The sequence below is a fragment of the Myotis myotis genome, unplaced genomic scaffold (genome assembly GCF_014108235.1).
Source record: "Myotis myotis isolate mMyoMyo1 unplaced genomic scaffold, mMyoMyo1.p scaffold_m19_p_15, whole genome shotgun sequence".
Taxonomy (NCBI): Eukaryota; Metazoa; Chordata; class Mammalia; order Chiroptera; family Vespertilionidae; genus Myotis; species Myotis myotis.
In genome coordinates, this window is record NW_023416319.1 from 25637563 (window position 1) to 25708808 (window position 71246).

A 71246-nucleotide genomic window follows, 5' to 3' on the forward strand; every position below is an offset into this window, starting at 1 on the left:
CAGGGCAAACTTCTGTTTCTGAGGATCATCTCCAGTTTATACTTCAGACAGGACGACTCTAGCCAATCAGTTGAATTTGGGGGTAAATTATATTTCTGTTAATGAATGAATGAATGAATGAATGAAAAATGCATTTGGTCCGTCCTGATGCAGATCTGAGATGAACTGTAAGCACAGAGAAGGACAAGTACCATATGATTTCACTCACATGTGGGATCTAATGAACAAAATAACCAAAAAGCAAAATAGAGACAGACTCATAGGGAGCAGGCTGACAGGTGGGGGGGGGGGGGGGGGGGAGGGGGGAGGGGGAGGAATGGGCCCGCAGAGGGATTGAGCCAAAAAGGGAAAGAACTTACTGACAGGGACAACAGTGTGGTGATGGGAGAGGAAGGTGAAGGTGGGAGAGGGCATGAGGGATAAGAATGAACATTTAACAACGAACGAACAAACAAACCTAACAGAATTTGAACATAAAAAAGTAAATAAATTCCACCTTCACAGGAAGCGGGTTGCTACCCTGAGTGCATTTTAAACACTGCTCAAAACACACACACACCCACCACCACCAACAAAAACACTGCTGACACTCTAAACGTTGTTCTTATTTTGTTAACTAAGAATCTTACTTAAAAAACTCCTCACGTAGTTCTTCAAATAAAGAAACAAAAAGGAGTCTCCAGGATGGCACCCCCTCCCCCTGTCCTCTCCCTCCGCCTCCCCCGCTCCCTTAGGAACTCAGCTCTCGGCTTCCCCGGGGCCGGTCGCCCTGAGGAAGCAGAAGACGGACTCGGCAGTAAACAAGCCCGCAGCCTAGAGACAGGAGCCTGGGGAAGGCTGCGAGCAAACTCGCAGGCAAAGCTTGCGGGGCGCCGGCCCGCTGGGAGCGCCGCTGAGGGTTTGCGTCCGCAGCAGGACTGGTCGGACTCTCCCAGCGCCGCAGGGAATGCCTACCTCATGGTCGCCGCGTCCTTCTCCGCTGTGCTGTGCTGCGGGGAGGCTGCTGTGCGGGCTGCTGTGCTTGCTCCCCAGCCACCTTCCTCCTCTGTCTGCAGCCAGGGCTGAAGACACCTATATATGGGGGCACCCCCGTTTCTTCGCCTTGTCTTTCGGCAAAAGGCTTTGGGAAAGGGAAACTGCAACTGCAAAGTGAAACGGGCAGGGCTCCAAGGGAACGGAAGCTTCAGGAAGAGCCACGGGGGGTGGGGGGTGGGGTGGGCGGTGAGTCAGAGGGAACTGCCCTTGGTGAATTGTGTTGATGTCCTGCATCAGCTGACATCCAGGGCGTCCAGCGGGGAGGGTACAGTTTCCCAGCACCCCGCCTCCTTATTGCAGTGGTCAGTGGTCACCCACCCTCACCCAGCCCACCCTGATCGCCAATAGGACTGGCCGGCCGCTGCCAGGAGCCGTTAGGTAACCTCCAATGGGAAGGCGGTCTTTGGTCAGTTTCATTCACTGCTGAACCTCTTTTTTTTTTTTTTTATAAATATTTTATTGATTTTTTACAGAGAGGAAGGGAGAGGGATAGAGAGTTAGAAACATCGATGAGAGAGAAGCATGGATCAGCTGCCTCCTGCACTTTCCCCACCGGGATGTGCCTGCAACCAAGGTACATGCCCTTGACTGGAATAGAACCTGGGACCCTTCAGCCCGCAGGCTGACGCTCTATCCACTGAGCCAAACCGGTCAGGGCATGAACCTCCAGTTCTTACAATAATACATGGCACACAGCAGGCATTCAAAAGTAGTTTTTTAAAAAAATACATACATATTTTTACTGATTTCAGAGAGGAAGAGAGAGGGAGAGAGAGAGAGAAACATCACTGATGAGAGACAATCATTGATCGGCTGCCTCCTGCATGCTCCCCACTGGGGATCAAGCCCGCAACCTGGGCATATGCCCTGACAGGGAATTGAACCGGGACCTCCTGGTTCATAGGTTGATGCTCAACCACTGAGCCACCCTGGCCGGGCAGTAGTTGTTGAATGAATGAATGCAGGATAGAACGGTGGACTCTGATGTCAGCTCCTCCAGATTAGAAACCAGGCTGCTTTTGAATGCTGGGCCACTAGCAATGATTGAATGGCTCCATGTTTGAGTCTCTTCCCCTTGAAATGGAGGTAATACTCTACCAACTCACAGTGGTGTCTGGGGCTCACACGGGTGGATACACGAAACACATTCTTCTAGGGAGAATAATGCCCGGCACACAATAAGGAAATGTTAGTTTTTATTTTAATTAATAACGCAGCGCTTTAACCAAAGCGACCAGAAGGGAAACTTGCGACATTGGCTTTTTCCAGAGCTTTCGCCTCTCTGACATCTCATGACTCATCGTCACTGACTCAGGGAAAACAGCCCGTGACCTCTCTACACACCGCTGGCTTCCCTGAGGTCCACACCCCTGTAAGCCCCCATGGGTCGCCTTGGTATTCTGCACCCCCACACCACACTGGGCAGCCGTAGTGGTGTGTTCTGATAGAGGAAGTGTACCTTCTTTGCTCTCTCCTTATTCATACCCTTAATCACAAAGGGATTGCCGTGTACATAGACCCAAGGGGGGGACGCTAATAGCACCTGGTTTCTTTGAGGCCAGGAACTTACACAGAGCCTGGGAGAAACTGAGGCTGACTGAGGCTGACGAGCCAGGTGGTTGGGTCTTGGAGGAAGGGTGATTTATTGCGCATTTTTCTGCCCAGGACCGGGTGGAAGCTACGCTTCTTGCAATCCTATACCCTTTTATTAGGCTACACAGCTAAGCCTATGCCCGTTGGAAATCTGTTCTTTTAGGTCTCACTTTTCTTACAAGTTCTTTTACGTACTTATTGAAACGTATTGTTAAATGTGCAAGAAGTGCCGAACTAGGAAATTAGGAACATTGTGGGTTTTGTTTTATTTTTTTGGAATTGGCACGCAAGGAAACAGTTAGACATGTTTCAGTCCTATTCATGAAGGTGCTGGGTGGGGAGAAGCTCAGGGAAAGCACGTGGCCACTGTGTTGTGAAGCGCCTAGATCAGCGGTTCTCAACCTGTGGGTTGCAACCCCTTTGGGGGTCGAACCACCCTTTAACAGGGGTCGCCTAAATACATCCTGCATTTACATTACGATTCATAACAGTAGCAACATTACAGTTATGAAGTAGCAACGAAAATAATTTTATGGTTGGGGGTCACCACAACATGAGGAACTGTATTAAAGGGTCGTGGCATTAGGAAGGTTGAGAACCACTGGCCTCCATGTACGGATTCACCTTTCAGGAGTCTGTATGGCCACAGGCCGGTGTGATCTCAGCAGGGATGAGTCACCTGCTCTGGCTGCTGGGCTAGAGTGAGAGTACATGGTGTGACTGGGAAATAGAAACTGGAAAGGAAAACCAACTCTCTCCTGGCAATAGTTTCTGTTTTGAGAAAAATGAAACGAGACTTCCTATTACTCTGCTTGTTACAAATATTCCTGTCTGTCTTTACATAGGCCTCAGGCTGCCCCTGCCTTAACCTACACTCAGGGAGAGACCTTGTTTGCTGTTCCCAGAATGAGAAAAGGCCACCTTGAGGACCTGCATCAGCTACACGGTGGTCCTGTAATTTCTCCCTTCTCGTGCTCCTTCCAGCTTACTGTCATTAGCCCCAGAGCACTGCATATTCTTTTATTATCTCTAAACCCAACCCACCTCTATACTAGTATTCAACTTTCTTGAATTACTCAGCTTGAGTTTGACATCAGTTTCCTGCTAGGAACCTGACATACAGAAAACAGAGAGGAAACCTTAAAAACCAAAACCCAGCTTTAGCTGGTTTGCTGGACAGAGCCTCGCCCTGTGGACTGAAGGGTCCCGGGTTCGATTCCGGTCAAGGGCATGTTGCTGGCTCGATCCCCAGTAGGGGGTGTGCATGAGGCAACGGATCGATGGTTCTCTCTCATCATTGATGTTTCTATCTCTCTCTCCCTTTCCCTTCCTCTCTGAAATCAATAAAAAATATATTAAAAAAAAAAAATCAAAACCCAGGGTCTGAGGACTAATAGGCAGATGAAATTAGGGTATTCTCTTTGTGACCTGGGGTAAGCTGTTTAGCTCCTATCTTTTGTGAGGATTGAATGAAATAACATCTGAAAAGTACCTCTAACAGTTCCTGGTAGATAGGAAGCATCTGAAAATGTGACTTACAGTATTAGTATTATCATTATGTGGAGCAATAAACATGAATCAGGTGAGGAATCATCTCATTCAGTATGCACAGCCGCCCCAGGAGGCAGGTGGTATCCCATTTACAGATGAGAAATTGAGAGACAGAGTTTCTTTCACAATAAGTACAGTGCCATATCAATTAACCGTGTGTGTGTGTGTGTGTGTGTGTGTGCGCGCGCGCGCGTGCGTGCGCGCACTCTCCCCAATCTCTTATCCACACCTATTATTATTTTGTGGTAGGACATTAATCTACATGTTGCCGGGAAGGTATTTTGCAAACGTGATGAAATGCCATCATCAGTTCACTGGAAGCAGGAGAGCATCCTGGATAACCTGGTGGGCCTGGTTTAATCAGTTGAAAGGCTTTAAGACAGAGCTGAGGCTTCCTTGATGAAGAGCTGCTGCCTGTCGCCGGCAGGCAGCCCACGCCCCGGAGTCCCAGCCTGCCTTTCTTAACGGTTTGCCCTATGGGTTTGGACTTGCCTAGCCAGCCCTCACAATCACATAGGCCAACTCCTTACAGTAAATCTCTTACTATATACCTCTTCTTGCTTCTGCTTCTTTGGTTGAATCCTGACTGATGCAGAGGTTTATGAACAAAGGATGTTCATTGCAGGATTAGTTAAAACTGCTTAAAAATTTAAACGAACTAAATGATGGTTCATAAAAAATACTTAAAGGCATTATGGAACTATCAGTTGAACACATGAGTTTGTTTTAGCTTTCTCCTCAAATCAGATCCTCAAGGAGAAGAGAATAGTAGAGAACACAAAGGCAACACAATCTTGGCAACTCTGAAAGAGCTAGACCAGAGGTAATTTCCTCATGCTGTACTAAACTTGAGAAAACCATCTGTCAGCCGTGGGGGAAGTCCGAGAATCAACCCAATTTATATTGCAGACTACACCAAAGGCTCAGGAATTAATGGCATGGAGCAGTCTATGAGGATCAATATCTGAATAGTAAGAGTTCTACAGAGGCAAAAAAAAAAAAAAAAAAAAAAAAAAAGAAAAGAAAAGAAAAAAAGAAAAGGAAAAAATATTCATGAAAAAGCCAATGAAAATATCCACTAAATTTTCCCTGATTGAAAGCTATAAGTTTCCAATTGGGAAAAAAAAAATAAACCTTTACGCCGAAACCGGTTTGGCTCAGTGGATGGAGCGTTGGCCTGCGGACTGAAGGGTCCCAGGTTTGGTTCCGGTCAAGGGCATGTACCTGGGTTGCGGGCACATCCCCAGTAGATGTGCAGGAGGCAGCTGATCGATGTTTCTCTCTCATCGATGTTTCTAACTCTCTATCTCTCTCCCTTCCTCTCTGTAAAAAATCAATAAAATATATTTTAAAAAATAAAATAAAATAAATAAACCTTTACCAAGTAAGCTTTTAGAACACTGATGACAAAGAGAATTCTAAATGTTCTGGAGCTGGGGGCGGGGGGATTTATAAAATAAAATCCAAATGTTTTTGGACTTCTCATCAACAATAGTTAAAGCTAGAAGACAAGGGAGAAATGTCATCAAAATAGTGCAGGCAAGTAATTTCTAGCATAGAATTCTAAATATAGCAAAATAATGAGAGGAAAAAATAAAGACACTTTTATACATAAAAGTAAAATGTTTACTTTATATGCGCTGTTCCTCAGGAAGCTGGGAGGAGAAGTAGCAGTAAACCCAGGGAAATAAAGAAACGGGATTTAGGAAGCACAGGACACAGTGCAAGGGAAGGTCCAGTACCAGAGGGAGGTGAAGGAAAACCCTAAATGAGGGGGAAGGGAAATCCTTGCTACAGGTCTCAGGAGCAACCAGTGTAGACAGGAGCCGGTCACATATCCTGTGAGTGATTTCCATGGAAATGTGAAAGTGTCAGCTTACCTAATATTTGAAAATGGGGAGAGGAGATCTATTCAACTGGAGGAGAGTTTGGTTGGGGCTGAGATAATGATCATTACTTAGAAAACTTAAAAAAAAAAAAAAAAAAAAGGAAACAACACACCTACTTTTTTGTTTGTTTCCTTTAACGTGGGGGAAATATGAAACAAAATACAGGAAAACAAAGGTCATTGTAGAACAAAACAGGGCTCAGTTGTAAATAGCATTCATGTGATTGTAATAATCTAAATACTGAATGTTAATCTAAGACAATGCCATTGGCTGGGAGAGGCGCTGTGTGTGCATGTGTATGTTGGGGGAGGGAGTTCAGTGGCGAAAAGCCAATACATAAAGCCTAACCATTTTAAAACATTTTTAGAATTTCCAAGATAAGCATATTATTTAGTATAAGGAAATAACACAATAGCCACTAAAAGAATTATAAATGGTTGCCTTTAGGGAGTGGGAAATGAGGTGAAGGACTGTTACTTCTCCTACCTTGTAGATCACGTTGACTATTTCAGTGGTGTGAATGTATAAATTTGATTAGACTATAAAAGAAGAAATCGGAAAGGGAGGAAGGAGGGAAAGAACTAAGGAAGGAGAAAATGAGGAATAAAAAAGAGAAGGATGGAGGGAAGAAAGAATAAAGGGAAAGAAATCATGATGCATCCATACTTTGCAACATTATTATGAGGCCTTCAATAGTCATAGTATTTTAAAAAATTTATTAACATGGGAAGATTTTCACAAAATAATGTTAAGTATAAAGACAAGGTGAAACTATAAATAATATGCACTCTAAAGTTAAAAAAAATCCCCCAAGTCTGTTTTATAAGTTTTGAAATGTTTTATTTCTGGTTGGTTATATAAAATAGATGATATGAATTCCCCCCTTATATTAGCTGGTACTTTTCCAGGGGGTTTAAGTGTGCTTATAGTATTTTTATCCTTAGGAATGTTTTTCATAATTTTAGTTTTGTTGTTGTATGAGTGTTCTTTTGTTGTTTAAAGATTATTGAGGCTTAAAAACAAAACAGGAAAGGGAGGATGGGCACTGGGACCAACCCAGTCCCACTTCTCTAAGTATTTGGAGAAACAGGACTTGGTTCTTGGAGATGTGCATTAAGGTTAGTGCCTGACAGTGGGTCTTTGAGAAAGTGAGTTAAATCCACCCTTTACTAGGACAGCCACTGCTGAGCTCTGATAAAGAGATACCTTTCCTTTAAAAATTATAATTAAACTAGAGGTCCTGTGCATGAAATTCGTGCACAGGTAGGGTCCCTAGGGCCGTTCTGTGGGGTGACTGGTGGGGCAATTGAGGGGGCCCCCCACTTGCACCTGGTTTTGGCCGGCCTGGTGCCTCCCGCTTGCTGGCCCTCCCCCCTGCTGCTGGCACCACTGGTCAGAGCCTGCGGGCTGGGGGCAGCTCCTGCGTTGAGTGTCTGCCCCCTGGTGGTCAGTACGCATCATAGTGACTGGTCGTTCCACCATTTGGTCGATCTGCATATTAGGGTTTTATATAGATAGATAACCCCAAACTCCTGACTTTTCCTTTCAAATAAACAGAAAAATAAAAACTTGTAAGGACATTTCTGCCTGGTTTGCATTCTTAACTGATTAAAATTTGCCCACAACAGAATGAAATAAACTCACCCCTCCCCCACCCCCAAAGCTTCCTCTCTTCCTACTTCAGCCTCTGGCCACTGGCTGGTTAGGACTTCTAAAATCTTCCATTATGGAGAGCCTGTGTGAGTTAGGAAGTGCTACAGACTTTTAAATTCCTGGAATGAGTAGTATCTAGATGAAAGTACGTTAAATATTTAAGCAGATGCTGAAATCAAGCACTTGAGAAAAATCTGACTTAAAATTTTCAGACACTAGACACAATTTCAAGGGATCAATACAAGATAAAAACCCTTTACCTCATGGTTGTAGGCCAAGTGCTGCCCTGCAGTGTCTGGCGGAGACTGGTTGCTGCTCAAAGTCTGCCCGAGCTGACTGCAGGTCCTGAGGACAGAAAGCACAAGAGCTGCTGTTTTTTTATACCAACCACTCAGGGGTCATTAGAGAAAGTCTCAGTCAGCTCCGGAAAAGACTAGCATATCGGGAGGAGGCCCGGTAGGCGGAGAGCAACTGGTATGAAAACCTTTTCTCCTGGTCCCCTTGGCTGACCACCCTCCTGTCGTCCCTAGCGGGCCTGACAATCCTCCTGTTGCTAGGTCTCCTTTTTGGCCCCTGCATTGCCAAATGCCTCCTCGATTTCATACAAAGTCGAGTACACACCCAATACTCCAGAATCTTAGAGGAGGATGCTGAATCAAGGATTTGATTCCCGTAAAAGACCAGAAGGGAATGTAATGAACGCCCCAGGGCTCAGGAACAATAGAAGGTTACAGTTAAATTAGGTCATCGCAGTCTCTGGCTCTGTTGGAAAGACCACAGCTCCCTCTTAGCATTTTTTACAAGCAGGTCACGGTTTAGCCAGGGGTGAAGAGCCTAACCTTTCTAAGGTATGAGCCTGTGACCTTTTGGGGGTATGAGTCTGTAACCTGTGACCTTTCAAAGGTATGAATCTGTGACCTGTGTTGAGAAATGGAGCGACGAACTTTGTGTGTGTTTAGCCAACCGTTTTGTGGTTTTTGTGAATAAAAGCTTACTTCTACATCTGGTCGGGGCTGCAGTTCAGTCCTTGCTACGGCAGGGTGCTGTAACTGCAGTTGCTGGCCAGCTAATAAAGGCTCCTAAATTCTACCCTTTGGCTCTGGTGGTTGTCTCTTACGGATTGCCCCATAACAACACCAAGGGGTTGAGCCAGGAGATAAGCAACAGTAAGCCATGAGCTGCAAAAACACCCATCCTGCCATTCCAAGCACAAAAAGCAAAATGAGTGCTTCTTTTTTCCACTCTCCAAACCACACGCAAAAATGTCCCCTGACTCACCCTGACTGGAATCAAACAAAGGAGAAAATTCTGGGAGACACAGTTCCGTCTAGCCACGTGGACACAGTACAAAGCTCCCACAGTTTACCACTCAATGCTGTTGTTGCCTAACTGAGTCTCTGCTATGTGAGCCCCAGGGCTGGGCCACCCGCAGATTGAAAGCCCTTTGAGCTGAAGAAGGTGGTGAAGAATAAAATGCATTCTTGATTTCCGGGAGGATGGCAGAAGTCATAGCACCAGAAGCCTCTTCTAAAAATAACAGCAGCACCAGCGAACCAAGTCATTCTGCATCTGTGTGTGCTCTGAGGGGAAGGGAACTCTAACATTGTCTATCCCCAGGGAAGTCACCTCCCTCCCATCAGACATGGAAAGGCCCGTGCCTATAGAAGCCCTAGAACCCATCCTCCTTTCTTTAGTATCTTCTCCTGGTCGAAGGCATGCTATGGAAAAGCTCAGCGTGTCCCCTCCTTCTCCCATCTCCCACTCCCCACACTCACTTTCTGCTTCAGAAAACAGAACAAAGGCCCATGTAAAATACTTTTCGCAAAAATCATTGGGTGTCATACATGAAAAGAATCTATGTGGGTCCAGTTACCTGGATGCAGGACTCATGAATGCTCACCTTCCTTGGGGCTCATCCAAGCAGTGTGGGAGGAGATTTAACTGTCGGCTTAGAATGCTGCTTCCTCAGAATGGAAGAAGCCTGATGGGGTGGCGGGGAAGAGCCCCAGTACTTACTTACATGGTGCATGTCTGCCAATTGACTTGAAATCACGTGCTCATTAAAGCCACGGACAGCGTGCTTCCTGCTGTGCTGCAAAGATAAGGCAGGAGCAGTTCTGAATCCCTTTTGTCAGGGGACACCCAGCCCCCACACTCCATCTCTCTCCTTCCTATGCCAAGGAACAAGATGTTCTTACACTGAATCCTGAACATGTGTCAGTTTGTATTTCTCAAAAAGAGAGAAAAAAACGCAATGAAAATAAATATGAAAAAAACTTCTCTCCCAAAGAAGAATTTGGATGCCAGATGTTTAGTTTAATTAAAAAAAGAAAATTCAATTCCTTCAACACTTAATTGCTAAAGAATCCTAGTGTTCTGAAACTGTGGGCTATTTTTGTTATTTTCTTTGATGTTTTCGGTATTTTCTAAAGTTTCTGTGTGTTCTTTTTCAAATAAGAAACTTAAAAGAAAAATGGCGTGTTTTTTTTAAACACTGACTTTTGTGGAGGATGTAGAAGGCAGCTTCTGTGGAGGAGGAAGGTAGACTGGCCAGCAGGAACCAGCTCAGGAGGGGCAGGTGAGTAAGCCAAGCTCGCCCCCTGGTGGGACAGCCTGTTAGCTCCCTTCGCTACTCTATGGTTCCCTTGCAGAAAAAAGCTCCTTGACAGCGGTCTTGGCAATGACCTTTTGGATATGGCACCAAAAGCACAAGCAATACAAGTAAAAATCAACGAGTGATACTACATCAAACTAAAAAGCTTCTGCACATCCAAAAAAACCGACAATCAACATAATGAAAAGGCAACCTGTGGAATGGGGCAAAATACTTGCAAACCATATATCTTGTAAGGGGTTAGTACCCAAAGATATAAGAAACCCATACAACTCGATAGCAAACACACACACACACACACACACACACACACACACACACACATTTAAAAACTGGGCATAAAATCTGAATAGACAGTTTCTAAAGAAGACATACAGACGCCTTACATATACACCCCTATAAACCACCTCATTCCCCCTGTCTTCTGTAAAGCTTTATTTTTATAATAAAAGTATGGGTCATCCACCAGTCATTATGGATTACAATGGCCCAAAGCAGGAAATGGGGAAATCCCCCCCTACCTGGGTGAAGGAACTCCTTGGTTGCATTTTCCTTTATTCATTCATTCATAGATGACAACCTGGATCTAATTAGCCTGGCTTTCATTTTGGGCCACACCACTTTCTATCTTTGTACCTTTCTACATTGGATTTGGGGGCAATAAAGTTAACCTTTCAAAGCCTTACCTGTGAAATGAGGATGTGGATGTAGTTTTGAGGATTGAATGAGACACTGTGTAAAGGACTTAGTCCAATGTCTGGTGCTCAGAAATGTTGCTAATCTGATGCTTATTTCTCAATGCTCACCTCACTCAGGTATCATTGGTACTGGCTCAGGCTACTCATATTCTTTCTTGATTTTTTTTCTTTCCACTTAGTGTCAAGTACAACACTCAATTGTCCTCCAACTTCACTGTCTTCTCAGCTTTTCAATCTTCTGAATCTCTATATGTCTCCCCCATCAGAGATAATCCAGTCTCTTTAAATACCGTCTCTAAGCTGATTATTCCCAAATTGTATCTCTGGCCTGGAATTTGACTTTGAACACTAGACCTATAAATCCTAGTGCTGACTTTTGCCATTTTGTCCCCAGGTTCATCCCCCCTTCCTTTCTCTGCTCTACTTGTATTACGGAGGGGTCTGACCCTGCAGGCTGCATTTCTTAGGCTCCTGTGTCAGCCAGCTACAGGCTACATTTGACCCACAGCAGGGACTGGTGGGAGCTTGGAGGACAGGAGGAAGGAAAAACCATGGCATTTTTTAGATCCCCTCGTTCATCCTTGGTCAGTGTCTGAGATGGCAGATGCTGCTGCTCAGCGCTGCAACCTGTAGTCTCTGTTGACCTTATCTTCCCCCAATGCCTGAGTCCTTCCAGCTATTGCTAATCTGCATGGGCCTCCCTAAACCCTGTTGCATTGCTGTGTAACCATTTCCTTGCCGGGAGCCGGTCCATCCTTGCTGCTTGACACAGGCGCTGCAGGGAAGAAACATCTGCACAGCTTATGTTTCAAGGGACCTGGCATATATGACATATGTTTGCTCCCCCTCTTAAGCGCTATGTGTTTTAACCAGGACCACCTCCCCGAGAAAGGTTGTTTCCCCAGGCTAGGGGTTAACAGGACTAGGAAGAGAATAAATCAGTAAATCCCTCTAGTGTTACAGAAATACCATGTACTACTTATGAAGAACTTGGACTAAGACTGTTGGCAATAAATTTGGGACTTGTTGGGCCCACATCCCCAGGGTTCTGCCCACCAGGGAAAGCACCAAAGCCTATACCCCTGGAGACCCACTGACACAGGGCAGTCACAGGGAAGGCAAGCAGCGAGGCTGGGAGGACATAAACTTTACTGGGTAGGATAAACTCCTTCAGTCACTTCCTTGTAGCTTATCAGTAGAGCAATAGAATAGTGACCTTGGAATAGCCCTTGTAATGGAACACAGAGATTAACCTAGACAAGATTAAGAACAACAGAACTAGATAGAGACAGGATTTTTGGCTAAGGTTAGATAAGAAACAAGGAACTGTAGAACATTACCCAAAACATACCATGATGTAATTGTAGAGGCATGCTTATGGGATCAAATAGTATAAATATAGATGTAATAGCACAATAAAGAGAGAACCCAACCATGATGATCACCTGAATGCTGACTCCGTGTTATTCCTTCATCGCCGACTCCGTCCACACCTTTGGGAACCCCTGGACCCACTGGGGCTGGACCCCAGTATTTCCTCTGTTTGGAATACCTAGAACAGTTTTGTTTCCTGATGGGGCCTTAGCAGGCGAGAGTATTTAGTAAAACGGCAACCCCATTTTACTAAACCCATTCGCACCATCCTTGACACCACTTTCCCTCTCATACCTGTATCCAACCACCAGCAAGTGGTGTTGGCTCGGCTTTAAGAACATACCTAGAGTGGAGTATTTTTCTTCACCTCTACTGTTCTCACCACCCTAGATCAAGCTATCATTAACTCTCACTTGGTTTATTGCAGTGTCTTCCATAGTTTACCCTAGCAGTTAGAGTGGTCTTCCCTAAACTCTAAACCAGATTATGTTGCCTTTCTATGGAAAACCTTCCACCAGCTTTTCACCTTGTTCAGAAGAAAAAGCAGTCTTTACCATTGGCCCTTAAGGTGCTAACTACCACTAGGACTTCATTTTCTACCACTCTCACCACCCACGTTCTGTTCCAGTGACAATGACCTCACTGCTTTTGCTAGAACCAACCAGGGATATTACTGCCTCAGGGCCTAATATCCTAATTGCACATGCTATTCTCACACCCCAGAATGTGAGAATGCTTTTCCTCCAGCATCAACATGGTTCTCAATCATTTTCCTACTTGTGTTTAGATGCCATTCATCAGAGGGTCCTTTTCTGATTACCTTATATGTAACATTGCATGCTCTTCATTATCCCTTTACTCTTTTGTTGTTGTTCTTCATGGCACTTTCTACTACTTTATATTATATGGTTAGTTGTTCGTGTGTCTCTTCTCATTCGAATGATAGCAGGAGGGCCGGACCTCGTTTGGTTGGCTGCTATACTCCCAGTTTCTCAATAATGCTTGGCATATTTAGTAATAAAAACAAAATGGACAGCAAGATTGCTTTGCATCAGGCCCAATGCTAAATGCTTAATTTGAAGCAAAGGGTGCCGGCCCCACTGGAGCTCTCGGTGCAGAGCCCAGAGACCAGAGGATTGCTGCCTGCAGGTAGAGCAGGGGCTGCCGCGGCCTGGGAGGCGGAGCCCTGCCGCCGCACATCTAGGGCCCGCCCACAGCGCATGCTCCGCGGGGAGGGCGGCGGGGGCGGGGCCTTCAGCCGGGGCGGGGCCTTCAGCTGGGGCGGAGTCTCCACCTTCAGCCGGGGCGGGGCCTTCAGCCGGGGCGGGGCCTTCAGCGGGGCGGAGTCTCCACCGCACCGACCGCTGCTCCGATTCGCGGCGCTAGCAGCTTCAGCAGGTCGTGCACGCCCGCCCTCGGGTCGGCCTGTCTCCGCCCCCGCCGAGCCCCTCCCCGAGCCCCTTCCCGAGCCCCTTCCAGAGTCCCGGCCTCTGCGAGCTGGCACTGCGGCTTTGCACAGCGACCCGGGAGGACGTCCCCAGGTGAGTCCCCGCTGCTCCGCCAGGTGCGGGGGCGGCAGTTCGGGTCAGCCTGGGCCGGTCCGCGGGGAGGGTCTCGCCCGGCTCCCGGGTCTCAGTCCCGCCGTCCCTGAGCCTCTGCAGGCCGGCGGCAGCACCCTCTGCGCTCGGCCCGCGAGTCCTGCCCGAGCACCAGCAGGTGGCCTGAGGCACTTCCAGTGGCCAGGAGTAGGGAGCCCTCTGAAGTTGTCCGCCCTCCCCGGTGCCCTCCAACTCCCAGAGCCTTCCGACTGCGATGATTATTGATTATTGATTCCCAGCTCCCCTTCTTCCTCCTCCTCCTCTACGCCCCGTTAGCTCCTTCAGGCAGCCTGCCCGACCTAGCTCAGAGCTTGGTCGAGGTGGACTTTGGCATTGATCCTGGTGAAAATTAAGGCGACACTACTTAGCCAGTTGTCACTTTGCTCTCAGTACTTAACTTGGGTGAACCTCAGTTTCCCGAAAAAAGGATGGAAGGGTACTGCATAAAGTTGGTAGGAGAGTAATTAACATCGTAAGTCCCAAGACCCTATAGCAAGATATTTTTGTTGTTATTATTATTATAAACCTACGTGGCAAGCTGTTTTGGAGCTTTTCTTCAGCCACTGAACTGTTGGACTGTCCCGATCCCATATTGCAAAATTTGCATTGTGCATCTGATATGTGAGTGGCACTTGGTTGGGTCCTAGTTGAATCAGACACCCACTCTGCCTTCAGGCTGGAGTGAAATGAAGGCAGACAAGCATTTCATTGGATTGTTGCAATATGGAAAGGACGGAGGGAAAGTTGCTAAGGGAGCCGAGAAAAGCACTGGGTGTCCAGCTGTGGAATGCTCCCTGAAAAGGGCTTTTACTCTCCGTTTACACTTGTCAGCCTTCATCCCTGCAAGAATCACTTGAGAAAGTGATTGAGAAACTTGCTTAGTGTCGTGTTGGAAGGAAAGTTAGCTGGGCGCTATTTCCTTGAGTGGCTTCAGCGGTTACCTCCTGGAGACGCCTGGAGACAGCTGGTCCCAGGTCTGTTGGTGCTGAATGGAGAGCAGCAGCTCCTGCTGGATGCCTCCTTGTTTTCAATTGCGGTTACAACCTTTCATATTTTCTTTTCAACCTTCCCCTTACTCCCTAATAATAATGGAGTTTTGGGAGGTTGTATTTATGATAAAAGGTAGCCAAGGATGGCACAGCCCTTATAACCACCATGAAGAAATACAAACTTTTGAGTAAATGCAAGTAGGCTTGCTTTTCCTATGTAGACCTCAACATGACAGCCCCTCTGCCTACAAGGTCGGGGCTCACCACTGCTTGTAGAAATAAGTGCAGCACCAGTAGGAACTGCATCCACAGAAGGTGTCAGTCCACTTTTGCAATCTCCTAGGAACCAGTTTCTTAAGATTCATGGAATACAGGCCTACCTTGGAGATATTTTTGTGTTTGGTTCCAGACAGAATAAAGAAAGCTCCATTGCCACACTCACTGAATTGCTGTGGTCTGGAACCAAATGTGCACTATCACCGAGATATGCCTATACTCAATTTAAGCATAGTCTTTTAAAAGCAGCTGTATTGTATTATTGACATGAAATAAAAAGACATACTTTAAATTATACAATTTTATAAGCTTGACTATGTACATTCCTGTGAAAAATCAGTAAATTCAATATATAAACCTGTCCATCACTCCCCCACCAGCTTCCTTTTCATATTCCTTTGTAACCTGTTCTTTTCACCCCCCTTTTCCTCAGACTTTCAATCAATATGATTAGTTTTATATAAATGGAATCATATGTAGAGTTTTTTTGGGGGGGTGGCTGGCTTCTTTCACTCACTGTAATTATTTTGAAATTCATCCATGTTATTGTGTTCATTCTTTTGTATTGCTGACTAGCATGCATATACCATAATATGATTATTCATTCACTCATTTGAGCATTTGGGTTTTTCCAGTTTTGGGCTATTATACACAATCTGTTATAAACATTTTTGTACAAGCCTTTGTATGGGCATACACACATAGATCTTTGTTATTATTTTTTAACCCTCACCTGAGGATATTTTCCCATTGATTTTCAGAGAGAGTGGAAGAGAAAGGGAAAGACAGAGAGAAATAACGATGTGAGAGAAACACATCGATTGGTTGCCTCCTGCACATGCCCCGACCAGGGCCCAGGCTGGGAGGAGCCTGCAACCAAGGTACATGCCCTTGACTGGAATCAAACCTGGGCCTTTTAGTCTGCAGACTGACGCTCTATCCACTGAGCCAAACCGAACCGGCTAGGGCGACACATAGATCTTTTTAAGTAAGTATATTTATTTTAAAAAAGCTAGGAGGCCTGGGCCTTGCCTCTAACCATCGGGGTGTCCTTGGGAGAGTCACCTCACTTTGCCTTTAACATCCATCCCCAAGTCTTTGCCATGCTGTGATTTTGTGCCCACCACTGCCAGAAGGGAGATGCTCTTTGTTGATGGTTGGAGGGTCTCAGAAGGAGAGAGGGGTGGTTTCTTTGCCTCTGCTTCTCTTGCAGGATCTTTTCTTTTATTTCACTTTTTCCCCTGGGGTGGCGAATTTGAATGCTGACATATCATTTTGAGCAAGAATGGAAGTGAGTAAATGGGGGTGGGGGGGTGTGTGGCAAGAGCTAATATGGGCCAAACTAAAAAATTTTTAAATCACAATTAGGGAGGAAAACGTGGGAGGTTAACAGGCTCGGGACTTTTGAGGATCCTCCTTTTTCTCGGCCTACATTCTTCCAATTCCTCCATTTCTCCAGGAACAATTTATTTAACTTCACAGTGAAGAGGTGAGTGGGTGTGCTAGGTCACATATTAACTGTGGGTAGCTACTGGGGAGGTTTCCTAGTAAAACAGAATTCCTTTTTTGGCTTCCAGATATGACTTGTTTCTTATTTACCCTTTACCCAACGTTTACTTGCCCTAAACCTGGTTCTGAACTTTTTATGGGGACATAAATCTATCAGCATAATGATGTGTAATGAAACTTGGACGAATAACAATAGGCTGTTTCATGCAGAATGAAAATGTGGCTCTTGGGTTTGGTGTTCTGTGTGGCCCTTGGGGCCCTGCGTTCCGAGACATCTAGAGGGAAGCAGCCAGTCGTGGATCCTGAAACAAATATGAACGTGGTAAGTTTCTCAGAGTCACCTGCTTTTAAGATGCATGTGACCGATGTTAAATATTTTCTTAAGTTCCGTTACGTGGGCTACGTGGAGCCGCCAGCCTGAATCTCTTTCTAGTTCATAGTGCTTTCATGTTCTCTGAAATCTTAGATTCAGTTCACCACACCTTCCCCCCAGGTGAGGTGTATTGTGCAGATTGCATCCTATTGTTAAAACTATATACTTCTTTTATATATATATATATATATATATATATATATATATATATATATATTTTATTGATTTTTTACAGAGAGGAAGGGAGAGAGATAGTTAGAAACATCGATGAGAGAGAAACATCGATCAGCTGCCTCCTGCACATCTCCTACTGGGGATATGCCCGCAACCCAGGTACATGCCCTTGACCGGAATCGAACCTGGGACCTTTCAGTCCGCAGGCCGACGCTCTATCCACTGAGCCAAACTGGTTTCGGCAAAACTGTATACTTCTTACTGAGATAAATTATGTTTAGGTCTCACTAAATTTGTTTAAAGAACAGTAAAGACAAGTCAAAACTTTGCAAGAATGTTACTGAGTGCTGCTTTTATAATACACTGAACAAGGATTGTGATCAGCAATGTCCGGGAAGCACAGTTCAATACAAAAATCAAAATGTCTCAAAAAACATTTTGTTAGAACAAACAAGCAAAAATAACCCCTTGAGCAATTAAAACACGTCAAAGTTTTTAATCTTAAGTAAACAATAAAGTCTGGAAATACCGTATTTATGTATAAAGGATTGTGAAAACAGAGATTCCTCAGCAAAACAAAACAGGAGAGGACCTCTTAAAAATAAGAATAGTGGTAGATCACATAATTAGCGGGTGCATTTATTTCTTTCTTTTAAAAAATATATTTTTATTGATTTCCGAGAGGAAGGGAGAGGGAGAGAAAGGTAGAAACATCAATGAAAAGAGAGTCGTTGATCAGCTGTCTCCTGCACATCCCACTCTAGGGATCAAGCCCACAACCCGGGCATGTGCCCTGATTAGCTGTTACATTTAGAAAAGAAAAAGAAGGAAGAGTGTTTATTTGTGCCTGGGAGCCAGGATGAAAACAAAGAGGTCCACAGCTATGATAAAATTAGTCACTGTTGGTGCAGAACATGCCAGGATGATGATGCCAAATGTAATCAAATACCTGTGTGTAGAACACACAGATAAAACAAGTGGAGGATTTACTCTTGTGGTGGGTGTGCTACTAGATGCAGCAGGCTAAAATTTCAATCACAGTTGATTTCGTTACTGTTTTTTAAATATTATTGATTTCAGAGAGGAAAGGAGAGGGAGAGAGAGATAGAAACATTAATGATAGAGAGAATCATTGATCAGCTGCCTCCTGCATGGCCCCTGCTGGGGATCGAGCCCACAACTCAGGCATGTACCCTTGCCCAGAATCGAACCTGGGACCTTTCAGTCTGCAGTTGGATGTTCTAACCACTGAGACAAACCAGCCAGGGCCACAGTCGATTTCTTAAGTGAAGCCTGGAAAATGTCATTGACATTGTGTCTTCTCCTTTGCCTGTAAATATGGGAGATCTTATCAGATTCTGTCTGTAGAATTTCCATTATAATTATTATTTTTTCTCTGTAGAGTGAAATTATCTCTTACTGGGGATTTCCTAGTGAGGAACACCTAGTCGAGACCGAAGATGGGTATATTCTTTGCCTCCACCGAATCCCTCACGGGAGGAAGAACCATTCTGATGAAGGTATGGGTGTTTTCTGTGTCAAGATAGGAAAGCTTGGAATTTGGCCAGAAATTTAATTTCTACCTCTTGAGATTTTTATGTCGTATGGATACTTACTGTTAAGCTTCCTTTTAATAAACATGTTACAGAAATGAGTAATGAGCTATTGTGAGGGCTTCTATTTTTCCTCCTGCTCAAAACACACAAAACATATATTTTACTCCAGAGAGATCATATGATCTTGGTTTCCTTCCTTATTTTCTTTTTTTTAAGTAAACCCTGTATACTGATTTCAGATTCCATATATAAAGGAAAATATGTATTCATATGATTTCTCTTAAAAGTGGTGGGTTGACTAATGTAATTAGTAGGTGAGTCATTGTTAAAAGATGCAGGAATCCTCAGTAAAAACAAGCTTAGAGAATGTGCCTCCTCTTCTTTTTCTTTATCACTACCTGCCAGGCTTCTCTGTCCATATGGCAATTAAGCAAGTTGTGCCACCTGCCCTACTTGTGTGTCTCACGGCTGTTGCGGGGGAAGGTGCTGTGCCCTGGAGTATGAGGAAAGTGAGCATGATTCTTAATTGCTCCCAGGTTGTAGGAAGAAGAGCTAGGAGACCCCAGTGCCAGGTCTGGGTCAGCCCCTAAGTGCATGTGTGGTTTCACATCTGTGGGCTTTGGATTCTTCCTCTGTAAAAACAGCCGATTGGCTGGAATAATCTCCAAGTTCCCCTTCAGTCTTTCCCACTCTCTTTTTCTATGAGCTACAGTCTATATTCTTCTTGTTTTGGCAAGTGTGTAGAGCAGTGGATACCCTTGGCCTTCAAAATGGGGAACAGAGACGGAAAGTACCCTAAATCTGGCCTTAGCATGAGCTCCCCACCTTCTTCCTCTGTTGTGCAGAGGCCTTCCTGTAGGGGATCAGTGGTGTGTACACAACACCTGCTGTGAGCTAAGCTCAGCGGGCAGGGGAGTTTGGAAGGAAATCTGTGGTTTCCCCGAGCACTGCCCCAGCTTTAAGGCCGAGGCTCTTCATCGTCCTGCACTCATGCAGGAAAGTGTGGTCAGTGGTGTTCCTTTGGCTCCTTTAAGCCAAATAGACAGACAGAGTTCATTAGATGCTTCACACAGAGTGCATCGTCTTCTCATTCATGCAGCTTCCTCTCCCGACTTCCTCCTCTATTAATAACACCATTGCCCTCCTAATGACCTAGACTGGAAACTGCAGAATCATTCCTGACTCCCATCGTCAAGAGGCTGTCAAGTCCTCTCTAGGCTGCTCATGTGATGTGGCTTCAATTTATTCCTTCCTTCGCTTTGATAGGCTGCCACCCTATCTTCTTTAAAAAATTTTTTTTAAATTGATATTTAGAGAGAGAGAGAGAGAGAGAGAGAGAGAGAGAGAGAGAGAGAGAGAGAGAAACATCACTGAGTGAGAGAAGCATTGATCGGTTGCCTCCTGAAGGCCTCCAAACTGGGGATGGAAACCACAGCCTGGGTATGTGCCTTTACCTGGCATCAAGGCCACAACCTCTTTGGTGCCTGGGACGATGCTCCAGCCAACTGAGCCACCTGGCCAGGGCACTGTCACCCTACCTTATGTTCTCGTTACCATTTAACTGGAAGCCTGAACTCAGCAAGGAATTGGAGAGAGGCTTCAGCCAGGTCCATTTTAAAGACTTCCCCTATGTTAAAAAAAAGAAAGAATTTTGAAACAGGAATATGAAAATTCAGTCTGCTTTATCTTTTAAGAAAAAGTGCTTTTAATGCAGAAATAACACCATAGTATAATGACTTATGCCACTTATAAGTCCTTACAAGGAACATTGAAACATTATTCACTTATGGGGGCTAAGTGAAACCGTTCCTATTACCCTTTTTAAAGGGTTTTTTCCTCAGCTTTTTGGCTGTACTGTGGTGCCGCCATGTCCCGAGTTTACAGCCATTTGGAGACCATCCTTCAGTCCTGTCACAGTGGTCCCCTCTGGGCACATGTAGAGCCTCATCTGGAGATTCTTGGAGGTTTTATGATCACAGGGCTTAGCCACATGGCTCCTCTACACATGCCAACTGCTCTCTTTTCTGCCAGCCTCCCTGTTTTCACCCCTCTTATGTAATTTTTCAGGATTAAACATGGTAGAGCCCAGGCATAATTAAATGATTTTACCAGTCAGCAATCTACAGGAACCTTTCCTTCATCTTCTGTCTTGTTGTCTGTACTGTTAGCCCACATTCTGTAAGCAGTAGGCCTTTGACGTTCACCATGGATATAACTCCCTGAATTAGCCAGTGCAGTCCTAAGCTCTGGTGGGTACGGTATCTTCCCCGGTAGCATGGGGTAGAATACCTCTTTTTTTTTTTTTTTTTTTTTTTTTTTTTAATATAAGGGAAGACCTTTTTTTAAAAAATATTTTATTGATTTTTTACAGAGAGGCAGGGAGAGGGATAGAGAGTTAGAAACATCGATGAGAGAGAAATATCGATCAGCTGCCTCCTGCACACCTCCCACTGGGGATGTGCCCGCAACCAAGGTACATGCCCTTGACTGGAATTGAACCTGGGACCTTTCAGTCCATAGGCCAACCCTCTATCCACTGAGCCAAACTGGTCAGGGCTAGAATACCTATTTCACAAGGCTCACGAGGAGTGCTTGAGAACTGTGGGTTGCCAGCTGTGTTTACCCATTACCTAAGGAACTTTCATCATTTATCAACTGTACAGGTTTAAATAGGCTCCATAGCCCAATTATGCATGATATAATCGAAGTTGTGATTTTATGTTAAAAGTATCAAAGAGCTCCTTTTGGACATGCAAATCCAACTGAGTTATTTCCTTTTTTTCTAAAGTCCCCTGGAGTTCAGCTGGTGAACACAACCCCTGGAATTCTGCCCACCCTGCCTACCATCTTCATTTTTATATGTATTTACAAAGAATTCCTCTCATCCTTCCAAGTCCAGCTTCCTTGCCAGCTCTCCTGGATTGCTTAAGCAGGAAGGACACACACTCTCTCTGGACTGCCAAGTGCCTGGCTAACCCCCTTCTGCAGGTGCTTTGCTTATTTTGCTTTGGGTTGACTTAGTTTTGTGCCTCTTTCTCCCCATCCTCGCTCCCTCAGCCACTTTTTGAGGCTGTGTCTTTGTCATCTTTGTATCCCTTAAAGCAACTAGCAGCAACCCAATTGGGGATCGAACCCACAACTAGATGCCTGAGTCAACTCTGCACAGTCAGCCCAAGTGACACTGATATCAGGGCAGTCTTCAGAATTGGGATACATAGCTGGATGAAGGCAGTGGGCCTCGTCTCTAGTAGAATAAAAGACACCTGTGTGCACAGAAATTTTGTATGTATTTGTAGTGAGTTTATGGACCCAGTAAAGAACCCCCTGGTTTAGAGAATCATTTGCCTGTCTGGTCAAACCTTTACTAACTAGGGCAGCTTCGCACGCTTGTTTGGGAAGCTCTTGGTGATCTGTGAAATAAGTGCAGGCTGTTTCTCAATGTCAAGCAAACTTCTCTATTGGCTGTTGAGCTACCCCTGCTTGGCACTAACTCCATAAGGGAACTGAAATTCAGAAACTCATCATCTATAGGGAAGTGGTTCTGTTTTTATCTGCTCGGCCTTATTCCAGGAGGTCATGGGATGTTAGTGCTGGAAGGATCTCAGAGTCCTGCCTGGGTGAAGGTTTTGGGGAGCTTTCATTTTGAACACACTCTCCTGTGGATTCCAAGGTAGAGCCCAGGGGGCTGAAAACCTGTGTTCTAGGTCAACGTCCTCGTTTTACTAGGTGAGGCAGCCAAGTTCAAAGAAGGAACGAGATTTGTTTCAGGTTAAAGGGTAGCAGGCCAGCCATCTGAGATAGTGTTCTTTAAAACTAGAGAACATGGCCTTGTTTAATAAGTCTTGAGCAAGTAAGTCTCCTGACAGAATACTTATTTTACTTGGCTAAAAAAAGGATAGACATATAGGCCTTGACTAAAGTAAATAATCAGCAACAAGGCATACTTACTCCTTGCCTAACTGGGAAATAAATTGTCCAATAAGACAATCATCAAATGAAGCACCGACACTATCTGCAAGTTGTGTAGCGGATGGTGCTCTGGATATGAACGGCTGCCTTCAGTGGGCACGGACGGGCACTGTGAACTTTGCCTTGGCAAAGACTCAGGGGCTGCCCTTCGAGGGCTGGACAGGGTCCCCTTTAGATGAATCCATGTTGAACATGCCTCTGGATGGGCTGTATCAGAAGAGCTGAGAGAGTGTCTCAAAAATAAATATTTGCAGGCTTCCCTAAATCAGAAGCAGGGCCAGAAATGTCTATCTTCTAAGTCCCCAGGTGGTTTAGATACGCAGGGGAAACAGCGGTTGGCTTGCTTTGGAATGTCTGGAATACGTATAAGCATACCTCCTCTCCCCACCATTTCTGTTTTCTAATAAATCTTTAGAGTAGAAGTTAAAAGCAAGGGCTTTGGAAGGAGGCTGATTTGGGTTTCAATTCTGGCTCTCTACTAGGCAAGTCCTCTAGGATAGGTTTCTTAATTTCTGATTCCAGGCATCAGTTACCTTATCTTTAACATGGGCCGGATCTTAATAGCTCTTTTGTCACAGTTTAATTCATGAGAAATGAAGTGCTGTGTGCATAATCGGTAGCTGTTAATCAACCAGGTAGCAGAATGTTTTCTAGGATTTATCTCAAGTGGTTGGGGCAGGTTCAGGAAGCCTTCCAGGCCCCCAAGCTTTTGGTGATCTAAAGCCAAAAGGCACGGCTGATCCAGCCCTTGGACTTGGGTTTGCACAAGCCGAGGACTACTTTGCTGGGTGTCGAGCTTCCTTGACTTGTTTAGTCCCATAGATGACTGCAGAAAGGTCTAAAGTGTGGGACGGTTCTGACTTTGCATTACTCACTGTGAAGTGGTGGGAAGGCTTATGTACCGTGAGCTAAGTCCTTGGTGCCGTTTTGTCTAGAGAACCTATCTTTGCCGAGGAGAGGGAACCCTCATGCCACTTACAGCCTATCTTCTAAGAACTCCTGAAAGATTTAGGTTGTGCGAGCTCCTGCCAGACTAACAAGGAGCCAGGCCTCCTCTTCTTTAGGCCCAGGAGGCATATTGCCGCCTCTGAGCCCAAGCTCGGGATTGCTTATTGTGCAACTATGCACAGGTTGCTTAGTCACACTATGCCTCAGAGTCCTTATCAGAGAAATGGGGGTAAAAACTAGTCCCCAACTCTATTAGTTCCCTATTGCTGCGGTAGCTGATTCCACAAACATAGTGCCTTAAAACACCACAAATTTATGATCCTATAGTCCTGGAGGTCGGAAGGCCTAAGATCAAGGTATTGGCAAGACTGTGTTCCTTCTGGAGGCTCTAGGGGAGAATCTGTTTTCTTGCCTTTTTTAGCAACTAGAAGCTGCCTGCATTCCTTGGCTTCTGGCCCCATCCTCCATCTTCAAAGCCAGCAGTGTTGTTGTTTCTCCTCCTCTCCTCCTCCTCCCCCTCCTCCTCCTCCTCCTCCTCCTCCTCCTCCTCCTCCTCCTTCTCCTCCTCCTCCTCCTCCTCCTCCTCCTCCTCCTCCTCCTCCTCCTCCTCCTCCTCCTTCTCCTCCTCCTTCTTCTCCTGCTTCTGCTGCTGCTTCTTCCTTCTCTTTCTCTTTCTCACCCTCTTGCCTGTGACTTCTGTTCTAATATTATTTTATTAAATTTTTACTCTCATTAATATTTTTATGAGCCTTTATTTATTGAGCTTTACTGTGTATCAGCCACTGTATCATTCCCACTTTAGTAAAAGGCGAAAGATTTATACGATCTGAAGAGAAAACCATTCCCACTTTAGAAAAGGACCTTGAGTTAATGCTACATGGGTTTCATAGTTAGTAAGAACCAAGGTCTGCTTCACGCCAACGCCTTGATCTTTGTGATTTCCTCCTTGTTCTTCTTTTGGTTTGTCCTTGCACCTCAGCTGATTTCTCACACCATTTTAGAGCCTGACCAGTGGAGGCCTGACCAGACACTGCCCTGCAGAGAAGGCCAGTGGCTTGGGAGGCAGGAGGAACTTCCCCATTCAACTGGTCATCTTCTTCTCGGGAGACTGTGGGCTCAGCAGATTGGTTTTTGGAGCCTGAGCAATCCCCTCCTCACTTCCACCCGTTTGGGCCCAATCACGGCAGGCAGCACTGTGATGGGTCATCATTGGGCTGCTTCTCTTTGCTGACTCTGTGCTATTTAGGTGACCATGATAATGTCACCTGCCCTCTCTGGTCCAAGATGCTTTTAAGCCTACCCTTCAGTCCCCAGCCCTCCCAGAGCCAGTTTACCGACTTCTGCTCATGGGCCACGAAGTTTCAATTGCACTGTACGTGCATGCCCGCGTGTGGTATTTTGTGGAAGAGCCACACTCAAGGGGCCAAAGAGCCGCATGTGGCTCACGAGCCACAGTTTCCCGACCACTGGTCTAGAACGACTTCTCTCTGGCTAACCTCCTTTCCTATAGCAAAGAAATGACAGTGATGGACCCTGGTATCAGACATACCTGGGTTCATATCCCAACTCTCCCACTTACTAGCTCTCAGTCAATAGTGGTCAAGTTACTTGACTTCTCTTAGCCACAGTTCCCTCTCTGCTAATGGGAATAGTACCAGTGTCACGGGATGTTCACCACAGTACCTTAGAGCTTATAAGCACGCAATAGCAGCTAGCTATTATTTCAATGAGCTTTTCTCAGCAAGGTGAAAAGAAATCCAACTAACACAAAGAAAAATTTGTCAGTTCACTTCCCATCTGAGTATTCAACGAATCAGTCTTCTCATTATTTGCTGATATTTTACATCCCTCATTTGCATACAGCATTGCTGCTTAGCTGTAGTACAAAGTAAACTATAATTTTGTACTTTATTCTTCTTCTCCCCCTTCAAGGCTATGTGCTGCTACAGTCCTTTCGTTGATAGCTTAATTATTGCACCAGTTAGGTTGCAATGAATTATTTGTCCACTTGACCATTAGTTTATTTCAAGTGTTTCACTATTATAAAGAACTAGAAGCCCGTTGCACGAAGATTCGCACAATAGGCCTTCCTTCCCCTGACTGCGGGCACTGGTTTTCCTCTGTCACCCGGGACCTAGGCCTTTGGTCCGGCTGCAGCGAGGCTTGGCTTCTCCCCTCTGGCCACAGCCACAGTGAGGCTTGGCTTCTCCACTGTGACCACAGCGAGGCTTGGCTTTGCAGCGGAGAAGCCAAGCCTCTTCGGTCTTCAGTCTTCACTCTGGCTGGAGCCTTCAGTCTTCGCTCTACGCCTGCGTATGCAAATTAACTGCCATCTTTTTTGGGGGGGTTAATTTGCATAGTCACTCTGATTGGCTGGTGAGTGTAGCGGAGTGACACCAATTTGCATGTTTCTCTTTTATTAGTGTAGATGGGCAGAAGGCACAGGGAGTTCTTATTTATTCATTTTTTGATCTATGTGTCAGTCACTGTACCAGACACCACTGTACCAGACACTTAATTATCTAACTCATTCCTCTTAACAGCTCTTTAAGGAACTAAGACTCAGACTGGTTAAGGAACTTAATAATAATTAGAACTAATGTTTATTCAACTCCAACTGTGTGTCAGACGCTTTGCTAAGAACTTTTCATATAGTAATTCATATCTCATTACTCCCTGTAAGGTGCATATTACATTTCTGTGCTGCAGGGGGTGATACAAATTTCAGGGGGATGTTGATATGCTGTGCCCAACATGCACTTCAGAACTAGGAGAAGACAGGTTTGAACCCAGGAGGGTCTGATGCTAAAACTCATGGTCAGTATAATGTCAGCTCCATGACGGTGAGGTTTCTCTCTCTCACTTATTTCTGTTCTCTGTGGGGTCCCCAGTATATAGTTAGGTTGCTTGGCACATAGTTGGTGCTTAATAAATGCTTGTTTAATGAATGACTGGATGCTTCTAACACTGTTAGCAACCAGAGGTCAGGTTTCTTTGACTCCCAAATCTTTGTTTTTTCTACTATATCACTGTCTCAGTTATGGGTGCGTAGAAGATAAATTTACATATAAATATATATATGTTTGTATACACATATGAATATATATGTTTATATATACTTATGAATTTGTGTCTGTGTGATATTTTTCTTTTGGTTTGTTTTGTTAGGATGCATTCTGAGAAATCTACTGGAACAAAGTATAGAAACATTACATGAGTTCTTTAAAAAAATTAAAAATTTTTTGATGATTAAGTCAATGTGTCTTGTTACTAGATATGCAAAAATAGTCCAGTGTCACTGTTACCTTGCCAACGCTATTAAAAAATATATATTTACTAATGTTATATAGGAGTGCGTTGCTACCTTAATATTTCCATTTATTTCTGTTTCATTATTTGCTTTAAGATTCACGCTTGTTTAGAAGCGAGGTGCTGCTAGCGCCCACACGTAAATGTCTTTCAGGTCCCAAACCAGTGGTGTTCCTGCAGCACGGCTTGCTGGCAGATTCAAGCAACTGGGTCACAAACCTGCCCAACAGCAGCCTGGGCTTCATCCTGGCAGACGCTGGTTTCGACGTGTGGATGGGGAACAGCAGGGGAAACACCTGGTCTCGGAGACACAGGACCCTTTCAGTTTTTCAGGACGAATACTGGGCCTTCAGGTAGAGTTGGCTTGATCTTGACAGGCGTCTAGTTCCTTCGTATCCTTAACGCAGACACCAGGGCGGCAGATAGACGGGTAACTCGAGGTTGTAGGAGAGAAGGAACTGGTGGACCGTGAAATGTTTTAAACCTTTTTAGGAATTTAATGAACAGCAGTAAGGTACATTTTAAATACGTGATCACGTTTAAGAATTAGATTCAAGTAGGAATTTTTAGTGATATTGACATTCCTGGTGGTGTGGGAGCTGCTGGGTAAATTGCGTCCCAGAACCTTCTTCCTCCCTTCAAAAGCACACATTCCAAATGGTGACGACTCTATATCCACACAGTTTCCTCCTCTCTCTTTTACTTCTGGCTCTACCAGTCAATCACTGTGTGACACGGGGCATGTCTGTAAGCTTTCTCCATGTGTCTCAGCTTTCTCCATGTAAAATGGGGATAATAAATACCTATCTGATAAGGTTATTGGGGGATTAAAGGAGAGGAGACAGGGAAAGAACCTGGTACATCGTAAGCAGTGGCAACAATTGGCTCATCTTTCTCCTGATGACGAGCGCTCACATGTCCACGGGTCCGGGCTCTGTGTTGATATCAGGCACAGAGAAGAGCAGGCTACGGATCCTCCAGACTGGCTTCCCATTTGTAAAACTGGAGCCTACCTAAGGACATGAAATGCAAGAAGGAGAGCTTTACCAAGGGCGTGTACAGCGACATGTCACTGTATTTGTAAGAGTGAAAAATTGGAACCTACCAATTTGTCCATTCACAATGAATGGACAAATTCAGTGTGGTCTATTTACCCAATGAACAACCTATAACTATGTGCGACAGTTTGGATGTAGCCTAATACAGAAGAATACATACTGTGGTCCCATTTATAGAAAAGTTCAAAAATGAGTAAAACTAATTTATGGTGTAAAAAAAATGAGGATAATGGTTACCCTTAGAGGCACGGTTGGGAAGGGGCTCAGGGCATTTCTGCAGTTCTGGGACTTCTGTTTCCTGTGCTCAGCCATGGTTTCCCAGCTGGGTTCAGTTTGTGAAAAGTCATCAAACTGCACAGTTACTATTTGTGTGTGCTGCATTTGTATGTAATGTCTCAATGAAAGAGTTCCATTTTTGGATTACAGTTATGATGAGATGGCAAATTATGACTTACCAGCTTCAATTAACTTCATTCTGAATAAAACTGGCCAACAACAAGTATATTATGTGGGTCATTCTCAAGGCACTACAATAGGTATGTATATAATAAAGATTGGAAGTTGGTATAATGTATTATTACAGAGTTTACACTTGTTCTGAAAAGTGAAATATAAAAAATGTTAGCTTAAATAGACTTTTAAAATTATTATTATTTTTTAAAATATATTTTTATTGATTTCAGAGAAGAAGGGAGAGGGAGAGAGAGATAGGAATATCAATGATGAGAGAGACTCATTGATCGGCTGCCTCCTGCATGCCCCCAACTCAGGATCGAGCCCGCAACCCGGGCATGTGCCATTGACCGGACTCGAACCTGGGACCCTTTAGTCCGCAGTACAACGCTCTATCTATTGAGCCAAACCAGCTAGGGCTGCTATTATTATTATTATTATTATTATTATTATTATTATTATTACCAAGCAGAAATAATGAATAGGGCAAAGAATTTTGGTAATATTTTATCTTCTCTGGAAATTCAGACTTTAATATAAATGGATAAACCATGCTATTCATGGTTCTCTTGAATTTAAAGGTATTAAGCCACAGCCTATTACGTGTTTTTATAGTTAAGCAACATGGGGATGTGAGAGGGTGGAAAACAAGTTTCATAAGTGCAAAGACTTTTTAAAGGAAAACAAGAAAGTACACTGACTTAAAGTTCAGTGGAATGAAGCTAACTACAAAGATGTAGTCTTGTTACTAGATATGCAAAAATCATCCCGTTTCATTGTTACCTTGCCGATGCTGTTACACTTTTATTTATAAATAGTTTTTAAAAGTCATATGCATTTTTTATTTGTGGTGATTATAAAAGTAATATGTGTTCATTGTAAACAAAAATAGAAAATGAGCAAAGTTTAAAGAAAATAAAAATTGCCCATAATTCTAGCAAACAAGAGTTCCTCTGATTAGGGACTAGGAACCATTCCATAATTTGAATAATTCCCTCTGTTAGTGTTTACTGTGATCAATATCTTTATGTTCATCTCACATGTTCTCATTAGAACACATACTCAAAAAGTAACGTGGATATCTTTTTGCCTTTCTTATTCATTAAGTTCAGGATTTTTCTTCATTCATATTTCTTGACTTGCCTACTGAATGCCCTTTGCCCCACTGCTCTCTAGAGTAGCATTCTAAAGCCATGTTTAAGGCTAGCAGTGACCTGAAAGAACGCTAAGAGGTATTATAACGCTAGGGCACACTACATGTGCCAGTCATTTCTGAGTCATTGCTAATTTATTTGAATGGCTTTGTAAATTGTTCGTAGGAATATGGACTTGGTGGGGCCCTCCCAAACTGTTAGGACTACAATCTTTCAGGAGCTCGGTTTACATTATTAAAGGAACAGGAAACATCTTCTGGTTTTAGCAACGAAGATTTCTTCCAGTGCATAACTAGGTTGAAAAATTGGAACAAGCACTTAACAAATACTTGATTTACTGGTTTAGTCAAACTGTGCACATAGTTCAGAGGATCCCTTTCAAGTGTTTGCCTGCATGTCTCTCAGGTTGCCACTAGAGGGTATCACACACAACTGCCCTTGCTTATTATAATTTTATTGTTTAAAGTATTACAAATACTAGTACATATGTCTCCTTTTTTTCCCCATTGACCTTACCCTGGCCTCCCGTACCACCCCGCCCCCGCCTCCCCGCCCCCCCCCCCCCCCCCCAGTGTCTTGTGTCCATTGGTTATGCTTATATGCATGCGTACAAGTCCTTTGGTTGATCTCTTACTCCCCAGCCTTCCCGCTGTAATTTGACAGTCTGCTTTATCAGAAAAAATTTCAGATGATCAAATTCCTGTTACCTTCCTTTTGTTCCCACAGGTTTTATAGCATTTTCACAGATCCCAGAGCTGGCCAAAAAGATTAAGATGTTTTTTGCTCTGGGTCCTGTGGCTTCAGTCGAGTTCGCTAGTAGCCCTCTAGCTAAATTAGGACGACTTCCAGATCCTCTCATTAAGGTACTTAACCCACCCCTCCCCCAATTTCCTTTCCAGATCTGAAGACTTGGCCATTAGACGGACAATTTGTGCTTTTCTCCTTTATGGTTTGCGATCAAGGGAAAGTGGGATTTCTCTCTCCAAGGTTTTTCTTCTCTCCCCCTCATCCCTACTTCCAGATCCTGGGGAGTCAGGGAAGGTGTATCATTAATTCTGCACCTGAGGCCCATGTTCATAGTTAACATATCAGTGCAGATATCCACGGATCATGCAAAGAGAGCACAAGAGAGTCTGGGAGAAGGTAGCTTAATCCTCTTGGACTTGCCTTTTATTCTACGCAGTGAGTGGTGTAGAGGAGTAGGCAGGAGGTGGGAGAAGGAAATGCATCCTTCCCACATACATGCCTGACCCTGACCACAATGAGGGTGATCTAAACACAAGCCAGTAACCTCGTGAGGGCTTAGCCCTTGAGCTGTGTGACCCCAAGCTCTATTCAAGGAGGAAGCAGTTTTTATGAGGAGTTGAGAGACAGCTGAGGCCAGGTGGTCCATTAGCATGCATTATATATTTTTATGTATGACACGTTTAAACACACACCAATATGAAATCCCATTCAGGCATATATACTACAAATCAGGAAGAGCACATCCACTGGCCATTTAAGAGACTTTCATAAGAAATACAGCCTGTACTCTGAGCTTAGAATCTGACTCTCACATAAGATGGGTTTCTCTGCATAGGTGACCAGATATGCAGATAAGATGTGGCTTCCTCAAACCAAATTAATTTATAATGCCTTGGGTAATACTATTAAAATTTTCATTATAGACAATTCGAATATTACAGATAAAGTGTCCTTTACCCTAGCTTCTCTTGGTGCCTTCTTCATAGTTAAGCACAGTGCTCAGTTTAGGCCAGTGATGGCGAACCTTTTGAGCTCGGCGTGTCAGCATTTTGAAAAACCCTAACTTAACTCTGGTGCCGTGTCACATATAGAAATTTTTTGATCTTTGCAACCATAGTGAAACAAAGACTTATATTTTTGATATTTATTTTATATATTTAAATGCCATTTAACAAAGAAAAATCAACCAAAAAATGAGTTCGCGTGTCACCTCTGACACGCGTGTCATAGGTTCGCCATCACTGGTTTAGGGCCTCTTCCTATAGACCTTGTGTGTGGCTTTCCAGAGAGACATAGACTGTTTTGTTTTAACACAGACAGTATTCAACTGTGTATATTGTTCTGCAGATTACACTTTCCACTCTTGAAGAGCTGTTATGTTAATGCATAAAACTCTACCACATGCTTTTTAACTGCTGCAAAGTAAGTTTTCCATTGATAAAGGACTGCCAGATGCCTGTGGTGGATATTAAGTTTGCTGCTGATTTGCTGTTGCTGCATCCTTGTACCTTTTATTTTTTATTTTTATGGAGAACTGAAACTGCTGTGTCATAGGAATGCATTCAATTTAATTTAGTTCTTGGAGATTGTGATTTAATAGCTTTGTAAACACACAAACTCCCCTCCCCACATTGGAGATGATGTTTTGTTAAATCTGGAGTGCGGTCTAGGATCTGTACCCTATATGTTTTTCATGCAGGCCAAAGAGACTGGTATTTAGTAATTACTGGTCCAGACACTAGTGTTTTATAATATCCTGGAGCGTGACAAAGTGAAAGAGTGAAACCTTTGAATTTTGCTGTTCTGGGAAGACTATGTTACTTCCATGAAAGCTGAGTGTCACAACTCTTTCTCAGAATACAAAGGTGTGTATTAGAAGACATCAGGGTGGACAGGAGCAGGCCTGTCCATGCCAGGTGAATTTTCCTTTTCCTGTAATGCTGTCCTGCTCTCAGTAATTTTCAGTGGAGTTGGCCACAGCAGTGTTTGGGTGACAGTTCTGAAGTGCAAGACAACTTCACCTCCTTTGTTAGTCAAAAGGAGAGCTCAGCTTGTTGATTTAAGTCACTGATCCTATTAACTTGTTGTTAGTAGAGAGCCTCAAACATATATGCATTTATTACATGTGACTATTATGTAGACTCAGAGCCATGAGTTTTAGAAACTGATGCCTTTTCATGACCCTTGACCTTATCTGCACGTGGCATTTACTTCCTGGTTCTCCCCAGCTAATATTAGCGTGACTAATCTGGAGGAAAGGGAGTTCAAGGAGTCCTGGTATCAGTCTTTAGATATCCATTGGTTGCCTTGGAGAAGACAGATCGCAGGCTGTAGCAGACCACAGTTGCCCTAAGAGTTTTGAATAGAGCCTATGCCATGCTTTAAGTTAGATTAGTAGTTCATTTTAAAAAAGCAGAATATTGAACATGGAAATCTTGATAATTGATTATTTGGGGGGAATAAAAAGGACACTGTACCACAAAGCAGTTGCACACATTAGGCTGTGCATAGCTTCCAGGTTGCCTCTTCTCAGTGTTCCCTAGCCATCACTCGGAGCAGGGTGGCCTGTTGCACGTGCTGTTTTATCACGTACATTTACACGCCTTTACTGGGACTGTGAGGAAGAAGCTGTTCCATGACCCGCCCTGGCTTCTGGTGGTTTGCTTGGTATTCTTTGGCTTGTGGAAACATTACCCCAAGTTCTGCCTTTATCTTCACATGGCACTTTCCCTGTGTGTGCTCAGATCTCCCTCAGTGTCTATGTCCAGATTACCCCTTTCTATCAGATCACCGGTCAGATTGCTTAACAACTTAATTTTAACTTGATTTCCTCTGTAAAGACCCTCTCTCCAAATAAGGCCACATGCTGAGATACTGGGAATTAGGACTTCAGTGGATTTGCAGGGGAGGTGAGGGAGAGACACAATTCAACCCATAAAACTGCTTTTGTTGGATTTGAATTTCTCACTCCTGCTTGACCTTCCAGAGCAACGGTTGCCAACCTTTCGGACCTCATGGGCCACCAGTGGTCCGCGGATATCGGTTGGTGGGCGACCGCTGTTCCAGAGGGTAGGCATCAGCAAAAGTGTAAGTTGTAAGGGAAGAAATTTGGGTTCAATGTAAGGAAGATCTTTTTCTTATTTCCTGGTGCAGAAGTACATGAAGATCTGCCTTGGGATTAGGAATCATAGTGATTGTCCCAGAAATACTTGAGCCAGGTTTGGTGGCCGTTGATCAACACTGATATAGACCAGGAGTCAGCAGTCTTTTTTCTGTAAAGATTGTGAGAGTAAATATTTTTGGCTTTGTGGACCATAATAGTCTCTGTTGGCAACTCCTCACCTCTGCCCTTACGGTATAAAAACAGCCAGAGAAACATTTGAGTGTAAAGAAATGAGTGTGACTGTGTTGCAATAAATTTTATTTACAGAAGCGAGCATGTTGGTAGAGAAGTAATGGGGAGTCATTGTTTAATGAGGACAGAGTTTCAGTTTGAGATGTCCAGGGAGTTCTGGAGATGGAGAGTGGTGCTGGTTGTACAACGTGAGGATATTTAATGCTATTGAACTGAATACTTGAAAGTGGATAAAATGGTAAATCTTGTGTTATGTGTTCTACCACAATAAAAAAAAGTATGGTCCTGGCCAGTTTGGCTCAGTGGATAGAGCATTGGACTGCGGACTGAAGGGTCCCAGGTTCGATTCTGGTCAAGTGCATGTGCCTTGGTTATAGGCTCAATCCCCAGCTCTGGTTGGGGTCTGTGTGGGAGGCAATCAATTGATGTGTCTCTCTCACATTGATGTTTTTCTCTCTCTCTCCCTCCCTCCCTCTCCCTCTCCCTTTCACTCTCTAAAAATCAATGGAAAAATGTCCTCAGGTGAGGATTAAAAAAAAAAAGAGTAAAAAAAGTATGAAAGAAAACAATAGGCAGTGGGCAGCCATTGGCCAGTGGAATCAGATTAGATGTATGTGCCCATTGCTGATCAATCACAGTTTTGACTCTTTCTCGGAAGTCACTACCAATTCATCAAAGTCAAGTGAAACTTGAGATGGCCCTGGGATGAGTGACCATTGAGGCCCCTTCCCACTGTAAAAGTCCACTGCAATTTTACTGGATTTTCTGCCTCCCTTTCTTCATTTGAAACTTTAAATGCACATCTGTAACATCTGCTGTTGCCTTAGTAAACAGATTGCTAAGGTGCTCTAGTTTTAACATCCACTGGTAACCATTTCTCTTCTTGTTGAAAATTTATCTTTATTGTTGAAAGTATTACATATGTCTCCCCTCATTGACCCCCTCCACCCCTCTCCCATTGCCTCCCCACTCCCCCCTCCACCCAGGCCTTCACCACACTATTGTCTGTGTCCATGGGTTATGCATAGATGCATATAAGTTCTTTGGTTAATCTCTTCTCCACCCCTCCCCCCTTTCCTCCTGAGATTCGTCAGTCTGTTCCATATTTCCATGTCTCTGGTTCTATTTTGTTCATCAATTTATTTTGTTCATTAGATTCCACTGGTTACCACTTCTCTCCTGTCTCTGCTTCTGAGGTGATCATGGAGGCCCGTGTAGAAGAATGAAACGCTGAGGTGTTCTTGGGTTTCTTTTTCTTTGCAGGATTTATTTGGGGAGAGAGAATTTCTCCCCGAGAATGCATTTTTGAAGTGGATGAGTCTGCATGTCTGCAATCATGTCATTCTGAAAGAGCTTTGTGGAAATGCTTTTTTCCTTCTGTGTGGATTTAATGAGAGAAATTTAAATATGGTATGTATGTTTATAAAGAGACTTGCTTTAACTTTGAATGATTTGAATATGCTTATTTGTGTTGGAGCATGCTGGAGAGGTAGGAATGACATTTATATTTATTCTATTGACTTGTTTCTTTTGAAAATTATATAATTGTTTAAGCTTGGAATGGTCATTCACACACACACTAGTGAATTTTTTAAAGTGATACTAAATGTTCTTGTTTCTGATGATAAACGTAAGGTATAATTGTTATATAAAATTCTGGAAATTCAGAGAAGCATGAAGAAGGAAATAAAAATGAGCAGTTATCTCAACCCATACAGCCCCACGGTTACCCTGTTGCCATGTACTCTGTGTGTGTGTGTGTTTGTACATATTTTTCTATGACATATTTGTAGTCAAAGAATATTTTTCTGCTCTTAATATCATATCATGGAGATGGTGGCTCTGTGGTTTTTAATGCTTTGAAGTGCAAAATTTGTGTATTATCAATGCCTCCTTAACACTGTTTTTTAAAATTCCTTATTTCAACATTCTTTTTGCAGTCAAGGATGCCTGTGTATGTGACACACTCTCCCGCTGGGACGTCCGTGCAAAACATGATACACTGGAGCCAGGTAGGCATTCCCGGAGGGCAGTGGGGTTTGTGTCAAATCAGCGTCAGGAAGAGCCGTGCATCCCATGACGTACCTCTCTGCCCGCCCTTCCTGCTTCTCTCCTCAGCCACGTTTCTGTTGATGGTCATTTGTTTTCTTTATGTACCCTGTCACCAAATACCCCTGCCTTTTGGCACATGTTCTACCCTCTTACCTAATGGGAAATTTTTTAAAAGGCCCAGTTCTTGTCACCTCAGGGATTAGTGTACTTTTGTGGGGAGGATGGTCCACCGAGTTGAAGGCAGCTGCTGAACTACCCAGCTCAGTGACCATTGCAGGCCACGTGTGCCGTGTCACACGCCTCAGCCAAGCACAGCTGCCCTCCAGGCCCCACGGCTCAGGGGCCCCTGGGAACGAGGCAGCCTCAGCTGTCAGACCACCTGCTGAATGTTACAGGACAGGGCTGCTCCGCCCCTCTGGGTGGCAGGCCTCCACCACGCTCCAGGTCTGCAGAAGAGCTCTTGGATCGGCTGCAATCCAGGCTTCTGTTCTTGTCCCAGCCCCTTTAATCTAGCAGCTGGCCGGGGTCGAAGGCCGTAGACTGAGGCTCAGAGCCCGGCTCTGGGGCCCCATTGTGGTTTTAGGCGCTAACCACATTGGAATGTGCCTCATGAACATTTCCGAAGTCCAGATGCACTGCGGAAGGCAGTCCTGCCCTTTGCTCTTCTGTTCGCTCAGTCATCTTTGTCCAGAAGCGTTGCTTTGTGCAGCTGTTTCGTAGGACCTTCTCCTCGATTCTCCCTCCTTGGGCTGCTGGCCAGGGCTGCCACTCTCTGCCTGCCAAGGACACCCTGGTGCGGGCTGCCAGGGTGCCTGCTGGCGAAGGCTTCTGCTGAAGGTGCGGGGCCTGGGCCCTGGCAGGCTGAGGGCTACGATTCAAGTGTGAAGTTTGGGGGTTCCTATGGTGGGAGTTTGAGGGTGCCCTACAAGGTCATTTTATTCATAGAACATTCAGAAGTTTACTTCTTGTTTAAATAATTAGCATTCCATTTTATAAAAACAGTTCCTAAACATAGTTTTTTTTGTTTGTTTGTTTTGTTTTTTTGCATGGAACTCTATTTTTTTATGTTTCCTACTTTTTAAAAAAATATGTTTTTTAAATTAAAAAATTTTTTTTTCAATTACAGTTTATATTCAATATTATTTTATACTAGTTTCAGGTGTACAGCATAGTAGTTGACAACCCAAAACCTAGTTCTTTACTGGGCTTTTAAATTTAGTTTACAGATATTATTCTCTTTATAAATCTGACAAGTTTTGGAGATCCCTTGCCCCTGCCCCACCCCACCCCCCACCAAGCCTCCTTTAACACCCTCACTGACCATGCCCAGAGCCCAGGCACTCGGTCCGATTTGAAGAAGGGTGGTCCTAGCCTATCTTTACAGTGTTGTCCAGAAATACTTAGGGTGCTATAAAAAATTCAGGCTCTTGGGCCTACCCACAACCTGTTGAGAATTCAAATTCCTGGAGGTATATCCCTGAGATATGCATTTTAGGAAGTTCCTCATGTGATTCTGATATTCTCTATCGTTTGAAACCTAGTGCTTAACAAATAATGTACATTAGGTAGGGTCTTTAGAACTTTGTAAAAAGACATTTAGTATAATTTAAATCATACAAGTAGTATGTGTTCATTATGAAGTTTAAAAATACATGTGAGTACAAAGAAGAAAATAAATTACCCACATGTCCCCTACCCGGGATAACTACTGGTAGTATGTTGGTATATCAGGGGAAGTTAACGTTTTCCTTTACCCTCTTAGGGTTTCTGACTGGGTCTGACATAAGACATTAACAGGAGAAAAACATACGAATTTTATTTACATGTACATGGGAGCCCTCACAAGAAAAATGAAGACCCACAGGAGTGACTAGGCCTAAGTGCTTATATACTGGGTTGAACAAAGTAGCAACTGTGGAGAAGTAACTAAAATAAATAGGAGACTAAAGGAAATAAGAGTTATTTTAGCCAGGTTTTTTTTTTTTTTTTGAAAGGGATACAGAGATAGAAGCATTGATGAGAGGGAAACATTGATTGGCTGCCTCTTGCCTGCCCCCTCCTGGGGATCAAGCCCACAATGGGGGCTGAACCTGTGACCTCTTGGTGCATGGGATGATGCTCAACCAACTGAGCCACACCAGCAGGGCTTAACCAGGTCTTTTTGTACAGATTTTTCTAGGCCTCCCCTCCATCTCTGATAATAAAAACAGTTCTTCCTTCTGGCATAGGGGTGGCTTCTTTCACATGGGAATATTATATCTTGCTTCAAAGGAAGGCCAGTGTATCTTCCTTGCATCTGCTGTTTCTCGCATTCCTTTAAATCAATAATTTAAAAATGGCCAAAGCAACATATTTTGTGGTGGCAGGTCCTGAAATCTCTCAGTGCTATCTTCTATTTTTTTTTTCTGTATAATTGGTTGCATTACTAAAGTAGGATTACACGATGCACGTGTTAAAATTATTTTAACTAAATAGCTGTATATTTGCTAAGTTGCTGAATCAGAGATGCCATCATACAGCCTTAAAATAGCTTTTGTTTCTCATGATACAGTGCAGACATCAGTGCCACGGGATCGGGGTGGAGGGGGTGTGACAGTGCTCCCGGGAGTCACGCAGGCTCCCAGCTCCCCCGCACTGCAGCTCTGCCACTCCTGGCATGCTGCCCCTTCTATCTGGTGGGAGCCGGGTTGCCTCCCTGTGTGTTCCAGCCCCCAAGAAGGAAGCATATAAGGGATGTGGTTCTTCCCCTGGTGGCCATGTGCTTAGCAAGAGCTTTGGGGACTAAGGAAGCAAGCAAGAATGGGTAATTAGCTGTCCTGCTGTAATAAAAAATACCTTTCCAGGTCAATAACTAAATTTTAAAATATTTGTAACAGCAGACAGTTTTCCTTTGCTTAAATTATTATTATTAACACTAGAGGCCTCGTGCATGAATTCATGAACGGATGGGGCCCCTCTGGATGGTCTGCAGGGATGGGGCTGAAACCTGCAGTCCAATGCTGCCTGCTGCCCCTGCTCATCCCGGCCCCACTGCGCCGGCCGTGGGCTCGCGCCCAATCAGTCCCGATCCGGAGAGGCTCGTGCTGCTGCAGCAGTGCTAGCCAGCCGTGAGCCCTGCCTCTGGTGCCCTCCTGAAGGAAGTGGCCTGTGGGATCAGGCTGAAACTGGCTCTCTGACATCCCCCAAGGGGTCCTGGATTACGAGAGGGTGCAGGGCTGGGGCGGGACTGCAGGAGGGCTCCAGGACATGTCTCACCCCATCTCGCCCAGTCCCGATCGAGGCTGGCCAGCCAGGGAGGGACACAGGAGGTTGGCCAGCTGGGGAGGGACCACAGGAGGGCTCCAGGGCATGTCCGGCCCATCTTGTTCAGTCCCGATAGGCCGGACCCCAGCAGCAAGCTAACCTACTGGTCAGAGTGTCTGCCCCCTTGTGGTCAGTGCACATCATAGTGAGCGTTTGAGCGGCATTAGCATATTATGCTTTGACTGGTTGAACAGTCGACCAGTCATCGGACAACCGGACACTTAGCATATTAGGCTTTTATTATATAGAATTTTCATTATTATTATTGTAATTGTTATTGTTATTTTTGCTATGATAGCTTATTTTTTTTGCAATAGTAAACCATTCTGGGACAGATATTCTTGAATTAAAGATCTTTCATTACTTTCTTAGGGTGCAGTTGTAGAAGTAGACTTAGTGTTCAGAGGGAGGCATAGCTTTAAGATTTCTGATACAGATTGTACTTTCGAAAAGTTGAGCCTGTTGACATTTTTATCACCATTCAAGACATAAAAATAATTTTTAAAATGTCGCTTTAAAATCCATCTATCCTATTATCCTAATAGTGTAAGTATTTCCTCCTGATCTTTGGTCACATAGGATTTTCATGTAAGTGTAACCATGGAGCTTGCTCACTTTCATTTTCTGACTTTTTCCCCCCACTTAGTATTATTTTTAAATATTATTCTAGTTTATTATCTTTGTATTTACAAAAGTGGCATACTGTGTGTCTATTGATGTAACATCATGTATATAACCAAATGGTTATGATTGGACTTTAGCTTATTTCCATGTTTTTGTTACTACAAATAATCATCTTCGCATTTCTCTCCTGAGGTTTCCTATGACGCTAGGCACAAAAGTCAAGTTTAGAAGTTCAGTCTGAGCCCTAGGCAAGTTTTTCCTGTGTGTTCCATACTCACTAGGGTGCTTTATGCAAATGTGAAAGACATATGTGAGAAAGCGGTATACTGTCTACAGCGGTGAACAGCTTGCGCTGATATTTTTTCACTGACAGCCAGGGCTAGAGCACAGACGCCCTAGCAGGTGCTGTACATCCATACTTTGTTCTGCTTGTTAAATGTGCCACAGGTATTTAAACTCTGTCCTTTACTGTGGGCAAAAGCAGATGCTAGCATTTCTCCTGCGGAAATCCCCTGTGGCTTCCAATCTCACGCCGTCTTTTATTACATCAGGCAGTAGAATTTTAGGCAACGGGTAAGACCTGGAACCTCACATGAATCAACAGCAGTTCCCACAGAGGATGTTTTTCCTCTTTACCCGACGCCACGCACTGGCCAAAGCTTGAACCGTTTCCAATTCATTTGGGTTGCCGATTTTGGATTTAAGTCTTGACATATTTTTAATTTGGGGATATGCATAGAGGAGGTGTGAATTTGAATTATTTAAAAATTTAAAAATAAGTGCCTTTTAAAATACTTTTATATCATGCTATCTATGCATAGTTTGAATTTCATATACAATATTATTTCATGACTCTAGTTAGAATTGTGCTGGTGTGCAGTACAGTTTGGTGATTATTCTGATACTGGTACTCGAGAAAAAGTGTCAAAACAATAAAATCATTAAAATATTTAGTAATAGAACTAGTCAAGTAGAGTAAATATATAGAAAATATGGAGCTTATATATAAGCATACAGAAATATGTTAATACATATATGAATATACAGTGATATATTAATTTGTATAAACATGTGATTTATAATTAATATTAATATTCTAATCTATATTCATGTATATTTATATATATATTGTATGTAATATATATACATAATTTCCCTAAGTAAGATAGTTAACTTTTTGAAAAGTTTAAGATTTACATTTCAGCAAAAAAGGTCAGCATAAAGTTTATCCAATGAGTGTGACCACCGATCTAGGGTGGGGTAAAAGTAGGTTTACAGTTGTTTGTATAGAAAATAATAATTAATAAATAATATAAGAATAAGCTCTGTGTTTACATACTCATAGCTGTAAACCTACTTTTGCCCCAATTCTGTATAATTGATAGCATGTCTATAGCTGCTTTATTGTGTCCTACAATAGCTGTTTTCCAATCATACAATGAGAAATTGAGTCACTTAGGAAAGGAGGGCAAAGTAAAGCCACTTACTTTAAATTACAGTTTGGAAATGAAGAGTAAACCTGAGTCTTGGTGTACAGTTGGTTTCTGAGGGTGTGGCTAACTCTAGCAACCTGTGCTGTTATCTCAAACGTCTGTGTCACATAAAGTTTTTGTCCAAATCATCTTTTTTCTAGACTTTTAAGTTGCAAAAGTTCCAAGCCTTCGACTGGGGGAGCAGAGCCAGGAATTATGTTCATTACAACCAGGTAAGGTCTTCAGCGTCTTTAGAAACAGTGGGCCCTGCAGACTCATCCAGGAAGTCAGCCCGAGTTGTCAGGATTCTGGGCTCCGGGCTGTGGGAATGTTTGGGAGAGGTGACTAGCTGGTGTTTCAATCCCAGAACAACCTGAGCTTTGTGGTTGGTGTAGTGGCCTGGGTGTTCCCTCTTTGTTATTTCCTTGGCCCTGTGTAACAATTGTCACTCTCACTGTTGTCATACGTGACTCATCCTGATCAGGAACACAGACGTAGAGTCAGACAAGCCTAGGTCTATGATCTGGTAGCTGGAGGGCCTTGGCCAAATGACATTACCTAAGTGTTTTCTCCCATATGCAATTAACTTACCATTGTTTTCATTTTTAAATATATATTTTATTATTGAGAGCATTACAGATATCTCCCATTCCACTCCCCCCCACCCCACACTTATACTCCCTCCTCCCCGTCCTGACACAGTCCCCCCAGGTCTTCACTAGCCCATTGCCTGTGTCCATGGGCTATGCATATCCTATATAACAAAAGCATAGGATGCAAATTGTCCCCTTGACCAGGAGTTCATCCGGGAGTTAGACCAGGGGGCGGGGCCGGCCAGGGGAAGGGAGGGAGTACCCGGCCAGCAGCCACCAGCCGCTAGGGACCCTACCAGTGCGTGTATTTCATGCACTGGGCCTCTAGTAAGTATATAAGTTCTTTAGTTTATCTCTTCTCATCCCCCCAACCCCACATTGAGGTATGTCAGTCTGTTCCATGTCTCCCTGCTTCAGGTCTTATTTTGTCCAGCTTACCATTTTTGAGTGCTGAGTACTCTGAGTGTAAGGCACTTTGCCGTGTTTTACTTACTTAATTCTCACAAATTCCCTACGATTATTATTAATATTAAAGATGAGGAAACTGAGGCTTAGAGAACTTCAGTGACTTGTGTTACACCCCAGAGGGAAGAAAAGCATAGAAAGGTATGGACTCCAAAGCCCCTTCCCAACCACTGGCTTCTGTTGCTTTGAATCAACTACTTGGGAGAATACCTTCCTCCCATCGGATTTAAGCACTTGGTACCATGCCCACCAGGCTCCTATACTAACTGTGCTTTCATTGCGGGTTAGGTTTATTTTTGTTCTGGTGGCAGTGACTTGAAAAGTAAACAGAGTGACTTTCACAATGTAGTCTTTTATACTCAATGAATGAGTCAGTGTTCGATGGAGATTGTCGGCTGTGTTTTTGTAAATTAAAGCAACCATGACAACGCTTTCTGTGGGTTTTTCTTTGTAGACGTACCCTCCTGCTTACCATGTGAAGGACATGCCCGTGCCGACTGCCGTTTGGAGCGGCGGCCAGGACTGGCTTGCGGACGTCAAGGATGTCAGTATCTTACTGACCGAGATCACCAACTTGGTGTATGATGAGTGCATTCCGGAATGGGAGCACCTCGACTTCATCTGGGGCTTGGATGCCCCGTGGCGACTCTATGAGAAAATGATCAATCTAATGAGAAAGTATCAGTGAAAGCCAAACAGAAATTTACCATGAATACCATGGTCGAATCATGTTAAAAATTTGTTGGCTTAATTTTTCTAAAGTACTTATTTTTTCTTTCCTAGGCCTTTTATATTTTCAGATCTAAGAAAATTATGATGTTGAAGATGCCCAATTTTCTCCAGTTAGGGTAGAAACGCACTTGCTTTTATTTTTTTTAAATTGTTTAATCATGGTCCAATACGCAGCTTGTGTCTTAACAATGATATAATTTCTTTAAGTCTTCTAAAAATATCACTGACTTGTGGAAGGTCATAGCCATTCTGCTTATCCATACAATTTAAAAGAGACTATATTGCTTTTTTTGCTCCACGCAGGACACATTGACCTCTGCGTTGGGCTTTTTAAAACTGTGCTGTTCATTGGTAAATAACCTGACACTGCCTTGAGGAAAGCTCAGGGTGTAAGTATCCTGTTCTCATCTCCTGGCCTTAAAAGACTCTTCAGAGGAATGGCCCTGAGTTTAGGGATCTAATGACACCTTCTCATGTAGTCACTCAGTGGGTGCTGAGTCAAAGCCAGTGACTCCTCAGCCGTGTCAGTAATAAAAATCCTATAATGCATTTTACCAAATCTCTCTGTGATAGCCGTTATTTAGCACGTGTTTACATTGCTCAGAGGAAGCAAAATAATTTCAAAAGCAAATTCTGCTCATTACAATGCAACAACCGTATTTCAAATACTTGAAGACGGATGCACGCATCCTTCTATATTCTTGAACTCCTCATTGTAAGGCAGGTCATAAACCCACTTGTTGGAGAAGCAAAGTCCTGTGGAGAGACGATGCCACTAGTTTTCCTCAAATGAATGTGCTCTCTCAGCCAGTGGCTGTAGCTCAGCAAGGATGTGTGTGAAACAAAAGCCCCAAGGCCGCCCCCAGAAGTGTCCTCATGCAGTTGCACGTGAGAGGAACGTGACCGTGGGTGCTTTCAGATCACAGGGCAGGGAATCGCTTTGTGTTTTAGTTTTGTGTGTGTCCATGTTTTCGCTCCTGATTTGCATCCCTGTGTCAGGAAGCCCAGGTTCAGCTGCTTTGCTCACAGCCTTGTTTCCTACAGTTCTGTCCGCTGGGCAGAATAACACTGATACGTGTTTCTGATATAGTTACTTCAGCTGCAATAATCAACAATACTTGGTATCGGCTAATAGGGGGAGACAGCATAATACTTCCTTGTAACATATAAAAAGTCTTATTTAAACTTTTCAATAAAACTCAGTGAGTCTCAGAGGCTTGACGGATTTAGTGTGTGTGTGTGTCTTTATTTAATAGCCCTTCTCTACCTCCCTTTCTCTTTCGGTAAGACTGTCCCTTTCTTTCTCATCTTCTCCCCCTCTCCCTCACTCCGTGTAAGCCTCACCAGTACTGCCCGTGAACGTTTGATCCTCTCCAATGGGCAGCAGAGAGCGTCTCAAACACAAGGAACATCGGGGATAGTTTGGAAACACTGGCCTTCAGTGCCATCTTGCAGGGTCCACAGAGGGAGTCTGAGTGGACACTACGTAGTGATTAGCCCCATCTGCAGGCAGTGGTCTGTGAAAGGCAGGACCATGGGTTCAAGGACTGTCCATCCAACTCCCGCCATGAACAAGTGAAGCAACCAAAGCTGGCAGAGATGAGTCATGCTTCAAGGATCATAAATCTAGATTTTAGGGTCTAATGTGATCTCTCCTATTACTCTGAGTTTGAGGGCAGAAGATATATCTTGCCCCAAATCTAACACACAGCTTAGAATATAGTGAGTCAATAAAAATGTGTGCACTGACAAGATGTGTGAAAAATGATGAACTTTGTCATTTACTGAAATAAAATTAGGTGCACAGGTAACATCTGGGACTGCACATTTGTGGAATCTGTGTTTCCATGGCAACCACAGAAAAGAGTAAAGCTGTACTAGATCCAAAGGATATACATCCCCAGGAGGATGCCACTCCCCTTTGACCATGGCCAACCAGGCACAAGATTTGTTGCTCGGGCTGGAAAGAAAGGAACGGTGAGCCGGTGATTTTGTTTGTTGTTTTACACCAGTAGTGGCAAAGAGCTCATTGGAGAATGGTTTCAGTGCCATCGGTGACCTGGTTTCTCTTGCTTTGGTTATGGCCATGGAGGCTCCCATAGATGCCCTTAAAAACTTGTGGTCACCAGGCCATAGTAATAAGCAGAGGCTTCATTCTATAGCACCTACCTTTTATTGGAGTGTTTTTCTTTCACCTCCTTGCCAAATCCCTGGGGATTTTCTTCAGCATGTGGGTCAGTCTGGAGGTGGAAATGCTGCATAGCCGTTCTTGCTCCAGTTTTATATCTTTGTAACCAGACTGCATTAATGTAGCTTTGTTTCTTCCTTGGCTGAGAGTGCAGAACAAGGTTGGAGCATGTGCCTCAAGAAGTTCGGTAACAAGTTTGTAGGAATTCTGATTTCCTTATCCAAAGGGCTGACCGGCAGACCCGAACGATGGATGAATGATTACTCTGACACACATTTTTGTGAAAGAGAAGGCTAAGGGGCTGTTTTGCCTTAGGAGTGAAAAGCCCTGTTTGCCTGCCTCCTTGGGCTTTTATTGTCACAACAGCTTGAACTAAAATTAACCTCTAGATCAGCCGGGGGCAAACTATGGCCCGCCGGCCGGATCCGGCCCGTTTGAAATGAATAAAACTAAAAAAAAAAAAAAAAAGACCGTACCCTTTTATGTAATGCTGTTTACTTTGAATTTATATTAGTTCACACAAACACTCCATCCATGCTTTTGTTCCGGCCCTCCGGTCCAGTTTAAGAACCCATTGTGGCCCTCGAGTCAAAAAGTTTGCCCACCCCTGCTCTAGATACAATCAGCAGGGTAGGCATCCTTGAGAAAGCACCTGCATCTGTAGTGTCTTTCAAACAAGGACATTTTGAAGTCTAAACAAAGATTCTAGTAAAACCCCCAGGACTCAGACTTATTTGGAAAAGTCAAGGCAGGCTCTGCCGCCTAAGGCAAGGTTCCCCAGGGGCCTCTGGCCTCCCAGGGAATCCTCCCCACAAACTTTCCAACCAAGCCCCATGCTTCCCCACACTTATCAACTGCGTTTAATATATTTCTATTGCCTGACTGGTGTAGTTCAGTGGTTGAGCATCAACCTATGAACCAGGAGGTCATGGTTCAGTTCCCAGTCAGGGCACATGCCCAGGTTGCAGGCTCCATCTCCAGTGTGGGACGTGCAAAAGGCAGCCGATCAATGATTCTCTCCCATCATTGATGTTTCTATCTCTCCCTCTCCCTTCCTTCTGAATTCAATAAAAATATATTTTAAAAATATATATGTATTTCTATTGAGCAGATCACAAAGATGTCGACAGACCTGTGTGGCAAGAAAAAGACTAGTTAATATTTGCCAACTTGGAACTCTTAGATACTTACATGGACAAAGCCACCCAAATGAAGTCACAACTGAGAACAAAATTATGATTTTTCATTTGCCACAAGAGGGCACTCTTGGCTTTGCTTCCAAACCTTTTCAGAAGGAAGTTTTCTCTAATCCCTTCCTCGGGGGAGAGGCAGAGAGCTGTTGATTTATGAGCCAGTTTGTCATTGGAGGACTGGTAAGATCAAACATGTCTGTGGTCATTTCTAGGATTATGACTAATCCTGTCGAATGCATAACATCTGAAAAATGTTCTCAAAGAGTAGCTGTGTCTGGAATGTGACATGAAAATAAAAATGTGCCTAATAGAGTGGTCAGAACCTCAGACTTGAGGGGAGGAAACGGAAATGTCTTTAACCTTAGGCCTCACACTTACAAAGGACCAACGTTTAGACTGTTGATATTATCTCCAAATAATGAAGATTATTCTGTGTTTGTGGGTATTAAAGGCCTTAATTTGTTCAATGAAAACATTTAAAATACACTAATTTTAACTCTTTTCGTCCTTTTTTTAACATATGGAGAGATTTTCAAAATATGACCCCTGAAAGGCAACATCAGGTTGTAATAATTCTGATTTTTTAAAAAAATTGTAACTAATTCAAGAGTATTTATTGTATTGTTTTAGGTGCAGATTTCAAGTTCAATTCCAAACTAAGCAGAAAACTCTCTGCCCACATGTTTTAGTAGTACAAACACAAATACTTTTGCATTTTACATTGTGCCTTCTGGATTTTTAAAGCCTTCTCATAAGGCTTTGATCTTTGCAACACCTTTGACAGGTGAGGTATTTTCTCTGTAAATCATTCCCATTAAAATAAATGTTATTTCTTTTAAAGGGAATAATTTTATTTGCTATAAAATTTATTTGCAATAAATATATGTATGTATTGCTTACTTTAAATAGGTTGATGAGAGTTCCAATATCAGTAGAAGCACCCACACATATATGACCCAGATGAATCACAAATATAAAGTGTTTAAAACCAAATATGCACCAGCATCCATGTCATATTCTTCACCAGCATTCCCCTGTTTTGGCGTGGATAATGAATGTTTTCCAAGTCTTTTGTAAACTGCCTATAAATGCAACTTCAATGCCCCACCCCAACACCACTTTTGATGTAGGGGCACGTGTCTTGAAACTGACACTGACCAGGCTTCGCGCTCAGATTGGCTGTACTGTGCTATTTAACTCTAGCTAGTCTTGACCTTTCTGAGGCTGAGTCTTCACTTTTACAACCAGGGATTAGATTATCCACTCTCTATGAGTCCTGATTTGCTACAGTTGTAAAACGTTACAACACTTTTCATCTTCCCTATCCAGGAATAATTGTTCCGGTTAGATGGATAAATTGTTTTGGTTAGATAGATGCTAAGACAGTTTCACTTCATTTTGGAAGGAAACAAACATGAAGGTCACGCACAAGAAGACCTTATGTAGTAGGTAACGCACTTTGCCAACTACATATTCTATTTTTATTGGGGGGTGCGGGGTGGGAGGTAGTACCCAAAGTCTTTTGGTAAGTTGGTACCAAATAGCATCTAGATTGTATTAAACATGCATAGACTTGGATGTTGTACTCTCAGAGAAGTGATTTGATCTCTGTGGTAGCTAGGGAGAAAAGGATTCCTGCACTCTAGCCCTGTCAGAAAGACCTTGCCAAGATAAAAATAATACACAGGAAGTCAAATCAAAAGGAGAAGCACAAGAAACAGTGTGGCCAAAGGCCTAATACCATTTGAAATAAATAAATGTCACGTTTTATGAAAAACCATTCCAGGGGATGAGTAGACCTAAACTACATAACCAGTGCTCAAAAAAAAAAATATTGAAGATTTTTAGCCTCAATTTAGAGCCTATATCTTTTAAACTGTACATTGAGTCCACAAATAACTCTTTAACACTTAGTGTGTGCAAGGTATAATGCTTGGTGCTGTGGGAAGAAATCTTGGAGATAGAATCTGTGCCCTAAAAAGACCCATTCATGCAAAGCTGTTAAATCAATTTTGTGTAAGAAAAGTGTTTAAAGATGCATGTTTGCCAATTCAAGAAACGATGCCACTTCAGTCAAGACTAAATAGGGCTCCATTTTATTTGGCTCCATTAAGTCATGTTCTGTTTGTGGTTGTCCAACATCCTGAGCCTATGTTTGCAGCATCCTCTGTGGCCTGGAATGGACAACTGATGACAATTGAACTGACCACTTGCCTTGCCATGGTTGCCCTTGTGTATTAGACACAACCTTTTGTCCTGGTGGCTGCATGGAATGCAAAGGCAGAGAAGCTGGTGGCTGTTCTTCAAAGTGCCACAAGCAAGAGGGGGAGAGCCTAGAACAACCAGGGGCAAACCAGGGCTTCCAGGTCTTGCTGCACTGGGCTTTCTGGGGAATATTCTAACAAGCTTAGTGATAGAGGATGGAAGAACCAAAGAAGAAGAATGGGTTGGTTGGAGCTACGGGCTCAAAGGGGGCAGTCCTGACAACAATCTAATAGCTAAGCATAAATTAAGCAAACCTGCCAATGCCGCCCACTTAAAAAAATCTATGAGAGCATCCATCCAAACCATCCACGCGTGATGACTGAAACCACAAGGAAAGGACAGCATGTACGGATAGAGATTTGAAGGTTGCCTTAATTTCTGTTGAGGGCAAATCTGAGTGACATTTGACGTCTGAGCAGAGTTCAATTGTAAGCCTGAGAAGGTGAGTTTTGATGGACCCTTTGGAACTCTGAGGAGCCCAAGAATGAAGGCTGAGTAAATGGCATATGCTACATTCAGTAGTGTGGTGTGATTCTCAAATAAACCTTCTTATTTGTATTATTTTAAAATCATAAGTAAAGATCAAGGAAAAGAAGCCCTTCCTCTTCTCTTTGAGATGCTGCTTGAGCCACACACAATTCAAGGGCAGGGGGATCCTCACCAGGAATGGAAACGAAGACAGTTCCTGGTGGCGCAAAAAGCGAACTGGGAAGAGCACGGGAGGACGGGGAACACCGAAGAGATCAGAAAGGACAGGCTTTCTCACCGTAAGAAACCCAGCAGCAGGGAGGCCCAGGGCCTGCGTTGCGCCTGCCTCTGCTACCATCCAGAGCGCCAAGACAGTAGAAAACGCCACTTTCTTTCCTGTTTGGCATTGGCTGTCAGGAAGCTCAAAGCTGCCTCTGAACCTTTATCTCCTCAAGACACAAGCAGAATATCATAATAATCCTATGGCACACGGAGCCCTGAGGCTCAGAGAATGGGCTGCTAAGAAATATCCACGACCCATCAGTGGCAGTTCAGGGACACACGCTAGTTGGGATGTTCTGAATTACGAATTGGCCTATTATGGGTGTGTGAGTATAACATCCTATAGACCCCATGTATATATTATGTTATTATATATTAATATATGACTATACATTATAAACTGGCATATTATATACAATGTGTCTAATACAGTGGTTGGCAAACTCATTAGTCAACAGAGCCAAATATCAACAGTACAACGATTGAAATTTCTTTTGAGAGCCAAATTTTTTAAACTTAAACTATATAGGTAACTATATAGTACATTGTTATGAACTTAATTAGGGTACTCCTAAGGCTTAGGAAGAGCCACACTCAAAGGGCCAAAGAGCCTCATGTGGCTTGCGAGCTGCAGTTTGCCGACCACGGGTCTAATATATAGATACATATATTAGGGTATGTACATAGCCTATATATTTCTAGGCCCAGATATTGGTCTATATTTTTGTTGTACTTATTCTTTCCTCACAATATATAGCTTTATATCTTTTTACGTAATTTTATTTGATGTTCATTGCTAATTTTCCTCCATTATGATTTAGGTAAAATGTGAAATGTAAATTTAAAATAATGTGTCTTGAGGGGGTGTGTGTGAAGGTGAAGAGGGCATAGAAGGGATACATGGTGATAAAAAATAAAATAAAAATGATGTGTCTTATTTTGTATGCTTATTATGTGCCAGTCACTATGCTTTTACTTCCGTCAGACCACAGCAATAATAATGCCTACTTCCACGGACTGGGTGAAATCCCCTCAACTAAAACATTTAGTTCGTGCCTCACAGATGTTACATGATATTATTATTATTATTTTCCTATTTAATGCTCGAAATAGACTCGTGAGATAGCTACTATTATCATATCCGTTGGGGTGGGGGTAGATCTGAAAATGCAAAGCTTGGAGGAGCGAAGTGCTGGCTATAACCTCACAGACACCAGAGGCAAAGCGGCGTCCCTGGCTTCCAAGTTTTCGTCCAAACCTATCTGCTAAGGCGTTCCTGTGTTTCAGCCACCGGGTCAAAGGAGGCTTTGTTGGTGGTCTGGGGCGGGGGGGGGGGGGGGTCTCCCCGGAGCTCTTCTAGTACCCACCTCCTCACGGCCAGTCAACCCCAGTTTGATGGCAGAGAAGCGCAGGTGTGGGGCGAGCCCCGCAGTCCGGCGCTGCGCCTTGGGGTGGTTTGGAGGAATGGGGGCCAAGGCGAAGGGCAAATTGGCGCCGCGAAGCCAGCCCAGGGAAGGGCAGGACAGGCGCGACATCTGTCCAACCGGCAGCTCCGCGAGGCGTTAGGAACAACACGCAAACATTCCCCTTAGGAACAAGGTGGGTGCTTTACTGATCGTATTGCTTCCTGAGATGCAGCGTCCTTTAGTCAGTTCTGGGCCGCGCTAGAAGTTAAAGCCAGAATGTATGTATGTATGTATGTATGTATGTATGTATGTATGTATGTATGTATGCGTATGTACGTAAAGCGAAGAACAGTCGCGGTCCCCTCTTCTGCCGGGGAGTCTCGCCGTCTCTCGGTTCCCGTCGCTGGTCTGCGCGCTTCGGCAGCATCACGGAGGGCTGATTAGTGGCCGGGTGTTGCGAGTTCCTCTGAGCAGACTGTGTGCTGGGGTGTGGGGTGTGTGTGCTGGGGTGCCGGGGGCGGGGGGGGGGGAGTGGAGGGAGCCGGGAGGGCAGGATCTGGAGCTCGCGGCGAACCAGCGGGGATACATCCTCTCTGAAGACCGGAATTGGAGAGGCTCCGGACCCGCCGCCTGGTCGCATCTGATTTCCTGCGCCGATCGCCGCCGGGACTCCCTCCGAGAAAGGTTAGTTTGCCACTCGCTCCGGGTTAAATTTACAGGGTGTGCAGACAGCAAAGATTAGGACTACAGAAGGTGCGCCACTTTAAAAAGTTCTTAAAAATGCAATTGTACTTGGCGTTTTCATGGATCCACACGGGCAACGTGTGCATTTGAAGACGAGTAGTTCTGCGTTGGTTACACGGGAGCCCTGCTGGTGGTGATGGGAACATCCCGCATCTTCTTTGGGGGTGATGATGACACACGGATCGAGTTACCCAAACTCGAAATGCAGCCGCAGGTGTGCCGTGTAGCAGCTAAAGGCACCTCTCCGGAGCCAGTGAGGGATGCCAGCTCCGCTCAGCTGGGAAAGGGCGGCAGAGGCAGCTGACGTCACGCCGGGCGGGGCTCGAGTCTCTATAAAATCGGTGGGACGCCAGCCGCTGCAGCGGCGGCCAAGCAGCGCCTCGCCATGAGCAGCCCCAACTCCTCCCAGCTCCACGCCGCCGCGGGGTGCAGCTCCGGCCAGATGTTCCTGCAGCCCGTCTGGGACCGCCTGCGGAGGGAGGCCCTCACGCAGTCGCCCTTCTTCCCGGTCATCTTCGCCATCACCACCTATGTGAGCTTCTGCCTGCCCTTCGTGGTGCTGGACCTCCTGTGCCCCTGGGTGCCCGCGCTGCGGCGCTGCAAGATCCAGCCCGACAGCGCGCCCTCGGCGCGGCAGCTGCTGTCCTGCCTGCGGCAGACGCTCTACCAGCACCTGGTGTTCGTGTTCCCGCTGACGCTGCTGCACTGGGCCCGCAGCCCGGCCCTCCTGCCCCCCGAGGCCCCCGCGCTGCCCCAGCTGCTGGGCCACGTCGTGCTGTGCCTGCTGCTCTTCGACGCCGAGTTCTTCGCGTGGCACGTGCTGCACCACCGGGTGCCCTGGCTGTACCGGACCTTCCACAAGGTGCACCACCAGAACGCGCCCTCGTTCGCGCTGGCCACGCAGTACGTGAGCGCCTGGGAGCTGTTCTCCCTGGGCTTCTTCGACGTGGTGAACGTCTGGCTGCTCCAGTGCCACCCGCTCACCGTCCTGGTCTTCCACACGCTCAACATCTGGCTGTCGGTGGAGGACCACTCCGGCTACGACTTCCCCTGGTCCACGCACAGGCTGGTCCCCTTCGGCTGGTACGGCGGCGTGGTGCACCACGACCTGCATCACTCTCACTTCAACTACAACTTCGCCCCGTACTTCACACACTGGGACAGACTCTGGGGGACTCTGCGGCCCCCTCGCGCCAGGTAGCCCGCACCCCTCCCGCGTGGGGGTGGCTGCGGAGGGCAGGGGCTGCCCCTGGGAACCAGGACTGTTGGCGCGTTTTCACACTTGAATCAGAAGAAACACGCCTGAGCTCTTTTATTTTTATATTTTAGTAAGTAATTTATTACCTGCTGGAAATTTCTAGAGACAATCTGATGTGGGTTTTTTTGCAATCTGATGAAGTAATTTATATCAATTTTTGTATATCAATAATTGTATACTGGGTGTTGAATTCTAGCTCACTTCAGTAGCCTTGATTCCTGGATCGATTTAGACAATTATCACTGGCATATTTAAATCATTTCTAAATGGATTTGTTTGTAGGACAAAGAATTTCCTATGTTTGAAAGTGTTCTAGAATGAGACTAAAAATCATATTTTTTAAAATGCAGAATCTGATGTCTGATGCTATAAACAATGCAACATGTTCCTGCTGGACAGTAACTAAGATGATCATACTTTTTTTCTATTTTTGTTCACAGAATTTTATATTTATATGGAAAGAAATGTTATTTATGCTTAAAAAAAATATATGAACCAAATAAGTACTGGCTCCTGTTTCATTGGCATTTTGAGTAAAAAAACTAAAACGGGGCGAGGGAGCTGGGATGGCAGGTTTCTGTCCCAGCCTCCCTCTGCCCCACCTTTGGATGAGAGAAATCTGGTGGTGGGCTGTGTGCAGGGGGGTTACAGGAGAGGAAAAGGCAGGAGAAGGGGTCTGTCTGTTTTGGCCTAGAGATTTTAAAGAGGAAAAAAACACTATTGTTCTAAATGTGTTTTAATTGTTTTCTGCCTCACAGGCAACTTAAAGAATTACCTTGTGAAGTTTTAGAGAGATTAACACTGAGCAACCATTTGCTTATCTGGGGGGAGGGCAGTGTTGGGGGATGAATAGAATTACTGGGGTGCCTTGCTTTACAAAACTGGTGAGTCAAATGGGTACATTCGAGGGGCTGGTAGATACAGAAAGGGGTTCAGAGTGCACCCCCCTTTTTCATGAAGCAATCTAGTACAAATGACGATCGGACGCATCGTCTCGGCTATTTGGGAATTTTGTATATTCATTTTTCTAAAGTAAACACACACGCAAACTGCATGTGCATTTCTCAAAGGAAAAAAGTGAAATTTGAGCCTACATTCCTAGTTCCTCACCTTAAAAGGAGATTGTGCCTCCGATGTTCTTCTGCTTCTTTTGTTATTTTTTTTTTAAATACATTTTTATTGATTTCAAAGAGGAAGGGAGAGGGAGAGAGAGATAGAAACATCAATGATGAGAGAGAATCACTGATCGGCTGCCTCCTGCATGCCCCCACCGGGGATCGAGCCTGCAACCCAGGCATGTTCCCTTGGCTGGAATCGAACCTGGGACCCTTTAGTCCACAGGTTGATGCTCTGTCCACTGAGCCAAACCGGCCAGGGTGCCTCCGATTTTCCTGAAGATTATTTGTGACAGTAAGTGTCCCTATCACTGCTCATCATTTTCTCCATTCAACTGCTGCCCAATTGTTTTAATTTTATCTTTGGAGTGTAGTTAGATAGGGCAAAGTTAAAAGTCAATACAATTTAGACAGAAAAGTATAAAGAGTGGCAGCTTTGCATTTAATTTTAGGCTCACTACATATATGAACCAAACTATGTGTCTAAAGGTGAAAAATCCATCTAAAGACCTGGTCTCCACAGTCTGCCAAATGAAATCCCTCCAATTCTTTGGCAAAATGCAATTAGAATGCCTGGCAACTAACTCAGAGGCATTTTCCTTCCCAATGTGTGTGCTCTCGGCTTCTTCACTAAAGTTATCTCCTCTTCTGTCCTTAGCAAGACCAGGCTGGGACTTAAAGTCTATATTGATGTATAAAAGTGAAATCCACGAAAACAGGTAGTGAGATGTAAGGGGAAAGTGCTGATTGGAGGTCGAATGTTAATACATGATTAACAAAGCAAAGAAGGATGAACGGGCAGGTGTGGAACATCTGATAGAAGTATTTGTTGTTTTGAGCAGCTCCAGTCTCCCCAGAGCTGCCTGCAAACCTAGGATCATGACGATCACAGCTCACTCTCTGAGAGTTTTTAACAATGTGCCATGTTGCCTCGCCTTATAAGGGAATTTTACAGGGGAATTTCACTTGGGTCAAATTGTCCACATAGAAATTATTTGGGCTTAGAAAGACTTTCTCAAAATCGAATGTCTTATCAGTTTGTACTACCTTGAGAGGTGGAAATGGAGTGGAGAGGATGAGCAATTTTTCAGATAGCTTGAGGGTCTAATAGTTATAACAATAATAATGATGGTGATGAAGTAGTTCACATTTTCATTCACTGTCACACACATTGCTTCTTACATTGCTCTAAAGGAGGTAGGATAGTTATCATCATTTAAAAAATTATTATTATTATTATCAAACGTTCTAGATAGAGAATTGGTACCTCCATAGGTTAAGTGACTTACTCCAGATTCTAAAATAATAGAAGTTGGAGCCAGTTCTCGAACTTAGGTCTGGTAGTGTATACTGTCCCTCTTCTCTGATGAAGCTTAAGATAATCTCCATTTTACCAAATGCTGTTAAGTTGCAAACTCTGCGGCACCAACAAATGGCCTCTCTTCACTATTCCTCCCCAGCCACTGCCCCTCAACACGGTGCCCCCCTAGCCCACTATTTTGATGTGGACGTCCCTGGGTTCCAAGCCTCTGCTGGGCAGGAGGGAAAGCTAGGGAAAGTAGGCCTAGGTCATCTAAGTGGGCTTGAGAAAGCATGAGGCCAGGGCTCTGTTTTCCCTGTCCTTCACGGCATGTCAGCTAGCACTCAGGCTGAAGTCAGATGGCCTGGGCCAACCTAGACTCTGAGACTTAAAAGCTGAGGGACTCTGGAAAAGTTAATCTCTCCATGCCTTGCTTCCTTTCCTATAAAATGTAGATAATCATAGAACCTACCTCACAGAGTTGTTGCCAGAGATTTTGAGCTACTACTAGGTGGATTGGAGGATTGCTATGATGGATATTTCATGATGTGGATACCAGGACTGTAGCCTTCTGTTCACAAACATGTTTGAGCTCTCTCCTTTTACCGGGAACCAAAGAAAGCCATTGTTTATTTTGCTTCCATGAAAGCTGCTTAGCTTGTCATCTTTCAAGGCCAAAGTATTGGAAAGAGACAGACTGGAAAGTGTCTGACTGGTTTGTCGCCATGAGTCATCCCACCTCTTCCTGAAAATTTCACCTCTGTTCACTGCCATCTTCCTAACTATCAAGTCCATTGATTCCCTATGCCCTGCCCTCGTTTTCCCATTGCCTTGATTTGTTTTTTAAGGTCTTTCTTTTGCTAACTAGCCTCATGTTGGAATTCAGTTCTTGCTTGCTTTTAATAAGATTTCTCTATTTTCCTTCCTAATTCTGTTTCTTCTTCCTTCAGGGGCTGCTTTCCTCAGAGGGAGGCAAGCCTCAAGGTGCTTCTATTTTATTAAAAAATATCTAAATTGTGTGTAAGAAATGTCCTTCCTACCATCTTCAAGTGCACCCTATAAGTCTCTGCTTTCATTGTGTTCTAGTACACACACAGATGAGGTATATGCACACATATACCAAGCATATGTATGAATAGACACTATATATGTATGCACACTATATATATATATACACTATTTATGTACATGCCATATACAAGCTATATATCCACACACTATAACATAAGCTCATGTATACTATATATACGTATATCTATAATAATAAAGGCATAATATGCTAATTAGACTGGGCATCCTTCCAGATGACCTTCGGGAGGAAGCTGGGACTGCAAGGGAAGCCCAGGTCCCCAGGGCCAGAGGGAAGCTGGTGCCAGCAGCTGAGGGGAGGAAGGCCTACTCTTACACGAATTTTGTGCATCAGGCCTCTAGTATATATATATATATATATATAAACTATACGTGTATGTACTCTATATATACTTATACACTTTATACACACTACATACATATGTGCACATGTTATATATACACACTTTATGTACATGTGCCAACATTTTATATATAGAGAGAGAAACTGTATATGTATATCCACTATATACATACTCCCTTCCCCTCTCTTTCTACACACACACATACACACACATATGTACACACACACACTTAACACACCACCATTTCTCTCTGCCCCTACTACCATGCCTCATTCTTTTTTTTTTTTTTAATATATTTTATTGATTTTTCACAGAGAGGAAGGGAGAGAGATAGAGTTAGAAACATCGATGAGAGAGAAACATCGATCAGCTGCCTCTTGCACATCCCCCACCGGGGATGTGCCCACAACGCAGGTACATGCCCTTGACCGGAATCGAACCCGGGACCTCTCAGTCCGCAGGCTGACGCTCTATCCACTGAGCCAAACCGGTTTTGGCCATGCCTCATTCTTGATAATGATTGGTTTAGTATTGCACGACTCCTGGAAGCAGTAGAAACACACCTTTGCCATTAATCCTGTCTTTCTTTATCCATTCCATCCTCCCTCACTAGTTTATCCTAGCTTCCTAGATAAGGCCATGTTCACAACCCACAATCCCTGTTCTAGGGAGGTGCACAATCTATTGCAAAAGAGAGTTAAGCAAACAAATGAATCTACTCTAATGTAGCCAGTGTGATCATGCAGACGAATGACGGGTTGTTGAGGAAGCCTAAAGAAACATGGGTCAGTTGAGCCACAGAAATCATGAAGGATTTGTATGTGTTCCCAGGCGTGCCCACCAGAAAAAAACAGTGTGGCAGAATCAGAGAGGGAGGACGGAACTTGACATACTTAAGACACGGTGAGAAGCTCAGAGCACTGTGAAGACAAGGGAGGAAAGTCAAGGCATGTCGCCTTGCCTCTTGACAAGCCATTGAACCTGCTTAGGACTGTTTGCTCACTTGCCTATGCCACATGGTTTTGGGAGGTTGTATATAAAACTGCTTTGAAACAAATGTTAGGGCTTGCTATTATTTATTGATTTATGATGAGTACATGAATAAATGCATTGAAAACTGGACTTGGAAATGTCATGTTAAGAAGCTTAGGTTGTGTTCTCTGGGCTATGGAGGGGAGGGGTGGGGGTGCCACAGATTTTAAGCAAAGAAATGATGTGATTCTATTTGGTTTAAGAAGATAACGGGTGGCAGTGAATGGTGGTAGGGATTCAGTTCTGCCTGGATTCCAAACCTGGCTCCCCTGCCTATGAACTTTGTGACCTTGAGCAAATCACTTAATCTCTCGGAGGTTCAATGTCCTCATCTGTAAAAAGAGGGTGGTAGTGCCTACCCTTGAATTGGGGTAAGAAATAAGTAAAATATTTAGAGAATTTAGCACTCTGCCTCACATATGGCAAACACTCTGTAAATAGAATCTCTTTTGCCACTGGTTGTTACAAAAGGGTTGTGGATACAGGTGAGAGACAATACGTTTGTCCCAAAACAAGTGGAGATGAGGTGTAGAGGAAGAAATGGATTTCTCTTTGATCATAAAAGTAATGCATGCTCATGGAAAAATTTCAAATGTGAGAAAACAGTGTAAAATAAAAAGCAATTTCTATCCCCGTTCAATGAATTCATTTCCATTGCAGATATAATCAAAGGTAACCCTTTTTTTGGGTGCCAAACCAGAAATCAGTTGTTCATTGTGTCTTTCTTTTTTAAAAAAATATATTTTTATTGATTTTTCACAGAGAGGAAGGGAGAGGGATAGAGAGTCAGAAACAACAATGAAAGAGAAACATTGATCAGCTGCCTCCTGCACACTCCCCACTGGGTATGTGCCCGCAACCAAGGTACATGCCCTTGACTGGAATCGAACCCGGGACCCCTGAGTCCGCAGGCCGGCGCTCTATCCACTGAGCCAAACCGGTCAAGGCGATTGTGTCTTTCTTTCTTCCTTTCAGTTGTGATATATTCATTTGTTTTTAAAAGTTAAAAAAAAAGCAAGTTAGTGTGAAGAGAAGTTCTCTAGATAAAGGCCCAAGCCCTCTCTAAATAGTTTTGCTTATTTCCTTTTTCTGATGTCTTTTGATCACTTCTCAAAACAAGAAGAGAAACTTAAGTTGTCTGTCTTCCACAGCGTCCATGAATGGATCGCTTGGCACTGTGACTGTTCTATACCTGAAACAGCAGGTCAAAGGCAAAGCAAAGCTTTCCTTGCTCCCTGTAGCTGAAGACCCCTTTCTCTCATCTGCTCACTCCTACTTCATTGGCAGCTCTTACAGTAACTGCACTCTCTGCCTTCTCTACCGGAGAGGGAGCTCTCTGAAAGAAGAGGCCATGTCTTACAGATCATTGATTCCTTCAAGGATCTTACAATTTAGGAAGTGCTCAGTCACTGTTTCTGGAGTGTAGGCTCTTGGATCTGGAGCCGGAAGCAGCTGGGGTTGAGCTGCCCAATTTTTATTTTGGGGGAAATCTTTGAATCACTCTGAACATCAGTTTTCCTCTCTGTGAAATGGGTGGAGGTTGGGGTGATTATAATTGGCCTTCCCTGCTTCCTCAGGCTGCCGTGAAGGTCGAGTGAGCTAGAGCAGCAGGATGCTAAGTGGATGAGTGGTGATTCTGTCAGTGAGTCTGACAGTGTGGAGCCCAGGCATCCGTGAAGGCACAAAGGTGCAATGGCTCCCATTTCCCTCCATCTCTGCCATGATGATGCTCCTTCATGGCTTCCTCAATCCAGCCACCGCCTCTCACTCCACACAACTTCCTTCCCTTGTACTCCTCTCCTCTGCACTCCCTGGTTCCTGCTTCCCTGCTGACTCTCAGAAGAATATAGGAGGGGAGAGACGCCTCAGAGGGACCAGAGTTAGGGGAAATCGACCCCGGGACAGCACAGTTTGCAGAAGTAGCCTGAGCAGTAATATTTGTGTCCGAGTCAGAAGTAGTGTTAATCTGAGGACAGGCTCCAAGCCAAGAGCTGCAGCCTGTTGCGTAAGTAGAATTTGGCAGCGGAGAAGGGCTTTTGAAAGAAAGAGCCTCTTGCAGTTGGACACTAACTAGAAAAAAGTCACCCCTTACTAGGTAGATTGAGTCCCCAGTTAGGTGGAGGGAGAAAGGGTGGCTCATGCTTGGCAGTGGGTTTGATTAGCCTGAGATATAGCATTGCCAAGGGAAGGTAGCTCACATGGCTGACACTTGTCAAGGTCAGAGATTCTAGGAATGCTAAGGCTGAGACACCACGGTCCAGTTTCCCTATTTTATGAATAGGGAAACCAAGGTTCAGATGAAAGTGGCTTTTCCTTAATCAGACAGCTGAGTTGGAACTCAAAGGCCTACATCCTTCCTGCCTCTCCCAGCTACTTCCCTCCCATGCTCTGGGTCCTAGAGCCACTGGGGGTTGTCTCTTGCTGAGTAGCAGAAATGTGGTTTTGAGACACAATTAGAAATAATTTGTATGTTTTAAAAAATCATTTGCATGAACACTACATAAACAGCTCTGCTCATTTGTAGCAACTTGAGAGAAGTGTTTATTTCAAAATTTGCTAAGAGCGATCCTGCCATATAAGTTGTGGGTTATTGGTGTGGACTTGTATTTTATTCCTGCGAACTCTGACACTCTCTGTTTAGAAAAAATTTTAAGAAGCATCCATACAATGGAATACAATTCAGCAAGAAGAAGGAATGAACTATTGATAGGAGCAACAACAAAGATGAATCTTAAAATAATTATGTTGAGTAAAGGAAGCCAGACCAAAAAAACAGGTACTCTATGGTCTGTTGATATCGTGTGTGCTATATGATTCCATTTATATAAGATTCCATTTATATGAGATTCCAGAAAATACAAATGAGTTCATTGTGACAGAAAGTAGACGGGCAGTTGTTTGGGGGAGGGAGAGGGCAGAAAGATGGATCACAGTGGGGCATGAGAAGACTTTCACGGATGATGGATATGTTCATGTCTTGACTGTAGTGTTGGTTTAATAGGTGTATACATGTGTCCAAATTTATCAAATTGTGTAGTGTATGGTCTTTCAATCATACTAGATACTGATGATGATAAATTAATCCAGGACCTCATGTTCTAAATTTTAGTTTTGGGCTACTATAACAAAGTATCATCGACTGGGACATTTATTTCTCACAGTTCTGGAGTCTGAGAAATCCAAAGTTAAGGGGCTGGTAGATTCAGCTCCTAGTGAGGGTCCCCTTCTTGGTTTATAGAGAGCCTCACATGATAGGGAGAGAGAAAGCTCTGGTCTCTCTTTTCATAAAAGAACATTATCTCATCCTGGGAGCCCCGCCATCATGATCTCATTTAATGCTAATTACCTTCCAAAGGCCCCACCTCCAATATGGGGGTTAGGTGGCCAACATATGAATGGGGGCAGGGGTGTGAGACAAACATTCATTCAGTACTTGTAAAGAATAGGTATTCTGTTGGGTGAAGTGTTTTGTAGTTGTCAATTACATCAAGTTGATTAAAGTGTGATCCAAGTCTTCTATATCTTTACTAGAGGCCCAATGCACGAAATTCGTGCAAGGGGCTCGGCCCTCGCAGCCACAGCGGCTGCCTTGGCCCTCGCAGCCACAGCAGCTGCCACTGCCTCGGCTTCATCCGGAAGGTCGTCCAGAAGGTCTTTTGTCTGGTCTAATTAGCATATTACGCTTTTATTATTATAGATTATCCTTTTACTTGGTCTATCAATGTTTGAATGTGGGTGTTTTAAATCTCTGATTATAATTGTGGATGTGTCTTCCTATTTCTTCTTTAGGTTTATCAGTTTTGTTTTATGTATTTTGAACTCTGTTACTTGAGCTATAGGAACATTTAGGATTATTATGCATTCCTAATTTATTGAACACCTACTGTGTGACAAGCATTCTTGTACATGCTTTCCATACATAAGCTCCTTCATTGTTAAGAGTTTATTTGGGATTTACTATCTCAGTTTTAGAGAGGAGAAGAAAACCAGTGCATAAAATGATGAAGAACCTTGCACAAAGTTTTACATAGTAGGATAAAACCCCAAGCAGTTAGATTTCAGGGTCTTCAGTTTTGACTAGTATGTTATTCTAGATGTGGAAGGGGGATTCAAACTTTGGGCAGGGTAAGGAATGTGATTATATTATAAACTCCTTTGAAAATTCTGCTTTTTGTTGTGTTGTTGAACTGGTTCATATCTTGACACACATCTATTATCAGATGAGAAAAAAAAGACATATGTCCTACCAAAATAGAAGTCATTTATGTTAGAGCCAACATTTAAATCCCACACATTTCTATTTCTTTCTCTTAGTGCTTTGTGTGTGGTCTGAGAGCTGATTGCTCTCTTCTGCCTCTGAGTTGCACAAAAGCAGTCTCAAGGTGGCTGATGGAGAAAAAAAGGAAGTCTCTTAAATAAATTTTCATGGGTTCATAAAATCCATTGTCAAAGCCCTGACCAGTTTGGCTCAGTGGATAGAGCGTCGGCCTGCGGACTGAAGGGTCCCAGTTTCGATTCCGGTCAAGGGCATGTATCTTGGTTGCAGTACTGGGGATGTGCAGGAGGCAGCTGATCGATGTTTCTCTCTCATCGATGTTTCTAACTCTCTATCCCTCTCCCTTCCTCTCTGTAAAAAATCAATAAAATATATTTTAAAAAAATCCATTGCCAAAGAATCTCAGTAGCCAACCCCACTCTGCCAATGGAGTGTCATTCAAGTGCCTCTACCCACTCCCCCTTTGTTTCTTGCTCAGTGACTCAGAGATAGGGCTTTTAATCAAAAGAAATAATGTGAGTTTGGCTTTTCCACTTACTAACTTTGTGATTTTGGTAAAGTGACTTAACTAATCTATAAAATGGATGTACTGATGGTACCTACAAAAAGATTATTTTAATAGTAATACATTGAACACCACTTAAAGGGGTTTTATTATAGCAATTTTTATCTCTCTTTATAAATAAAGGGGGCTTCCTTCCTCTAGTATCTGCTTGGCCATGTAGTCAATGTTAATACAGCCATGTGCTGCATGATGACATTTCAGTCAACAACATACCACATATAGGATGGTGGTACCATCCTATATCATAAAAGCCTAATATGCAAATTGACTGAACAGTGGAATGACCAGTCATTATGATGTGCACTGACCACCAGGGGGCAGAGGTTCAACGCAGGAGCTGTCCCCTGGTGGTCAGTGTGCTCCCACGGGGGGAGTGCCACTCAGCCAGAAGCCGGGCTCATGGCTGGTGAGCGCAGCAGCGGTGGTGGGAGCCTCTCCCACCTCCACTGCAGGCAGGTGGTAAGAAGTGAGGGGTCCTGGACTGTGAGAGGAATGTCTGATTGCTGGCTTAGGCCCGATCCCTGAGGGATCCAGGACTGCAAGAGGGCACAGGCTGGGCTGAGGGACCCCTACCTTCCAGTGTACAAATCTTGTGTATCAGGCCGCTAGTGAGATTATATTGGAGCTGAAAAATTTCTATTGCCTGTTGATGTCACAGCTATCCTAACATCATAGCCATCCTAAAGGCATAGCCATTGTAATGTCATAGCCATGGTAATGCCGCATCCATTATAATGTGGTAGCCATCCTAACATGGTAGCACATTACTCACATGTTTCTGGTGATGCTGGTGTAAAAAAACATGCTGCGCTGCCAGTTGTACAAAAGGATAGGAGGCTATACCACTAGCCCTGTGCAAGTACACTCTCAGATATTCACACAATGACGAAATTGACTAAACGACGCATTTTTCAGAATGCATTTCCATTGTTAAGTGGTGCATGATTGTAATGGTCCGTTAGGAGTCCCTTCTGTGTTTCAGGCACTTTTATCTCCACAGTCTCACTTAGCCCTCATTTACCCTGGTAACCTTGTAGAAATCTTTTATTTTTACCTTTTTATAGAGGAGGAAATCGAGACTCGGAGAGGTTACATGACTTTCCCCTGATGATGTCTATAATGATATGAAAACCAGGATATGAGGTAAGCCTCTTTCTTCCACAGACCTCCTCTCTTTATGCTACTCCCTCCCTCAAATGCTAGAGAGGCTCTCCTGGGCCTTCCATGCATAGCCATGCAGGTTGTACATGGAACAACTCCAGGAGTGTCATTTTCATATGTATCAATGTCATACACCCTTGGAGCCATGCAGAGCACAACTTGCAGACATGTATGAGGAGGCCCTGGTGCCGTTAATGTGTTTTAGTGAGAGAGGAGAGAAGATTTTGTTGACAGCCACATTGACAGCCCTGCTTTCCTCTTTTCAATCATTCTTGGAAGTGCTTTCCATGCTTTTATAATTCTGAGTACATGAGCCAAAGCAACCTGACCACACCACCTCTCACCCTGTGGGTATGCGTGCATTTGAACTCTTCTTTGAGTATTCACCTTCCATATGCCCCTATGTGCCTGCCACCTTCCAAAGCATGCTGTGAAAGAAATTGTGTACGTAGCTCAATTTGGCAGTCTGATGCCAAAACACAGGCAAAAGTGAGCTATTTTCTTTTAGTTCATCTTGGAAGATTTTTCTTCAGGTACCTGTGTGTGCTTTAGTCACTGAATGTCTTAGAAATAAACCCTTTCATGTCTAATTTTCCAGAAGATGCAGCTTAGCATTGTTCTATGCCTTTAGCTGTGCCTTTATGCATATGTGAGAGGAAATATACATTTAAGAATAAGTTAGGGGATATGAAGCGTTTTCATCTGAGCATATTTTCTTCCTTAGGCCAACTTCCCAAATGCTATGGTCCACAGAGATCCTTCCCTACCAGCTTAGCTTTAATAATGGTGTTTGCACTAAAGGAGCTGGAGGCAGCAGACACACTAGCTTTCAGTGGCTCTGAGAAAGGTCTATGGTCTGGGCTGGGCCCACTTGATGACTTTATTTAGTGACTTCAGTAATAGTTACAAATAGTTTATTATATTTCCCTTATAGTTATACAGGATTTTATAGAATGCTCTTACAGGCAAGAACTTAGAGCCATATCGTAATCTTGTGAGGTCAGGTGGATAGGTAATTTTATGTCTTGCAAGAGAGAAATCTGGACTATTAAGCTAGTGATGTCAAAAAATATGTTCAAATTCACAAAGCAAATCAGAGTCCAGAACCATATTGGGGCTTTTCATTCCCGAAGGCCCCTAGCAATCACTGCATCTGTTTGGAGGTTGTAGAGACTCACATCCTTTGCTTTCCTTAAGTCCTAAACCCAAAGATTCACTACAGCAATGTGGAGAACATTTAAAATATCTCCAAATTATTATAGTGATTTTAGACTAATTAGAGTTGAGTGAATATTCTGGTAAAATAAATCCATGTCTTTGTAAACTGCCTTCTCCAGAAATAGCCCTTTCTGTAAACCTAATCAGCTACAAGTGCCAACATAAACAGTGAAAGGAAGAATTCCAATTGCTGTCTATTAAGAATTGCTTCAATAAGAACTACCCCAAGACCAAGCAGATGTTCATACCCCATGTAAACATGTGGTCCCTATTGACCTACAGAGGTATGGCAGGTAGAGAGCACAAACAACCCAGCATATTTGATTGTCACTCAGCCAGATTACGATGCTATATTCCTTCTCAAGGATTGGCAATACCTTTATCCCCCTCAGAAACCCACACTTACACCCCCTAAATGGTCCTTTCTATACTTCCGAGCTTAACGTGTGGTCTGGCGGGCATGATTTTTTTGTATTTAAACATGCATGCCTTGACAATTGTGGGAAGAGAACCAAGATGGCGGCATAGGTTAACGCCGGAGTTTGCTGCCTTGAACAACTACTTCAAAAGTGAAACTAAAAAACGGAACGGACATCACCCAGAACCACAGGAACACTGGCTGAGTGGAAGTCCTACAACTAGGAGGAAAGAGAAACGCATACGGACACTCAGAGGAGGCGCAGTGCTGAAGTCAAATTCTGAGGTGTGGAGTGCGCGGAGCGGGCTGGCGGCGGAGGGCGCGGTTGGCATTTTCAATCGGGAGGGAGTCCCAGACTCTGAGCTCCAGATACAGGCGAGTCTTTAGGGACCCAGACTCAAACGGGAGAAGCGGGACTGTCTGGCTTCGGTCAGAGCGAGTGCAGCTTTCTCTCCGAGGTTTGCAGCGGGTGCTGGGACTCAGAGAGGCAGAGCCCCTGGGGACAGGACTGAGAGCCGCCATAACTGCTCTCTCTGGCCCACCCTGTTGATCCTGTGCGACCGCCCCGCCCAAGCCCTGCACAGAGGCATTTGCCGGATAGCCTCAGGCAAAGGCTAGATTAGCACCTCCCTAGAGGACAGAAGTTCTCTCACTGCAGACACAGCTGATTCTCATAGTCACTTGGCCTGGAGGTTAAACCCTCCCTGGTATTAGCTACAACAATCAAGGTTTAACTATAAGACTGCGCACAAAGACCACTAGGGGGTGCACCAAGGAAGCATAACAAAATGCGGAGACAAAGAAACAGGACAAAATTGTCAATGGAAGATATAGAGCTCAGAACCACACTTTTAAGGTCTCTCAAGAACTGTTTAGAAGCCGCCGATAAACTTAATGAGATCTACAAGAAAACTAATGAGACCCTCGATGTTATATTGGGGAACCAACTAGAAATTAAGCATACACGGACTGAAATAACGAATATTATACAGACTCCAGACAGCAGACCAGAGGAGCGCAAGAATCAAGTCAATGATTTGAAATGCGAGGAAGCAAAAAACACCCAACCGGAAAAGCAAAATGAAAAAAGAATCCACAAATGCGAGGATAGTGTAAGGAGCCTCTGGGACAGCTTCAAGCGTACCAACATCAGAATTATAGGGGTGCGAGAAGATGAGAGAGAGCAAGGTATTGAAAACCTATTTGAAGAAATAATGACAGAAAACTTCCCCCACCTGGTGAAAGAAATGGACTTACAGGTCCAAGAAGCGCGGAGAACCCCAAACAAAAGGAATCCAAAGAGGACCACACCACGACACATCATAATTAAAATGCCAAGAGCAAAAGATAAAGAGAGAATCTTAAAAACAGCAAGAGAAAGAAACTCAGTTACCTACAAGGGAATACCCATACGACTGTCAGCTGATTTCTCAACAGAAACTTTGCAGGCCAGAAGGGAGTGGCAAGAAATATTCAAAGTGATGAATACCAAGAACCTACAACCAAGATTACTTTATCCAGCAAAGCTCTCATTCAGAATTGAAGGTCAGATAAAGAGCTTCACAGATAAGGAAAAGCTAAAGGAGTTCATCACCACCAAACCAGGATTATATGAAATGCTGAAAGGTATCCTTTAAGAAGAGGAAGAGGAAGAAAAAGGTAAAGATTCAAATTATGAACAACAAATATGCATCTATCAACAAGTGAATCTAACAATCAAGTGAATAAATAATCTGATGAACAGAATGAACTGAATTATAATAGAATCAGGGACATAGAAAGGGAATGGACTGACTATTCTTGGGGGGGAAAGGGGTGTGGGAGATGCGGGAAGAGACTGGACAAAAATCGTGCACCTATGGATGAGGACAGTGGGTGGGGAGTGAGGGCGGAGGGTGGGGCGGGAACTGGGAGGAGGGGAGTTATGGGGGGAAAAAAGAGGAACAAATGTAATAATCTGAACAATAAAGATTTAAAAAAAAAATAAAAATAAACATGCATGCCTTAATGTATATCATTAATCGGTGACAAATAAAAGGCCCTCCTTGTTCTCTTTTAACATGTAGGTTCTTGTGAACAATTGAATTAACTCTTGATGTGAAAAGCAAATATTATTTAGAAAATGGAAATATATTCTAATTCAGTGGAAGCAGGCGCTAATACACAGCTCAATGGGAAGCTTAGCAAAGAGATCAGGTTAGGCCAGGATTGGAGCAGGTTGGAATGAGAATGCAGGAAATGGGAGAGTTAAGGTTTGTGGTTTTGAATTTCCTTGTGTGGCTTGACATGGTTTCAAAATGTCTTTTTCCAAGTGAAATGCCAAGACAGTAGTTTCAGAGAAAGTTAATGTTTCTAACTGCCTCCAGTCCGCTTGAGGGCAAACACCTTTATCAAATTATAACTGGTGGGAAGTTTATGACATGTCAGCACCAATCTGAGGTATCCTCGCTGATTAACCGGAAACATCAAAAAGGGGAGATTGGAATACAGCATTAAAACCATTTGTCAGAGATAAATACTTGAAAATATATGTATTCTAGGGTGATATTTATTTATGAAGTTTCTTGTTTTAGAATGTCATGTGGACATGTAATAAAAAATAAGCAGGAAAAACTGGACCTTTAATGGTTGAACGGCAGGTAGTTGTATGGAGCCTGCTTGGTCGGCCATCCACACATCCCTGGGGAACATTGGAGACACTTCAGAGCTCTAAGGAATACAGTGAAAGACCAGTGGATGAGGACATGTCTGAATTTCTTTGTGGGGATTGTGGTGCCTGTTCTATCACAGCTGCTAGAGGACACCAGAAAGAAAGGATTAGACTGTGAACCCTTGGATGGACAGGATCCTAACATATTTATTTGTATACTAGAGGCCCAGCGCACAAAGTTTGTGCGCAGGTATGGTCCCTAGGCCTGATCTGAGATCAGGGCCATCTTCCCTGGCTGCCAGCAGTCGGCCCCACCCCCCCACTGCCACCCACCCTCGGTTCTCCATCCACCATCAGGCAATCGGAGCCTGCCGGTTGAGAGAAAGGGACTGAGAGGTTGGCTGGCAGGCCCTGATCAGGCAATCGGGGCCTGCGGGCTGGGGGCAGCTCCTGCGTTGAGTATCTGCCCCCTGGTTGTCTGTGCGAGTCATAGTGACCGTCGTTCTGCTGTTCGGTCCATTTGCATATTACCCTTTTATTATATAGGATTGTTGATGACAAGCACAAGACCTGTCTCATGGCAGGAACTGATTAGTTTAGCAATTTGTTAAATAGACAAGATTTTTAAAAATCTATGTTTCAGTGACAAAAGTACCTGAAACTAAAGGAACACAAGGAAGTAAGTATATTAAGGAGAATGAATGTGGGTCTATGTGTGTTGATGTTCTCTTAATTGCTGACCTGGACAGGTACTTCTTGCTATTTGGTCCTAATAAAGAATGAAACACATAACACTAATGAATCTTTCAGCTCAATGAAGTTTTGCCTTGATATATTGTCAGGTATAATTTATAAGCATCCTAGAGGTAGGCTTTAATAATTTATAAAACCATGGTTCTCAAATTTTAGAATACGTAAGAATCACTCCCGGAAACTGTAAAAAACAACAATCATAGATTCCTGAACTATACTCTAGATATTCTATTCTGATTCAGCAGACCTGGGATAGGGACTAGGAGTCCTTTTACAAATGGTTCATGAGCCACATTTTGAGGAATCCTGGTGCGAAAGATGCAGGAGAGAAAAGGTAATTGCTTGGTTTTGGAGGTGACAACTACACTTCTAGATTTTGTGAATTCTAGGCAAACTAAGAATCTCAGCACCAATCTTAAAGACAATCTTAGAACCATCCCTATTCTCCAGAAGTCCCCAGAATGGTAGCTTCCACCTTGCAAACTTTCCAGCTCACCCCCAGCTGTGGGGCTTGCAGGGATCAAGGCCTGGGAAGACGATCTCAATTGCAGCTGTAGTCTGAATTTGGTCTTTTGACACATTTTTAAGGCCCCCCCCCCACCTTTTGGCAACCATCTACTTGTTCTCTTTATCTATGGGTCTGTTTCTGTTTTGTTTTATTTGTTTTGTTTTGTTTTTTAGATTCTACATATAAGTGAAGTCATAGGTTGTCTTTCTCTGTCTGACTACTTTCACTTTGTATGATATCCTCTATGTCCATCCATCTTGTTGCAAATGGTAAAATGTCATTCTTTTTATTGCTGAATAATATTCCATTATACATACACCACATCTTCTTTATTCATTCATATTTATTTATTTATTTATTTATTTATTTATTTATTTATTTAATCTTTATTGTTGAGATTATTACAGATGTCCCTCTTTTTTTGCCCCATAGCTCCCCTCTACCTGGTTCCCACCCAGCCTCAGGCCCTCGCCACCCTATTGTCTATGTTCATAGGTAATACATACATGCATATAAGATCTTTGTCTAATCTCTTTCTGCACCCCCCACACTCCCTCCCCTCTGAGAACTGTCAGTCTGTTCCATTTTCATGCCCCTGATTCTATTCCATTCACCAGTTTATTCTGTTCATCAGATTTTTTATTCATTTGATTTTTAGATTCAGTTGTTGATAGATATGTATTTGTTACTACTTTGTTGTTCATATTTTTTATCTTACCTTTTTCTTCTTCTTTCTCTTCTTAAAGAATACCCTTCAGCATTTCATATAATACTGGTTTGGTGGTGATGAACTCCTTTAGCTTTTTCTTGTCTGTGAAGCTCTTTATCTGACCTTCAATTCTAAGTGATAGCTTTGCTGGGTAGAGTAATCTTGGTTGTAGATGCTTACTATTTATCACTTTGAATATTTCTTGCCATTCCCTTCTGGCCTGCATGCTTTCTGTTGAAAAATCAGCTGACAGTCGTTTGGGCACTCCCTTGTAGGTAACTATTTTTCTCTTGCTGCTTTTAAGATTCTCTCTTTGTCTTTAGCCCTTGGCATTTTAATTATTATGTGTCTTGGTATGATCCTCTTTGGATTCCTTTTGTTTGGAGTTCTCTGTACTTCCTGGACCTGTAAGTCTATTTCTTTCACCAGGTAGGGGAAGTTTTCTGTCATTATTTCTTCAAATAGGTTTTCAATATCTTACTCTCTCTCTTCTTCTGGCACCCCCATAATTTGGATGTTGGTACGCTTGAAGTTGTCCCAGAGGCTTTTTACACTATTTTCATATTTTTTAATTCTTTTTTCTTTTTGCTCTTCTGGTTGGGTGTCTTTTGCTTCCTCATATTTCAAATCACTGATTTGATTCTCGAGATCCTCTACTCTACTGCGGAATCCCTGTATATTATATTTTATTTCAGTCAGTGTATGCTTAATTTCTGACTGGTCCTTTTCCATTTTTTGGCATTCTCACTAAGATCCTTGAAAGTCTAAGTTCCTTGGAGGTTTCTAGAAGATTCTTGAGTAACCTTATAACTGTGGTTTTGAACTCTATATCCAGTAGTTTGCTTTCTTCCATTTCTTTCATTTGTGACATGTTTTTTTGCCTCTGCATTTTGGCTACTTCCCTGTGTTGGTTTCTATATATTGGGTAGAGCTGCTAAGTCTCCTTGAGTTGACAGAGTGGCCTTGTGTAGTAGATGTCCCATTGGGCTCAGTGGCTCAGTCTCCCCAGTCACCTGAGGTAGATACTCTAGGTGCACCCTTTGTGGGCTGTGTGCACAGTCTTGTTATAGTTGAGCCCTGATTGCTGTTGGTGTCACTGGAAGGAATTGACCTCTAGGCCAATTGGCTCTGGGGACCAGCTGCGACTATAGTGGGAGAGCTACTGTGCAGGAGACACCCTTATGAGCA

The 71246-nt window shown here is 43.7% G+C and overlaps 3 protein-coding genes and 1 long non-coding RNA gene across 6 annotated transcripts in view; 2 read left to right on the forward strand and 2 right to left on the reverse strand.

Annotated features, from left to right (window-relative positions):
* Positions 1-1163, reverse strand: part of IFIT2 (interferon induced protein with tetratricopeptide repeats 2) — a 7648-nt gene extending 6485 nt beyond the window's left edge. The window contains exon 1 of the mRNA XM_036336671.1: positions 955-1163. Coding sequence (XP_036192564.1) covers positions 955-959 — 5 coding nt within the window. The 5' untranslated portion in view covers positions 960-1163. The remainder of the gene's footprint in view (positions 1-954) is intronic.
* A 6399-nt stretch (positions 1164-7562) lies between these two features.
* LOC118670252 lies at positions 7563-9802 on the reverse strand. Its single transcript, XR_004972264.1, has 3 exons — positions 9622-9802; positions 7982-8066; positions 7563-7610 (listed from the first exon to the last, which is right to left on the reverse strand). It is a non-coding gene; the product is annotated as an uncharacterized LOC118670252 (long non-coding RNA).
* A 3988-nt stretch (positions 9803-13790) lies between these two features.
* On the forward strand, positions 13791-44341 carry LIPA (lipase A, lysosomal acid type). Of its 3 annotated transcripts, XM_036336675.1 has the most exons (11): positions 13791-13948; positions 16639-16759; positions 16990-17101; positions 18729-18846; positions 27263-27461; positions 28593-28702; positions 30500-30636; positions 35139-35285; positions 35816-35887; positions 41488-41559; positions 42839-44341. In XM_036336675.1, exons 3-11 carry the CDS (start codon positions 16991-16993, stop codon positions 43070-43072), a joined length of 1200 nt encoding a protein of 399 aa, XP_036192568.1. In that variant the 5' UTR covers positions 13791-13948; positions 16639-16759; position 16990; the 3' UTR covers positions 43073-44341. The 3 variants fall into 3 exon arrangements, with proteins under 3 accessions (XP_036192568.1, XP_036192567.1, XP_036192569.1); XM_036336674.1 differs by lacking the exon at positions 16639-16759 and having other exon boundaries at positions 13792-13948; XM_036336676.1 differs by lacking the exons at positions 13791-13948; positions 16639-16759 and adding an exon at positions 16125-16258.
* A 7137-nt stretch (positions 44342-51478) lies between these two features.
* CH25H (cholesterol 25-hydroxylase) lies at positions 51479-53424 on the forward strand. Its single transcript, XM_036336677.1, has one exon. The coding sequence runs from the start codon at positions 52048-52050 to the stop codon at positions 52861-52863; it is 816 nt and encodes a 271-aa protein (XP_036192570.1). The 5' UTR covers positions 51479-52047; the 3' UTR covers positions 52864-53424.
* Positions 53425-71246: the final 17822 nt, after the last annotated feature.

Excerpts from the sequence above, each read along its gene's own strand:
- CH25H (XM_036336677.1), top strand. The coding sequence starts at position 52,048 with ATGAGCAGCCCCAACTCCTCCCAGCTCCACGCCGCCGCGGGGTGCAGC.
- LIPA (XM_036336675.1), top strand. The coding sequence starts at position 16,991 with ATGAAAATGTGGCTCTTGGGTTTGGTGTTCTGTGTGGCCCTTGGGGCC. Across the intron at positions 28,703-30,499 it reads TTCTCAAGGCACTACAATAG|GTTTTATAGCATTTTCACAG; the intron begins GTATGTATATAA and ends TTGTTCCCACAG. Across the intron at positions 41,560-42,838 it reads ATTATGTTCATTACAACCAG|ACGTACCCTCCTGCTTACCA; the intron begins GTAAGGTCTTCA and ends TTTTCTTTGTAG.